This window comes from Lissotriton helveticus, chromosome 6 (genome assembly GCF_964261635.1).
Source record: "Lissotriton helveticus chromosome 6, aLisHel1.1, whole genome shotgun sequence".
Classification (NCBI taxonomy): domain Eukaryota; kingdom Metazoa; phylum Chordata; class Amphibia; order Caudata; family Salamandridae; genus Lissotriton; species Lissotriton helveticus.
This window is the reverse complement of record NC_136067.1, coordinates 864,424,539-864,496,627: the sequence shown is the minus strand read 5'-3', so window position 1 is coordinate 864,496,627 and position 72,089 is coordinate 864,424,539.

The following is a 72,089-nucleotide window of genomic DNA, read 5'->3' as shown; positions in this document are numbered from 1 at the left end:
TGAACATTTATCTGATGAGCTCATCGTGCCATAGCAATATGTAAAGCCAAATCTTTCAGGACTGAAACGTACTTCTCCACAGTCTCCTCCTTCAACTGCTTCCTGTGGTAAACCTTATATCTGTCTATCCCCACGCAAACAGTAGGGGCATAATACACATCCAGATCTTCCATTGCAGGCATGAGCGCATTGCCTTCCGTGCATTGTTTCTTTGCGATACAAACATATACACTTCAACCAATGGGACCCAACTAGTGCAAAAATGTTTCCTTTGTGTTTCGGGAGTGAAATCATCCTCTTCGTCTAGGGTGGAAATATACTTAAAAAAATACTCTTTGCATTCTGGCCAGAGGAGGTCACAAACTGTTGGGTTGGAGTTAGATTTAGGGCACCACTTGATGCCATACTCACAGAGAACTATAAATAAAAACACAACTCTAGTGCCTAAAGTGAAGCAAGGTAAAACAGAAAACATTTATATATCACAACTGGGCTACACAGGAACCCAAAAGTACTCACTGGTGTGCGTAACACCAAAGTATAAGCACAAATGGCTATTACTTACAGGTGTGCATATGACCGATGTAAATGGGTCTTACTGAACACCATGCATGTGTTTGTAGTCAAAACTGGTTGTGCACTGGTGCAAACATGCACTATGATTGCCCCACAAACAGAAACAAAGTGTGCTAAACTTCCTCCACTGCCCAAATGTGGTAAACAGAACTTCTCCAGAAAGGTGTGCATATCACCAAGTAATACGGAACAATTCTTCCTCCACTACCAAAATGTGGTGAGGAGAAAACATCCGTATTGGTGCATCACAAGTTGTGCAGACCTGCAGCCCAAACAAAGAAGGCCGCTGAAGTCTGACGTTGTCTAGGTGCACGTAGTCACTGACATCACTAGCGTAGACATGAATGTCGAACATGCTGATCTCACTCCAGTTAGAGACAGTGATTTCAGGAAACAAAGGGGCATATTCTCAAGGACTTATCACTGAGTTATCGGCACTTTAGTGCAGCAAAGGTGGTGAAAGAATTATCGCCCCATTCTCAAGCTGGTGCATACTGCAGATATCGCCAGTTTTCCAGCGATAGCTTCCGCAAAAAACATTGCCACAGATGAGAGCGACAACTAACGCTAATGATATGATGATATGCAGAGTAGACGTTTCCATGCAAAAACACACGAGAACACCACTTTGCGATATTCTCAACGACCAGCCAGATCTGCGATGTGATCCAAAAACAGGCAATAAGGCAGTGGGAAAGACCTCGGTCATGCAGCTGTGTCATCCCCCCTGTAAGCGCAAGCAAAGTGGGCTGGTCTGGCGTACGCCAGTCCAGCGTAGGAGTGTGAATAAATAGGCCGAGGCTCTGGGCGTGGTCCACTTCTGGGATGGCCAACATGTCTGCCAGGGTGGCGCCCTTCACCCTGCCACGAGGCCGCCGCCATGACCGCTGGCTTCCTCAGCCGATCGTTGGCATCCGTGACACAGGCCCCCAGCGAACCCAGTGGCACAGCACCGCAAGAGTATGTCTGTGCTGACTACTGTCTTCGTCCTACACTGCTGTCAGCAGGGCTCACAATTCAGATCGAGTCGCAATTGCAGATGACGCAGTCCAGTAGGAAACAGACATTGGTACCAGCGCGGCCCGCACGGACCACGCATCATCGCAGGCTGCGCACACACTGAGCGCCACAGGTGCTACTAACTCTGTGCACCACAAGTCAACGCCACATGGCCTTATTGAGGCAGAATTCAGTAGGCAAAAGAGATTGCAAATAAATTTGGATGAAGAAAGAGTGCTCAGCAGAGGGCTGGGTTTTGTGGCCACTAATACCGGAAATTCTTTTCTGACCCAGGTAGAAATGGCTAATTTTTTCAGAAAAATACGACTGTATTTCTTCTTTGAGAACTAAGAGGAAGTCAACACTGAAAAGAACACAGGTCTTAAGAGACCGTCCACTTTTAACACTCCAGTGACTGGCCTACCGGCCAAAGTCCTTACGTTTGTGGAAGCTGTGACTAGTGACACTGAGAGACTGTTCCAGCAAGAACATCGACCATTTATGAATCTTCCTAGTAATGAGAAGGAGGCACTGAGGAGTCTCACAAGAGATGATTCACTTACAACAAAACCAGCCGATAAAGGGGGCGCAATTGTCCTCCTTGACACCTCTACTTATCGGAGTGAATGTCTAAAACAACTACGAGACACCAGATCTTATCTCCCGTTGTCTGAAGATCCCACAGAGAGACTCACTAACATCATAGGACACCTAGTGGAAGAGGCACTGTCGGAAGGTTGGGTGACTCCCAATGAAGCACAATATCTGCGCACCCCACAACCAGTGATGCCGTACTCCTACGTGCTCCCTAAAGTGCACAAAGAGCAATGACCCCCCCCCCCCAGGACGCCCAATAATATCTGGGATTGGCTCACTTTTTGAACCGTTGTCCACTTTTGTGGACATCTTTTTAAGACCTATGGTAAAGGAGATACCTACATTTTTGCAGGACACTAAAGACGTTCTACGGTTCCTTCCTGAGATCGAGTTTGACAGCACAACCGATCTGTTGGTGTCCTTCGACGTGGAATTGCTTTACACGTCCATCCCCCAGGACTAAGCATGGGCGGATCTAGCGGATCTCGCGTACGCGAAATTGCGGATTTACGGATTCGCAATCCGCGAAGATACGCGAACTCTAGCGGATTTGCGGATTTTCCCGTTATTTGTGTTGGCGCGCGTTCGCGCCGATTTTGGGACAAGTTCGCAATTGCGAACTTACTTTTCGGCTCGCAACGGCCGCGACTATGTTGTTTCTACGTCTGGTTTATCATCACAGGTTCACAGCACCCTCTGTTTCGCCACTGCCACCCTCTGGGACACCCATGCCACCCTCTGGTACATCCTCACTGCCACCCATTAGGTTTATTTATCACTGTAGATTATGGTGGTTGAAAAAAGCAAGCACACCTGCCCTTCTTCAACTGCCATCAATTAATTTGTGGGTCATTAATGTGTCAGTAATTTTGAAACTTCCAGTCTGGCTGGCACCTGCTTCCTTCCTTATCTGTAATTTGCTTTTTGTTGCAGTGAAATTTTTTTTCACAGAACCTTTATGGTCTACTTGTATCTATTCTATGAGCCTGCTGTTTGGGTCATAGCAGGGTCATAGAATAGTTGCAAACTCTGGAGGGGCCCCTCAGGAAGCACTACCTTGAATGTTACTAATGTTAAGTTTGAACTTTTGCACCTGCTCATTGCTTTCAGTTTAGCTAAAATTGTTTTTTCTGCAATTTCGCGCGTTTTTTGGGGCTCGAATCCGTGCGAGATCGATTTCGGAAGCCGCGAATACGTGCGAATACAAAATTGTTTTTTGTGCGACGTGTATGTTCGCGTGATCTTGCGCGTGTTCGCGAGGCGCTTCTAGCTATACGTTTGGCAAGTTACCCTATCGGTCGTACACGGGCGCGGCCATCTTGTTTGCGTGACGTAATTCCGTTTCCGGCCGCTATGTGTAATCTCGCAAAGTGTGCTGCTCGCTAGTACAATTTCGCGCGTACTCGCAAGGAAAATCTCACGCGAACTTACCCACGCGGTCGTGAACGGGCGCGGCCATCTTGTTTCTCATTCATTGCTATGGTTCTGGGCATGCTTCTCTATCCTCTCTCAATCTCTGCCATCCTTTGCTTGTTTGAAGTTTATTTGATCTAATTTTACTTATTATCTATCCCTCTATTTTTCTAGCTCTATATTTTTGTGTTTTCTGCTGCTTTTAGTTACTTTTAAACTACTTTTTTAAACTCTTTTCTTTTCTTCTTCACTATTCTATTTCTTGTTTATCATTTAACTGTATTTCTGCCCAGACCATGGTAAAGGGAGCCGGGAAGCACCCTGAGAAGGGGAAGGGTCCCGCACCCCGTGCCTGGCTCCCGTGCGGGCGTTTGAGGGGGCAGCAAGTGGTCCCGCGGGAGATCTTCAGCGCGGAGGAAGTGGCGGCACTCATCTTCCACGTCCAGCGCCGCCTCCCCAGGACGATCCTGGGAGGCGGCAAGATCGCGACTGGCTATGGCATCCGGGAGCGCCGCCAGCGGTGGGAGAAGGTGTGCCGGGCCATGTATAAGCTCTCTGGGGTCCGGCGCACATATAACCAGGCCACCCACCGCTGGACCGATGTCATGGACCGGGAGCGGGACTTGCTGGACGCGCTCGGCGTAGAGGTCCCCGGGCTTGGTGAGTAGTAGTAGCTATTCATTTACTACTCTGTTTTATCCGGCTCTGTTATTTGCAAATCTTTGTTCTTTACCAAGAGCAATAATGCTGCCGATTACATTGAGGTAAATTATATTTCAAAATCTTCTATGCATTTCAGGTGCACTGCTCTCCTTCTCAGTAGCCTTGCTTGCTACTATGCTTCTTTGTTTTGTATCTTGTGTTCAGAAGCATTTCATTGGCCTGAGAAATTATGTATGAGTGTAGTGTAAAGATAAGAACTGCGTAATGCTAGACACTAAGGGTCATATTTTCAATTACCGGCGCATCCCTGCAAAGTAGCAGGGATGCGGCAGTAATTGTGTGCCATGCCACCACCACCCATTGGCCCAAAACGTCACAGAAGCCTTACGCATCTGTGCCGTAAAGCATTGCTGGAGTTGCGTGCCAACGATGGCGCAGCTCCAGCAATGCTCTGGGGTACCCTATCTCCCCAATGCTGCATCAAGCCGTACATCGGCTTCAAGCGCGCAGGGTTTGAGTCATGCATCATTGTCCTAAAAGTGACTGATTGACATCTTGTAGATTTCCCTCAGCCACTTTTAGGATTCGTTCCTGCGCAGGTACGCCCTCCCTTGCGCCGGAACGCCCCCTGATGGCGCAGGGCTTTACAACGTGATGCATCGCCCATATGTCCATATGTGTTTTTTTTTTTAATATATACGCCGCACCAACACCATGGCGAGTCTTTTGTTCTGCCGCTGCGTCACAAAAGGCACGCAACAATGGAGGAAAATGAGCCGCAAGGGACTTCTAAATCAGCCCCAACAGACTGAAGTCCAGTCCTTCCTTTAGACACATGGCTATAAGAAGAAATAGTGGCGGTGGTGGGTGGATTGATAGTTTGAGTATTCACTGATCTGCAAGCAGGATGGACTTTGTCTGTCATGTCACTTCGCGTGCTGCGGACTGCTGCCTGCAGTGCCAGGCCTAGGCAAACCTCTTTAGTAGTCTGTTTATTGAGTTACATAGGAACTTTCTAAGTCAACGTTCCGCAAATCAGGCAATACGAATAACGTAGTATACCACATGAGATAGATCCCGTGGAATAGTTGTCTATCTATTTGCTATTTCTCCAAAATATTTTGTTATTGTTCTTTTGAAATGTTTGATTTGGTTGAAAAATCTCATCCATGTTTTCTGGTTTTTCTTTCTTTCATGTTGTACATCAGCTCCCCCCAAGGGCAAGAGGACACAGGAGGAGGGTGCTGAGGATGCAGGCCAGGATCGGGCAGGCGAGGGCTCCTTTGCTGGCCCCAGTAAGTTTACATTTTAATAAAGAGTACCTATTTTTTCCTAGCGTTCCTCATTCGATTTTTTCTAAATCGTCTTTGATCTTCTTGTAGACTGGATATAAATTCTTATCCTGCCTCGAATATGACTCCCTGTGGTATTGCTAGACTATTCTTATTAGTCTGTCTGTGTAGCTCACTAAGATTGGACATTTGGCAATTCCATTGGACTCCCATTCTATTCAGCAATAGCTCTATGCACTGTCTCCTTACTGACTAGATAGTGTGGCAGAGTCATTCAGCTCCCGAAGTCACCGATTATTGATCCCCAATGATCTCTAGATTATCGTACGCAGGACAAGAGAGTACGAAGTCACAGCACAGTCAAGAAGTGTCAGAGGCACTCATGCTTGCAAAAATTCCAAAACCTTTAGCTCATCCACTCTAGTCTGGAGGAACAAAAACCACAGAGTCTATTTAAGTTTAAAAGCTTTATTAAAACTAAACACATTTATTAAAATTTACTTTTTCATAAAACTATTTAACTGAAAACGGAAAAGTGGTTAGTGCTGACGATTAATTGGACACATTTCTTGTGGTCGAGCCGAGCTCTCACCTGGTTTGAACTTGATCCTGGTCGTGTTCTTAGGAGTCAAGCTTCTGTCTGTTAGGAGAAAAAGTGGTGCGTGTTAAAAATCAAAAGCAAGCATTCATCAGTTGTGCATAAAAGTGCAGCAAGACAACAGCCTTCCCTGGAAAATGGGACATTTTTACTTTGGAGTAGACAGTCACAAATTATTACATTGTATTCCGTTTTTTTAACATTTCTCTTAGACCAAATATTATATAGTAGTGAGTGGTGTATTCTAACATTCTTAAATGTACTTTGTAGGTGTAACATCTGGTGACGGGGCCAGCGCGGAGGTGGCTGTGTTGGGCGAGGACTCGGCGGACTCTGGGGAGGAGGCGGTGCAAGAGCCGGCGGACGGTCCTGTGGGGGTTCAAACGGTGGTGGCGGAAACAGGTAAGCTATATATTCCTTACTTATTGAGATTGAAGACTGCATAGTGTGCTTTCTGCACGGGTGTATTACAAATCAACCAGGTAGTAGCCTCCTCGAAATGTACTTCGACTTAGCTGTGAAGTTTTTGGTGAGAAGAATCCCAATAAGTTCTTAGACGAACGTGATGGATGGGATGAACGAAAAGCGAAAGAAGGGTGTAAGTAAGTGGGACGCGAACTTGTATGATGGCTGCCAAAGAAGAACGATATGTGTTTGCTTGGCCCCCGAGGTGGCTGGGAAGGAAAGAATATGGTATGGTGCATGGCTGGGTCAATGATGAAGCAAGGATGGGTGGAAGGACAGCAGCCTGGGTGGGTGAAACAGAAACTGTATGTGTGCGTATACTTTGACTGAATGGATGCCTGGAGCATGGTATTCTCTGACTCTTAGATAGCACATGTGTATCTAGAGAGAGTAGATGGTCGCCAGATGAAGTAAGTGTTACCTTGAAGAGCATGTACCACCGCACCCGCACGTCCGTTCCAGTGCAGGGAAGGCAAGGAAAAGAAATTGTAAATGTGTCCAATACTACGATGAATAGTAGCATTACTTTGTATTGTGTCTGCAATCACAGCATATATCTGGTTATTACGGTGGACACTCCGTACCTCTCTTAATAACTTTAGTTTACTTGTAGTACGTCATTCATGTGTGGGTGTATCACTGTTCACTCAATATTAAGCAAAGCACCTAAAGTCATCCCATATGTCATCAAATACGTCCCATGTGAAGTGATAGATAATCAAATTAGTTAGCTTCTTCATTTTCCTTTTCTAGTACTCATTTGCACTGTAGGGTGAAAGGTAAATTAATTAAGCAGTAGCCCTTGTAACAGAGTATTCTCAGTGCCACCCGTAATAGAAAAGTAATAGCTTCACCACCTGCATGTACTGGACCGGTACAGTAACGCAAGTCTGTCTCACTCATCATGGTGTGCAACTTTTTTTCTCGGGTGCAAGTTCACTGTGCTGTCCATGTCATTCTGCCGGCTTGCATAAGATAACGTACCAATTTCCCTAAACAAGAGAGAAGAAGAACAACAAGACTGGTGTACTGTCATAGTCGACTGTAATGGAAGTCCATAGTGGTCGTAGAATTTGTTCATTAAACTACCACTAATGTTAGAGCAAGGATGCAGAAGTGGGAGGTTACATAGATACTGTCCTCAATAGTTATGTACTGTGCTTTCAATTTGCTACTTGTACTGTGACCCAACTTTCGGCTCAATCACTTTGTGTTATTAATGCTAAGGAGCATTGGTTACAGACTATGTCTTTCTTTCTTCATATAGTTGCTCCTTCCAAATCAACAACACGGAGGGAGCAGGCTAGACTGGCCCGGCAACGGAGGCTGGAGGCCACTGTCGCCGAATATCGGCGGCTGGTGGCCCTGGAGGAGGAGGAGGACACGCAGTCGAGCGGGGCAACAACAACATCCTCGACTGTGACCACTGCATCCTCCTCCGTGACTAAGCCAGCGGGACCGAGCCGGGCTAAGAAAGACAACCGCCACCGCCAAGCAACAGAAATACCAGCTGCCCCCCACAGGAGCTGCAAGGAACGCCAACGCCGCCTACGAGTCCGAATGTCCAACCTGGAGCAGGAGGTCCTGAAGTATAAGAACTTGGTTAAGGGCCTCCGCTCCGAGCTTGCCACCCTCCGCAAGGAGTATGATGCCCATGCCGCAAAATGCCCCAGCACCAGCACCCTCCAGTAGTGGAGTGTCCCTTGCCCTTTTTTTATAGACTTTTGGGGGGTGGGATTTGGGAGTTGGGATCGTTTTGGGACGTTTCAAAGACAATCGTTGGGGTTAGGGTGGGTGAGGGAGATTATTTTGTTAGGGCTACATAAATATATTTTTAAACTTTATCTGACCATACCTGTTTTTTACTGCTTTTCAGTCTGGTGGGTGGGGGGCGGGGGTGTAACAGTAACTTTGTTTTCCTGAACAGTCGTAGGACTTTAGTAGTACAACCGTCAATCTCTTGTCTACTCCGAAATAATACTCCATTATACTACCTCCCACCAAACGCTTATCTTACCTGTAATTTGTGTTAGAAATTAGGGCTAGGCCCAGGGCTGGCTCCACGTGAAATGGGGATTAACGTTGTCAATCATGGTCGGGTGACATTTCCTCATTGCGGTGGTACTAGTGGTGTGACACAGTGGCAGTTGCATGCCTATGGAAAAAAAGAAAACGAAACCTTGTTTGTCCTTACTGTAGCATTACAACGGGTACGGTACGATCGAGAATATAGCAGGTGACAGACAGAACAGTGCCATAATGTAGCCTAACAAATGGTAAAGTATTTGCTTGCAAGTATAACTAGTACTTGCGTTGAATTTATTTGACATTGGCTACTACTACTAGAAGATATAGTACTGAAGCTGAGTAAGTCTAGAAGATATCCTCGTATTCCTTCACCAGCCTGTTGCTATGACCTTATCCTCCCCAGCAAGTGTGTGGAATTATTGATGTCATTTTAGTCAGACATCAAGCAAAACAACACAGCCCGGGGGAAGAGGGTTAGGGTTTGTAAAATGGATGGGAATGGGGGTTTCTTTTTGGGTAGGTTTTGTTGAGAGAAGAAAAAAAAAGCAGAGCATGGACAAACAATAATTGAAGATAAAGACAATCTTTGGTTACAAAGTAAAGCTAAGCACATGCAGTCACACTCATAGAATAATACAATGGATACTGTATCTGTATTGCGTATGTTTTTGGTGTTGTCCTTGAATTTGGTAAGTAAGTTGCATGCAGCAAACAATTCCTCTTATTGGCGGCACTCCTCCATTCCAGCTGACGCTTCGTCCATCAATGTTGGTGACCACTGACAGAAGACACCCTGTCCACTGCCTGCCTGGCGGATGTTGACTGAAACCCGGCCTGTAATTATTGAACGGAAAACAGGAAGTGCTATTACAATACCACTGATAAATAAATAAAAGGTATGTACGCTGTGTGGTTCAAAATGTGACACTTTGATTTCCCTAATAGACAGTACAATATTTTTGAAATTGCGTGCTCTGTCGGACTCACCTTTTTAAAGATAAATAAGTATGGCCAAAATATTATAGCGGATCTTTCCCCTCAATTAAGGTGTACTATAAACTGTGTTTTAGAACAAAATTTGACCTTCCCAGCAATGCTCCCACCAAGACCCTTACTAAAGCCAGTCGCAAAAATGTAGAAGAACCCCAATCAGATCTCCAAAAACGATGCCTAGCAGAAAAATGGTTACAAAACGTACTTTGAAAGTAACAGTAGGCCCAAAAACAGACCGTGGATTGTATTCCAACCACTTGCAAGCAAGCAAAAGTATCCATAGCCAGCATCGCTCCAACAGTGCTCTACAACACCAGAACTGCGTTGCAATAGAACCCCCCGAAACACATGCAATCGTGCTGGTAGGGCTAACCCTAACGAACCCTAACTTACAAAAAGTGCCAAAACTGGTGTTTCCTTCAGGATTTTGTCCAAAACACTTCTATCCGGTATTGGACCTTCCCAGGAATGCCCCAGGCAAGACCCGCCAACCCACCCGGAAAAAACCACCCGACAACACCCCCAAACAGCGAAAAAGCTAAATCTCATACTTACAATATCTCTCGGCCTTCGGTCCAAACGCGGCGCTGTGCAGCTAGGTCATCATCATCATCAATCATCATAACTCCTGTTTTCCACCACGGATTTCCTGAAAAGCAAATGCAATCAAGATTAGATTGTCGCAGCAGTGCTTCGACAGAGACCCCGGCCGCAACCCACCCACGAACAGCAGGAAGCCCCCCAAAACGCTACATTGAGCAAGATGACAGAAGAAATAGCAAAAAAAAGGCTGTTCCTTCAGGATTTTGTCCAAAACACTTCTATCCGGTATTAGACCTTCCCAGGAATGCCCCAGGCAAGACCCGCCAACCCACCCGGAAAAAACCACCCGACAACACCCCCAAACAGCGAAAAAGCTAAATCTCATACTTACAATATCTCTCGGCCTTCGGTCCAAACGCGGCGCTGTGCAGCTAGGTCATCATCATCATCAATCATCATAACTCCTGTTTTCCACCACGGATTTCCTGAAAAGCAAATGCAATCAAGATTAGACTGTCGCAACAGTGCTCCCAGACACCAAAAATTACCCACAAACACCCGGAACCCCGCCAAAGAGCACCTCAAAGGCAAGCAAGTCAGCAAAAACGGCAAGAAATTTCCACCTCATATTTGGTCCAAAACACTTTTGTCCATTATTAGAGCTTCACAGCAATGGGCCCAAATCCGTCAACTCACCCGCAAAGAAGTACAACACCCCCACAAGTGCTGAGTCTTTCTTCATTGGGCGTAATCCAGCACTCTGCTTTGAGGGAAATCGCAGTATGGAGGAGGAGGATAGAGGAGCATGTTCTTCAGAACTTGTGAACCTGAGGAATGTAGACTGCGGCACCTTCAAATCAATAAGCAAACAAGTGAAGACAGTTCTGATGATGGTCTTGTTTTTGGGATTAGGTGATTAAAGTTTGAATTAAATTAACTGTGCAAAACAAAGAAAGAGAGACACAAAGCACACAGGAATAAAAGTGAATAAGGACGAAAAAGAAAGTTCTTGATTGATTGTCTCATTTTCAGGGCTCGGTGTCAGGGAATAAGAACAAGATTTCGTCATCATACTCTGCGAATTCAGGCTGGATGAGGTCAGTGCCACCGAACAGAGAAAAAATCCCCTCATCTACGTTGCCGTCCTCCTCGTCTTCATGCGGCGTGCTTTCTCGTACTTTGTAATCTGGTGGTATGAGGTGCTGATTCATCTTGATCATTGTCAGCCGCTCCACATTTTTGGGCGAGAGGCGGCTCCGTTTGGGAGTTACAATGCCACCAGCAGCACTGAAAACACGTTCAGAAGACACACTTGCGAGTGGGCAAGACAAATAGTTTATAGCCAGGTTGAAGAGCTGTGGCCACAATTGTTTTTTGCCATGCCAATACTGCAATGGCTCATCATTAAGAAAGACCTCTGTTGAGTCATTCAGATAGTCCTGCACCATCGACTCAAGGTCATCAACTGTTCCTCCACTTTGCTTACTTTTTGCTGTGCCTGTGACATTTTTTCGAGAACCATACCCCATCAAACTTAGCCAATCCTCCTCCGCAGCCACTGTTAGTGTTGTCATTGTGTGTGGTGCAGATGATCCAGTTGCCGGTGTCTTTAACGGCTGAGAGGTCACTTGTGCCCCAGCCACAGGTGCAGAAGTGGATTCTTGTGACTGGGGATGGCCTGCTGATGCTGATGCTGATGTACTGGCTTCTCCTTCAATAACCTGCCGTTCTTTTTCAAACCTCTTGGCTGACCAGGCTAACCAATGTTTGTACTTTTGAACATCTGCATCAGCAAAAGGAAAGAATGCTTCGCCTGCCAGCGCCTTTTTGTAGCGTGGATCCAGAATAGTAGCACAAATGTAATGCTGATCTGACTTGATCTTTTGAAGACGTTCATCACCACGTAGGCGCTCTAATAATTTCTCAGACAAAATAAAATGGTCTTTTTTTGGAACATCTTTTTCAAACTCAGAAGACACCGCCATCAGTTGGTGCTCCAGCATGCACAACAATGGGATAGCTTTTCCCAAATTACAGTCCTCCTGGCTGACTGCACGCGTGAAGAACTCAAAAGGACGAAGCATGTCTGTCAGGCTTTTAACTATGTCCCATTGCGCCGCACTCATCCGCAGGTCCTCCTTCTGAGATGTACCCTCTGTGAAGAAATAGTGATCGAGTACCGTATACTGCTCATACAGACGCTCAAGCATGTAGAAGGTTGAGTTCCAACGTGTTGCCACCTCCTGGATGAGTGCTTTCACTGGCATTCCACGTTGAAGTAGCAGTCTCCGCAGATGCTTCCGGGCCTTAAAAGAATGGCTGAAATGGTTGCACATTTTGCGGCAGGTGGCCATTACCTCGAACGCTGGACTCTGTTTATCAATCAAGAATTTTTGAACTACCAGGTTGATACAGTGCGCCAAACACGGCACTCTAACATGGTCACCCATCAACATGGCCTTAACTACATTGGCGCCATTATCCGTGGAAACATAACCAATCTTGCGTTTTAGGGGGGATAGCATTTTCAAGACCTTTTTGTCAAACTCTTCCAAAAGGTTTTCTGCTGTGTGACTTTTCTCCAAGCCAAACATGGCTAGTGTTGCATGTTTCCGAGCAGCTTTGAAAACTTTGTCCGGGTCAACACCTGCGTTTAGCTTTGCTTTAACACCTGAAAAAGAGACCCAGTGTGCAGTGATGCACATGTAATCAGCGCCTGCGCCACTGGTCCACATGTCTGTTGTCAGATGTATTGTGTGAACAGCCCTCTTCTGCAAAGCTGCCCCAATCGCCTCCAGCACATCTTCATGTAGTGCTGGAACCGCAACTCTGGCAAAATAGAACCGGCTCGGAACCTTCCACTTAGGGCAGAGCGTTGCCACTAATTCAAGAAAACCTACCGCTTCTACAAAAGAAAAAGGTAGAAGGTCCACAGCTAGCATTTTAGCCAGCTTAGTGTTATACAGACGCGTCAGTGGGTGGTTGCGTTCATATGGCACGTCTGAAGTAAGCATTGTTCTAATGTTGCCCTGGACCAAGCATTTACGGGCTGATAATGACTTCGTTGACCCAATTTTGCTCGCTGGTGAACTTTTGTGCGTTGGTGTCTCACTCGCTCCAACACTCTTAGTGTGCCTCACATTGGGTGTGCTGCTGACAGGGGTACTGGGTGTAAGGGAAGTGTTTGACACGTCTTCTTCCTGCTCGTCATCATCAGATGAAACATCAACGTTTCCTTGAATTTGGCCTTTCTTGATCGCATCTAGGTGCGCAAACCATTTGACAGTGTGCTGTCTCCTAAGATGACCTCTCTGGCCTCCGGTACCATAGTTGGTACCTGGCTTACCACGACTAACTGCTTGCTTACAAATGGTACAAATGGCAAACTTTGGATTTTTTGGACAAACAGTAAAGAAGCCCCAAACTGGGGACTTGAAGTGTCTGTGGGACATGGAGGAGGCGGCGATACTGGTGGTGGTGGTCATGAAGCTAATGCCAGATGAAGTGGAGGATCTGGATTGCCCAACTTTTGTACGTTTTGCACTTTCACCGCCACCAATTAAGGTCGAGGTTGACGGAGGTCTCTTCTTGCCAGAAAGAAATATGGAAGCGGGACGAGTTGGTGTACTACTTAACTCCAATGATTGTGGTGTTTCCACTGCCTCCTCATCGACAACATCATCATCATCATCACACTCAGCAGCTCTTCGGGCTAGGGTCAAAATGTATGTTTGCTGCATGCCCGCTGGGGCTGCAGTGACCTTTATGATGACTGGGTCGTCGTTGGCAGAGTCTTCATCAGCAGCAGTATCCGCCACTTCTTGTTGAGACTCATCACACTCCATAACTCTGAGACTTTGGACGAGCTTCCTTTTACGCTTAACTACCTTTGTCGGATCATGGTGTGCCTCACTCTCAGACGGCTGTGGTGCTGGTTCCCAAGTTTGATCCGTATCATCAGAAGGAGGTGTGCTTGAAGAAGATGTAGACACCACCCTTGATCTCTTCCTTGCTAGGGGTGTGGAAGACAATGAAGGATCATCAGGAGGAGTGGCTTCCTCAAATGATACCTCGCCTTGATTGTCGATTTCCTGATGTGCCCCTACTTCGGGAGGAACAACTATTGTGGGCACTTGTGACCCTCCATGCACCTCTGCTTGCGCATCTCCTTGCGCTGCCTCTCCTTCCACATGTACTTGGGCTTGTACTTGCACATGTGATTGTTGTTGCGGCTGTGGTTGTGCAACACTCGTCAGATGAGCTACAACAACCTGTGTTGATTGAGGGACATTGCTGCTGCTTTCTTGCGATGAGCCAACATCACTGGTCGATGGTGATTGAAGAACTATACTGGCTGCCTCTGCAGCACTCAAGGGCTTGGACTTAAGTTGGCGTGGTGGTGGCACTGAGCCCAATGGAGCGGGGGTGCTGCTGCCAGCTTGGTCCCCAGCAGATCCCGCTGCTGCTGCTGCAGGCATACTTTTTTTTTTACTTCCAAAAAAAGGGGCGGGCAGCACACCAGTGTCCTTGGTAACTTGCTTCTTCTGCTCCTTACTGGCACCTTTCTTGCTAGAGGAGCTACGGGTTACTTTTTTTGGGGCCATCTTCTTCAGAGCAGGTCAGCACGGCAGCAGTTGCACGAGTTGCAGAGGGTTCTGTGTCCAGACGTGACGTCGCGTGACGTTATGCTGCACACACACACACACCGCTGCAGGACGTCTTCCTGGCACTGGTGGTTCTCTTGAGTCTTTTTGTGCACCTAAAAGCAATGGAAGACAGAGGAACATCAGTTCAGTTATACACCCCAAAAAATCGACAAAGCACAGAAAAATGAGCACAATCCCATGCCATCCATGATGTTTACATTGAAGACACCCCACAGAAAGACTATGGAGTGGGACATGCAAGTATGCAACACTCAGTCACTACCCCTGTGCATAATGGATGAAAAGTAGGCAAAATAAGTGCAGGCCTCAGACACTGCCTCTCCTCAAAATGGCCCCTTACACCCCAAGCACATGTTGCCTGTACCAGCCAGCACTCAAGATGGCCACCACCACCACCCACATGGCCAGTCCACATCAACAGTACACCCCCAAAAAACAGAAAAACAGCCAGAAATCACCACAATCCAATGCCATCCATGATGTTTACATTAAAGAGAGTGAGACCACACCACAGGCACACTCAGTCCATGCACCACCACCCCTGGGCAAAAGGCCACACCAGCAGCCCCCCAAAAACGACAAAAAACAATAAAATCAGCACAATCCCAGCCCATCCATGGCCTTCAATTATGTTTAAATTCAAGAAGACACCCCACAGAAAGACTAGGCCCATGCAACACTCACCACCCACCCCTGGCCAAAGGGCCCCACCAGCAGGCCCAAAAAAACGACAAAAAACAATAAAATCAGCACAATCCCAGCCCATCCATGGCCTCAATGGTGTTTAAATTCAAGAAGACACCCCTCAGAAACACTAGGCCCATGCAACACTCACTACCCCTGGGCATAATGGATGAAAAGTAGGCAAAATAAGTGCAGGCCTCAGACACTGCCTCTCCTCAAAATGGCCCCTTACACCCCAAGCACATGTTGCCTGTACCAGCCAGCACTCAAGATGGCCACCACCACCACCCACATGGCCAGTCCACATCAACAGTACACCCCCAAAAAACAGAAAAACAGCCAGAAATCACCACAATCCAATGCCATCCATGATGTTTACATTAAAGAGAGTGAGACCACACCACAGGCACACTCAGTCCATGCACCACCACCCCTGGGCAAAAGGCCACACCAGCAGCCCCCCAAAAACGACAAAAAACAATAAAATCAGCACAATCCCAGCCCATCCATGGCCTTCAATTATGTTTAAATTCAAGTAGACACCCCACAGAAAGACTAGGCCCATGCAACACTCACCACCCACCCCTGGCCAAAGGGCCCCACCAGCAGGCCCAAAAAAACGACAAAAAAACAATAAAATCAGCACAATCCCAGCCCATCCATGGCCTCAATGGTGTTTAAATTCAAGAAGACACCCCTCAGAAACACTAGGCCCATGCAACACTCACTACCCCTGGGCATAATGGATGAAAAGTAGGCAAAATAAGTGCAGGCCTCAGACACTGCCTCTCCTCAAAATGGCCCCTTACACCCCAAGCACATGTTGCCTGTACCAGCCAGCACTCAAGATGGCCACCACCACCACCCACATGGCCAGTCCACATCAACAGTACACCCCCAAAAAACAGAAAAACAGCCAGAAATCACCACAATCCAATGCCATCCATGATGTTTACATTAAAGAGAGTGAGACCACACCACAGGCACACTCAGTCCATGCACCACCACCCCTGGGCAAAAGGCCACACCAGCAGCCCCCCAAAAACGACAAAAAACAATAAAATCAGCACAATCCCAGCCCATCCGTGGCCTTCAATTATGTTTAAATTCAAGAAGACACCCCACAGAAAGACTAGGCCCATGCAACACTCACCACCCACCCCTGGCCAAAGGGCCCCACCAGCAGGCCCAAAAAAACGACAAAAAACAATAAAATCAGCACAATCCCAGCCCATCCATGGCCTCAATGGTGTTTAAATTCAAGAAGACACCCCTCAGAAACACTAGGCCCATGCAACACTCACTACCCCTGGGCATAATGGATGAAAAGTAGGCAAAATAAGTGCAGGCCTCAGACACTGCCTCTCCTCAAAATGGCCCCTTACACCCCAAGCACATGTTGCCTGTACCAGCCAGCACTCAAGATGGCCACCACCACCACCCACATGGCCAGTCCACATCAACAGTACACCCCCAAAAAACAGAAAAACAGCCAGAAATCACCACAATCCAATGCCATCCATGATGTTTACATTAAAGAGAGTGAGACCACACCACAGGCACACTCAGTCCATGCACCACCACCCCTGGGCAAAAGGCCACACCAGCAGCCCCCCAAAAACGACAAAAAACAATAAAATCAGCACAATCCCAGCCCATCCATGGCCTTCAATTATGTTTAAATTCAAGAAGACACCCCACAGAAAGACTAGGCCCATGCAACACTCACCACCCACCCCTGGCCAAAGGGCCCCACCAGCAGGCCCAAAAAAAGGACAAAAAACAGCACAATCCCAGCCCATCCATGGCCTCAATGGTGTTTAAATTCAACAAAACAGTTGTATCATGCACCCCTAACCAACCCTGGTCCTACTGGATACTGTGGCTACCCACAATATAATTTATTTAATGTTCTGAAAAAGTTCCAAAATTTTACTTGCAGCAACTGTAATGCCCCAAACAAACTTACTTGTGAAAGTTGATTTCTAATCCAAAAGTGATCCAAAGACAGTCAAAAAGGCCTCAAATCCAAATATCCAGCAGCACCCACAAAAAGTAATCCTTCCAGCTCCAGATCCAAATGAAAGTGACCAGGAGATGGACAAAGCACTGGGAGGAGCCTGCTGGACAGGAACAGGAAGTTGGAGACTGTGGGGCACTTCCTTCCTCCCCCCCCCCCAAAAATGGACTCCTTGCAAAAAAAAAGGCCATGCAAATGTCAACCTGAGGAGTGATTCTGATAAAAATCATAATTTTCTGAAGGTTTATCCTGTTTGCTGGTGATTTTCTTGTGCGAAATTGCAAAATCTCTATTTCGCAAGTGCGAGATTGTTCCTTTCCGCCGCAACTACGTGTTCGCAATTGCGAACTCTCGCGAGGTGTGCTGTGCAAGGTGGCAAGCCGCGAGTACGTATTCGCGGGCGCCAAACTCCCGCGGGAACACGCAGCAAGATCTAAAATGGCGCGTCACTCGCAAAGAAAAACAACTCGGCAAACGCTAAATGACGGAAAGTGAACGCCGTGCACCACGCCGCGCGCCGCAACCAAGCAAAAAATCCGCCGCGAGCGGATTCACGGATTTTCGACAAATTCGCGAGAGTTCGCGGATTGCGAATTTGCCGAAAATCCGAAAAATCCGCGAGCGGAGCGGATTTTACGCCCATGCTTACCCAGGACGATACATTGGAAGTGATAGAAAATCTCCTTCTGGAGAAGGATTGGGAGTCCATCACCCCGGTGCCCTTCATTATGAACCTGGCCAGTTTGGCCATGAAGGAGAACTTCTTTCTCTTCGAAGATACCATCTTCTTACAAACATCTGGGACCAGCATGGGCAGTGTTTTTGCCCCCATTTTAACGAACTTATATGTACACAAGTTCGAACAAGATCATGTACTAATGCCTGCGAATCCATACTACGTGTCATTGCGTGTATGGAAACGCTATATTGATGATATACTGGTAGTATGGCGTGGCACTATTGAAGATCTATTACAGTTCCACATGTGGCTGAACAACAGGAACAACTGCCTGCGTTTTACGATAGAATATGACAAACATCACCTTGCTTTTCTAGACCTGCTCATCACGACTACATCTACTGGGTTGAGATCTGAGCTAAATAAAAAGCCTATGGCTCGGAACTCCCTGTTGTGCTACGACAGATGTCACCCAAAGACCTTGAGGGACAACCTGCCATATGGGCAGTTTCTGCGAATTCAACTGAACTGCTCCACAAAGGAGACCTTCCATGAACACGCTAAGGCACTTGAGAAGCAGCTGTGTACCAGGAAATACCCCAAGAAATTGGTACGACAATCAATGAAGAGAGCATCAAACAACAATCGAGAATCTTTGTTGGAACCTACAATCCCTAAAACTACGAACCAACGTATGACATGTGTTAACACCTTTAGCACCCAGTCCAATAATATACAAAAGATCATCAGGAGACATTGGACCATTTTAAACACAGGAACAGATTCTCTTCCTCCCCCTCAGTTTGCATTCAAGCGTGTCACTAATCTTAAAGACCAACTCGTACACACTAGACCCAAAATTAAGATCGCAAGCCCAATAGTGACACTCTGGGACATGCCAGCTGTAGAAGGACATCATCCCTGCAGTGGCTGTGGGGCTTGTCCGCAGACCTCACGCTCTACACAGATTGACATCGGCAGTAACCGTGCATGGCAACAGAGGCGCTTTACAAACTGCAATAGCCACAATTTGATCTACTTGATAACATGTCCATGTCAACGTAGATACGTTGGGATGACAACCAGGAAAGTGAAAGTTCATATTTCAGAACACAAAAGCATCATCCGGTGCAAGAAACAGGCTACACGCCTTACAAATCACTTCCTGGAAGTTGGCCACGGACCTATGGACTTCACCTGGACGGTGATTGAACAACCCCTAATTGCCACACATGTCACTGATGTCAGTAAATTACTTTTTGACAAAGAACAGAAATGGGTCTATAAATTAAATACAAACAAGGAAGGTCTGAATGAGGACATTCCCTGGATGTCGTTATAACAGAAAAATGGGATTTCAAGTGATTAGTGTATGTGGAAGATCTGCATAACTCTTGCTGATTTATGGGGTTCTGTGTATTTTTGTAACACACTTAGCAAACGTCCTTATTAGGGTTACACTGCCTAACACTCAGGTCCTATTCAATGGGAAGTGTAAGCTCCAGGTCTTCACGCTCGGGAGCGGGCGACAGCCGGGTTCTTATTTCCCAGTGTAAATCCAGAAGTCTCCTGGCTTTTGTTTGAATTCAGGGTATATAATGAAGTCCGTGTAATTTATTAGTCATGGTCTGGTTTCGTTTTTTGTGACATGGGGCATAATGATACAAAGACATAATACCACTAGCTCTTTTTACATTTGCCATGTAGGACATTTTTTATTTACAAACTACAAACCCTAACGTCCTAGTTGCAGTATGTGCATGCGCATCGCACAACGTGATGTGTATGCAGGGCAGTGAGTGTTCTGTTGTGAACAATGTTATATAGGAATTATTACTTTTAACATTTGCCATCTAGTAGGTACACAGAATGTCGTAGTACCTTTCGGCTCATAAACCACAAATTCCAACGTACCAGAATCCTGGTTGTTCTACTGCGGACCATGCTCATCGGGATACAAGGCTCACTAATACATCTTATTGTTCATCTTTGAGATGCAGCTGCGGGGCGTTGATTGCCTTGCCGTGAATAAACGTACATAGGCACCACGATTTCCAAGATTTGGCATCTACTAGGCACTGCAAAGGTCGTAGTGGTATTATTATGATTTTTTAGCAAAAAACTACAAATCCCAACATTTCGGCAGCGAGACGCGCATGCGCGACGCATGACGTGATGACGTCAGAGCTAAACAATCAACAAATATGGCTTTCCCGACCGTCCCGGTACCTCCCCGAGACGGTGAAGAGGGACGCCCGGAGCACCGATGGACAGGTAAGGCACATTGCCACACTGTTTGATTTAGGTCAGCGGCTTTGGGTGGAGTACTATCTTTCACCTAGATAACTGGGCTTTTTTCTACGGCTCAGTCGACTGTTGTTATCATGAGGATGGTCGCTGCTAGCCCCTTTAACTACACGCACTCCGGCACGAGATTGCCTCCTAACGAATGCGGCTTATACCATGGCGCAGCTTACTGTGTCAGGATCATTACCATTATTCATGCATCTTCTCTCTGGGCCAAAAGCTGTAGTACACCAATGATATGACTTGGTGGGTATATTGTACACTGCTTTGCATACTACTTTAGAGCACACACGCACTTTTAGTCTTCTATAGGGTGCCTATACTGCTCCACGTGCACTTTCCGGCATGATATGGTTCTGGTACTAAGGCGACTCAAATTATTGTTTAGTTGCTGAGTCCGGCTCAATGTTATCATTCGGTCTGTAAGATCAGAGCTAATTCGGGTGATGTTAATAACATGAAGAGGTACTAATGGGTGTGCGGTTGCATGTATTGCTTCTTATGCCTTGATGGAGCTTACATGCGCCAGGTGCAATTGTGAATTATCACGACTCTTTGTAAGGCGCATAAGAGGGAGTTTGTCTATACTCTACTCCCTGAATATGGTTAAGTGCTGAATGCAAGCTTATTCCTAATATCAGGGTTAACAGCTCCTGACACCATATCTTCCCTAGACTACTAATCCACTGTAGACTACTATTCTGTATATTTATATCAATTATGATGTCCTCACTGTCCCCTTCCCTCTTTCATTAGAGCGGTGCTCCACCTACCTGAGACGCAGACAGGTGAGGCATGGTATTTTCCTCCTACCAGAAAGGTAAGTGGATCATTGGCCCTTGCTAGGCCTTCAAGTGCCCATTTAATGGACACAGTGGGTGCTATGAGTGTTTAACACCCTACCATTGGTTGTAGTGATACCTAATTTGTCTGACACCAATGTCTTTGTCTATCTTCTGTTTTTTCTGCTGTCTGACCTCGTCACATTCTCAATCCTGGAGACAGGAGGATTGAACAGGAGGATTGTTGTACACCTGGAATGTTCAGGTGATATCATTTTGTTTTTTTACCCTTATCACTAGCAGTAGCAATCTTTGGTCCTGATGAAAGCAGCGGACACCTTTATGGGTCCTAAGACTGCAAAAACATGTTGACCAATCTGTACAATAGCTATTTGTTGAAACTACTGTCTACCTGCACTGGTTTTTATATGTTGGAAGTTTGAGAGGCACTTATTAAACTTACTTTTTCCTCCCAGCTCTCCAATTTTAGCATCCTTCACATTTTTTAACTCCAATACACTCATGCACTGCTTTATCAAGTACACGCCAATTACATAACCTTCTCTTTGGGGCTCCCACCTTCGTATGGTCACAGCTGACTGCGGGATTTATCTCTCCTTGTGTGAGGAGTCCCATATGATGACAAGGGCGGTACCGGACGATAACTGATGGGTATTTTTCACACATTGAAAGTATCCTGTGATGTTGAGACTAAATTCTATCTCCCATATGGTTAGAAACTTTTAGGATGTTTTGGTCAGACCATGGTTAATTATTAGAGTGGTTAGACCCACAGTTACTCTGTTTGTGTTTATAAAAGAGATTGCTCCCAGTGCGGCCAGGCCTGATGACGCATCATCGCTGGATGCGCACCCCCTGAGCGCTTCAGGTGCCACTAACTCTCTGAATTCAAACAAAAAAGTTGGGGTTCTCCATTTTTTATAAACACTAACTCTCTGAAGCACAAGTCAACACCATGTGGCTGTGGGCCCCTGCTGACCTCTGCCTCCGGCCTAGACTGTGGTCAGCAGGCTTCACATACATCAAATCCATTCCTGACCTTCACGAACGACGCATCATCTCAGGTTGCTCTCCTGCTGAGCGCCACAGGGGCCACTAATTCCGAGCACCACAACTCATGAACCCTTTATGATTGAGTTATGTGCTGTGGACTGCGGACGCAAAAATGTTGCCTCAGGCAGTGTGGAAGACCTGGGACAATGACGATGAAGATGAGGCAAATGTAACACACCCACTGCAGCTGCAGCAGCAATATCCCGAAGGGACACAATCATTGACAATTTCTTCACATAAGCACGCTCAGCTCTGGTGCCCCTATCTCAGTGCACCACAAGTTATGGCCCCTTCATATTGAATATTGGGTGACCTCTGTACTTACCTCCATGATGCTTCACAGTTGTTTGAGTTATGTTGGTGTTTTCTGTTTCCGCTTTAATAGTGAGCTCTGTTCAAGTTGTTGCCAGCACCAATCACTTCCTGAGGGCTGGCTCACACTCACCCCACACCTATCCAGGACAGGCGTCACTGGATATGTGATCCTGGTAATAAAAAGGGGACGGGCACACGTGCCTGTCGCCAGTTCCACTACCTATTCAAGTGTGTCCGTGTGGTCATTATCTATGAATGATGGCCCCGGGCTCTACCACATTATATTGTGCTGTGGACAGCCAACGCAATCATGTCACCTCAGGCAGTGGGTAAGAGCTTGGACATGTAACTAAGTCCCTCTCACCTCTAAGCACCAATGTTGCAATGTAGCATGCACCTAGAGGGAGGACTCGCACGAAAGGAGTAATGAAGGAGCGCAAGACCGCTCAGGGTCCAGGATCTTACATGCCAAGTGTTGTGTGTATATGTATTGCCGCAGCATGAGCCAGAAGCACCAGTTCAACCAGGCATGTACTCTACATATGTGACCGCCCTATCCTAACCATAGGCCTACACTCGCGTGCCCACCACCTTCAACGGCCAACATCACAGTGTCGTTGTCAGGCTTGTGGACATGCTCAGACAGGCATGACAATACTGTGCCATAGGAGTGCAAGTGATGCAATCGTGCAGCGCACATAAGTAAATGGGTTTGGGGGAGGGAGGAGCAGCTGTGAGGCAACGTAACACACAGTGATGCCGCTCATATGCCACATGCAAGACATGTCAAAAATGAATCCCAAAATCACACTCATCCCACCCCCAACAAGCCACTTCACATTTCATGAATGCAAACAGATTACAAACTTACACTAGGAATGAAAGCTCCTTTGTCTGAACTATCAGGCGAAAGCACATCTGCACCTCCGACCTTGGAATCGCATGTGCCCGGCAATCCCTGACAGATACTATAGCAGCTGATGCCGACTCCCACACTACAAGGAGCCTGACGACAGACCAACGTATACACACCCCACACACAGGAGTCCTTGCTCGAAGTTATCTTGCATGGAATGGCCTTCGCACTTACTCCCACAACATTCCAGGCGTAAAACCGGTGCACACTAAAATAACTTGTTGATCCAAGATGTGGCATTTCATCCACAGAAATGGGGCAGGTCAGAATAGTGCCGTTCAACAAGAGCCACTAACGCAAGGGCCAAACATCCCGGATACATGCACAACCCCTGTCATGTGGAACTGTACCGTGCATGAATGCTGCATTTACTGGGGGCACTGCCATTGGCAGTGCTGCGGATCAGTTACCGGCTAAGCTTCCGCCTTGCCAACGTCACTGGCATGCTGCCAGTGTTGTATTGTCGATGGTGCATATTCGCGTGGTCCATGGATGTCTGCCAATCCAACAGGTTGGTAGCTGAACTGAATTTTAACATGTGTGTGCACCCCCTGTTGGCCCACGACCAGGAGAGTCACCGCCGTGATACCCCTTTATGGGATGCCTTGATACTTGGCATACATGCTTGCAGCTGGACCTGGGAGATTGTACAAATCTTCGTGTGCAGTGACCATATTAAACCACTCCCCTATTGTGCTGTAGTGCAAATTGGTGAAAGGGGGTGGACGCAGCACATCTGTCCGAACCTGCTAATGGATAGCCTTGCCGTCCTGTTTGATGAAGTCAACAAAGACCTCATGCAGGAAATGTTAGCCTACGGAGCTGCAATCGCTTTCATGGACGAGTAACTACGTACCTGCAGCCACAACAAATTGGAACACAATGCACATGCTCCGACACCTAGTTGCATCTTGGAGATCTGGGGCCATATCCCACGACACTAGTGGACATGGCTGCATTCGCCTGGACTACGAATACATGAGTGGACCACAACATGGCTTAACACACACCTGTGAAAGGTGAGGCACTCCCCCGGAGTGGACAGCAGCGCTTGGCAAAGTTCCTAGATCTGACATATTGCAGCATTGGTCTGCATGTTGTGGCACTTATCTTGCCCGTACTGACACGCATATGCTAATAAAGTCTAAGCAACTTCATTTGTATTCAACTGTAATGAGCGTTGATTTGAATGACAATGTGTGTCTCAATGCCTATCTGGGTCACGGCCATACATGTGCATTGATAGCTTTACCCAGGGAGTACCTTTTTGTGGAATCACTGTCCCTACATTCATCCATACTTTCATTATTGATTGATCATGGCCATGACACATCTGTGAGAATTGGAATGTTTTTTTCACATTCTGTGGAGCGTTGAAGCTGGACCAGTACAGGGCCATGCAAACCCCACTTTATATTGTCGGCCCGTGGAGGGCCAGCCAGAGTCCTTTCGGGATTGACAAGTTCACAGGGAGTAGAAGACTACAGTCCACAGTGTGATTGCTGTGTCATTGGTAACCAAACCAAATATGGCAGTCCATGTCGAGGTCCAAGGTGAGTGTCGCTCAGTGTATAGGGGGACAGTGGGAGGTGTTAATGCAGGGCATGATGCAGAAGGCAGAACCAAGCTGAACCCGGCTATATGACAGAGATGAATGCTATCACTTCATTCTAGCCACAAAGCCAGATTCATCATCATCTTCGTCCTCTGATGTGTCAGGTGCCTCACATGTGGGTGGTGGTGTTTTGTCTGTATCACTGTGTGGCAGTGACACATCAGGGGACTGAGGTGGAAAATCTGTCGCACTGTGTGGCACTAACACTTCAGGGGGAGGAGATGTGGATGTAGTAGTAGCACCAGCATCCATCCGCACCAGGCCTTGCGGTGGCAATGCCATGATGAGGATCTGCAGGGCATGGAAGATCACAGCTACATCTCTCTGGTGTGCAGACGTGGCAAACAATCTTTCCGCCTGCATCCACTCTAAGCTCTCCATCATTCTCCTTATGTGTTCCAACTTACGGAAGACATTGCTGGGGCCACTCTGACTAGACAGTTGTTCTTGGCTCAGAGTCATGACTCCAGCGATGTCAGCCATGGCTTGTTGTAGAGCAAGGAGCGGACATTGGGTGTCTGTTACGGACTGTGAATGGTCCCTTATGGGCCTTAGACACCCACGTATGGCATCTAGTTTGGCTGCCATGAGGTCAAACCCCACCCGCAGCTGGTCAGACATCTCCACCTGGCACCCTAACTCACGTCATTGGAAGGCCATGTGTTGGGCATGTGTTGGTTGTGGGGGTCCTGGGAGACAGCTGTGGTGGTGGGTGCTTCCTGCTGTGTGGTCTGTGCAGGGGATGGGTCTCATGGATGCAGATGGGCTGCCCTGCTCCTGGAGGTGGGATGCCAGAGCTGTCCCTGAGCTGTTGGAGTGCATTGGTGTAGATGTTGGGGAGGTCCTCTTCATTGCTGAGTTGTTGGGTCTGCTCTGCAGGAGGTGTTGCTTCCCCCGCTGCAATATGAAGCGGAAATGCAGATTGAGACTGTGTTCACATGTATGTTCACGCATTGTACAAGTGTACTTTCAGACTGCAATGCAATGTACATTGTGACTGTTTATGAAGAGACGCATATTTGAAGCGAGACACTTGGCATTTCTACACCATCAGGGATATGAGGTTGTACTTGTACATTGTCATCTCACAGTTTCCTGTTATGCCAAATGCGAATGCCAATTTTCTACACACAAGCAGCATCAGTTGAGTCCTCTGTTCTGTTGTGAAAGTGTTGCAGTTTGTACCACATTGTTATCAATGTTGGGGTGCTCTGCATCTTATGTGTGTGTGGTGCATTGTGGGTGAGTTGCTCCTTCGGCTCTGATTTTGCTGGCCCTTTTCCCTTTCAGGCGGTGTGCCTTTCACCTCTGTGCTTATACAGTGCTAAGATGTTGCAGACTTGCGTAAATTGGGCTCTTGGTCGGAGTTGTGACTCTTGGGCATGGTTTGTCCGCGGATGTGCTATAAGTTCTTGTGCATGTGTGCCATTTTGCCCATCTCCTCCCGTCCCCCCAGTTCCTGGTCATTACTCACCCTGTTGCTGTTGGCTCAGGTCATGTTGTGCAGTGCCGGTCCTCCAACTCCTGCCACCGTCTCCCCAATGATGGTCCCAGGCTGGTCCTCCGTGGGGCTTGTCTGGTTCTGGTTGTCCTCGGTACTTGCTCCGGCTACCTACATGGTGCTTCACAGTTGTTTGGGTCTTGTTTTTATTCTTGGTTGCTGCTTTTATAGTGATTTTGGCCACCTGACTTGTGGGACTTGCCGGCTGGCGCTGCTTCTCGCTGGGTATTTTATCGCAGTTGTGCCCATCACAAGTTTTTTCACGTTGGGATTTAGATTTGTATCGCCGTCCAGGGACTTTTATCACAGACATTTAACGCTTGGTTGGGAAACTATTGCATGTTACCGCTGTGTTGAGAATACGAAGTTGACACAGAGTTATTTTCCGATGATAGACAGAGATATGAAAGCTTGCGTTAACCGACTTTGGCGATGATTATCGCACTTTCTTGAGAATATCCCCCCAAGTGTCACACGTCTTCTGGAACAATGACTGTTTACTCCACACCAGAACAGGAACTTTTTCGTGAGTTGAAAGATGAGGCTGCTGTAATGATGCCTTTTCCTTCCATGTTACTGCTTGTCAGTTTTCCCAAAAAACTGCTCTCTTCCCCACTCCTATGTTCCAACTGGCAACAGCGTGAAACACATAAACCAGAAAAATGGACTCCTGGTACCTTAACTGCAACAGACCGTGGAGTGCAAAGTTCCAAAAGTAGCACATAGAAAAATCTTCTCAGAAGTGGTAGCTGGCATAGGTCAGTGTGCTGAGGCAACTCATCACCAGAAGTCTGTAGTAAATCGAGGCATCCAATGGTATTTACGTAACATTTATTGAAGGATTAATACCCCAGTAACAGGAGCAGCAGCATCCATCAACCAGCTGATTACAAGATGAAGCTGTCACTACATTCTACAACATGTATAGTATCTATTCTATTTTAGTTAGCTGAGGAATCCCTAACAGGTCAGAGTACTTACACATAAATATACAACAAACCCAATACACAAAACAACATTGGAGGACGTAAATGTTGCCTCCTTTGGTTGAGTTATGCTTAATCTGGGGATTGGTGGATGCATGGCAAAAGAGGGTATTTTAGGAGAGGATTTCTGATGGGCGCTTGTTTCTGATTTTTTTTTAATGACAACAATGTGGGGGAAACGTACTGGGAATAGGAAACCTTATGTATTCCTCGCCCCCCCCTGGGATGATGAAGGCCAGATTCCAGCAAAGTTGGAATCTGGTAGAGGTGCTGCTGCAGAGCCTTTGCCCTCTTTATTCTCTCAATACAAGGAGCAAGATATGATTGAGGCCGCTGTTTCCAAAGCTTTAGCCTCTGCCAATAGGAAGAAGGGTGGCAGGTCCTCTCGCAATCATGAGGCAAGGGAATCATCTTCTTCAGACTCTGATTGTCCTTCTACGTCTTCAGGGAAATATCTGAGGAGAGAAGAGATGAGGGATACCTTATCTCGTGCACGTCAGTGTTTGGGGTTTTCTCCTTTTCACCTGGATAATGAGGAGGAGGACTTATTTCTGAAGTTACTCTAACCCTTGTGCCATGGAGCAATTAAGAACATGGTTATGGCAGAATGGAAAGAGGAGGATGAGGTGTCAGTTCCACAGTTTTAGCAAAAACTCTACATGCTGGAAGGCGATGAAGTTCTTACACATAATGCTAAAGTAGACTCTATTTTGGCTACACTAATCGGTAACATTAACCCAGGAGATTGTGTTTTTTAGTAACAGATTCCATTCCAGTGATGTTTTCTGTCAACTTGGATGTGTATTGTATGTAAATGTGAAATGATAAAAAGCAAATAAAAAAAAAACCTGAAGTTTGTGCGCCAATTGACCTGTGAAAAAGATCGATGTAGAGTTGAAGAAAGCATTTGTGGCAGAAAATCTAGCGCTGAAGGCTAAGCTGTTTGCGGCATATACTGCTAAGTCTGTTATTAAAGACTTTGTCCAATTGGCGGTGGCAATATAGGAGGGCTAGGAGTGTTCGGAGCTGTTATCTGGCATTCAGCAGCAGTCCCGCTGTTGGTCAATATCTCTTTGGATATAGTCAAAGCTACAGCAATATCTTCTGGGGCTTTGGTAGCAGCCAGTCCACACCTATAGGTGAGGGACTCGAAGAGCGAGGCGTGGAAAAGTCCGCTCTGATGAAGATTCCATTTCAGGGCACATAGTTTTTTGGTGAGCAGCTGGATGCCATGACTTCTGAGGCCTTTAAGGACCGAAAACATACCCTTCCTTTTAAGGGCAGATCTGACTATGAGAGGTTTTGGAATAAGAAATCCCTGACATCACTTAGAAAGGAGGTGGAGGCATTTTCTACCTGCAAGCAGAAGTATCAGCCAAGATGTTCATCTCTAAAGACATATTTTAAAAAGAAGGGTCCAGCGCAGATGCGCTCCTGAGAATTATTGGGTGACAGGAGTGTTCCCAGTAGGAAGGAGACTGCTTCTTTTTGTGGAGGCATGGAAACAGGATGTCAGAGACAAGTGAGTACTCAACATTGTCAGCAATGGCTATGCAGTAGAATTTTGGAGGACTCGGATGCACCACATCCCCCCGACTTCTGTGTTATCTTTGAGGGAGCTCTTTCCTTCTCCCAGAAGATGATTGATGAAATCAGCTCTTTAATTTTTACATAGGCAAAACCGATGCATTAACAATGCTTCATTTACTCGTAGCTAGTGTATTTGGTGATGGTAATGGGAAACTAAAGCATGTTTGGGAAGTTTGAGCAGAAGGAGGATTGCCATATTTTGTACCATTTGCAATCACTGCATAAGGTAGTCTGGGACTCCTAGGTACAGAATGTTAGCGTAGCCCAGCATTTAGAGGATCAGTACCTGGACTACTGTTTTTGTGATTGCCAGGGCAGGAGTTTAAAAAATGTCCTTAGTATCCAGCATGAGGTTTCAAGTACAGCTGAGATCTGGGGTTTAAAGGATATGTGTGTGTTGACATGCACTCCAAAGTTCAGGGGAAGGGGAAGGAGGTAAAGTGCATTTGGCTGGCCAGGCCAGGGCCGGTTCCGGGAGTTTTGGGGCCCCGGGCAGAAAAGGAATGTGTGAGTTCCCAAATATTGCATACAACATGAGCTCACAAGAAATGACATCACAGGAAGTGCCATTAATTGACTACTTTTGAGCGACTTTACAAGAAGCAGCCTTCTTGGTGTGAATATCAGTAAAACAATATTAACACTAATAAAATAAGTGCAGATATTTTAAATTTCGATTAACTGAAAATATTTGGAAAGGTTTGGCTTAGGCCTCCGAGTTTAGCCGAATGTTAGCCGTCTGTTACCAGCTTAGTGCATTAGATACATGTGTATATATTCCATATTTATAATTGAGCAAATCTAGTAGAAAGGGTCAAAACCAAAAACACAGTCAACTTCTGATAGGAAGAATAGATGGTTTGTGGACTGTGACTATCATAATGAAGTTTTATTTTAAGCAGCATTAATCTATTTACTAAATTAGAGCTGGGTTTGGCTTGTCTGGATGGATGTGGGAATATCATTCCAGATCCTTGGTGCATAGATGGGAAAGGCCTTTTGCTTATTCTTTCTCTTTTTAGCACATCTTCTTCCGTCTGAAGGTGTCCTTGCTGCGGGTGTGTGGAGACCCACTGGGGATAGCGGGCTTGTCATTTAAGAAGGCAGGAGTGTCAGCCGTATAGTGTAAACCTAACCAAAAGGCTGCGGAGGGTCAATGACAAGGATAAAGCCAAGGAGTGATAAGAAAGTAGCTGGTTTGTGGACTGTTAGTACATTGTGATGGCTTGTAAATGATGCTGATTGATTGTGCAGGCTGGCAAGGGGAAACTGCGGAGTTCCATCGGGGTGGAATGATGCGGTCATATTTCTTCATGCCTTAGTAAGATGTGCTGCAGCATTTAGGCAGCATTTAGAATTCTCCTAAGGGGGGTCAGTGGCAATTATAATTACAAGATGGTTTCACAAATACCTAGTGCAAGATAAGGTTTGTGAAAGAAAGATATCAACGCAAATAAAACAGTTGAAAACAGCTTGAATTCCATTATAGGCATCACCCAAGGGACAGTAAAATACCAGAAACTATCACAATATAATCAGATGTAGGATAAAAGGGTGTAATGTCATGTGCCATGAGCCAAGGCTTCAACACTTCTATAAACGTCCTTTGAATCCTTTAAATGCTCTCATGAAATTAATTCAAAGTACATATCATTTTGTAATTTAGCATGTTACAGATTAAATTAACACATTTGAGATACATCTCTTTTCGTTTGATTTCTTTCAATTTTAAATAACACCTGGAAATCACATGTTTAAGTACCAGCAAATAATGCTGTAAGCTTGGTCCACTTACCAGCCCGTTTTCTTGCGCATCAGAGTGCTCTACTATTGCTGCAAGGCCCAGGGGCGGCAGGCCAGGCCTCTAGCATTGTGTCTAGTTAATATTTTACCAGTCATGTACAGTATTTTAATGTCTAAACAGGAGCAAAAGAGAAAAACATATCAATAGAATTTCTTGAGTTATAGCAATATAGAATAAAAAACCTTTCCTCGTCAATTAAGTAAAATCTCTCAAATTAGAAGTGTTCAAAATATAAAGACAAATGATGTGAACGGAGGTCTTCAAATTGTAGGGAAGCCACTCTGGTTGGTCTCACCCGTGGGGCGTCAACTTTAGCTGTTGCATTCTAACCATAACTATTTTTCATACTTCAGTGTGTTGCCCTAAGTGGGGCATGTATGCCCAGACATTGGTCCTGTGCACACTGTGCCGCTGGAACCTAGCTTTCGCACCGGCAGCTCTAAAAAGGAGGTGCTGAGATGGATTCCTGTGGGGCTCTCTATTTTTGTCCTCACCCTCAAGGTGAACAGAAAATCTTAACTCTAGAGCAGTGCCACCCTTCACTGCCTGTTATGTAACTTGAAAGAGATTCTGTTAGGCTTGACATCTTTTGGCGTGTTTGCCCGTGACTTTTTGCTTTCTGACCTCCCGTTTCTGATGCTGTTTTTGATGGTGTAATGATTCTGCGCACTTTCCTCATTGCTGTCCAGTGGTAAAGTGCAAGTGCTCCTGTATTCAATGTGTTATGGATTGGTGTTTCCATGATTGGCCTATTTGATTTATGTGCCAGTCCCTAGTAAAGTGCACTGCGAGTGCCAGGGCATATATATCAGATGCTGTTGGTGGACTGCATCGCTGGATTGTGCCACCCACGCAAACAGCCTGTAAAAGTGTAACTCTGGCCTGCCATTGCAGAGCCTGTATGCAGCCTGGGGGTGCCATGTCTACTTGGCAAGTGCGCACACTTGCAAGTCCCTAAACCTTCCCTTTTCTACATGTGAGTCACCCCTAAGGTAGGCCCAAGTTACCCCCATGGGCAGGGTGCATTGTATGTGAAAGGTAGGACATGCCGTGGTGTGTGTGGCATGTCCTGCTAGTGAATTACACCCTACTTCATTTTTCACTATTGCAAGGCTATTCTTCCCCATAGGCCAGAGTGGGCAGTTTGATTATAACATCCTATAATCCTAACTGACTCGGGGAACATGGTAGAAATTCGAGTTTAGTATGCCTGAACTCAGAATGATAAAATGCATCTTTTAGTGAAGTTGGTTTTAACATTCTGTGTTTGAAAATACCACTTTTAGAAAGTGGGTATTTTCTGACCTAACCATCCAGCCTGCCTCTGCTAGCTTGTGTATTGTCTGTCTGGTTTGTGAGTGACAGGGGCTGGGGTGAGACTCCAGAAGACAGGGTGAGTCAGCACAGGGCTGAATAGACACATCTACACATAGAAGGGTGGGAGGCCTAGCACCTGGGTCTGAATAGGGCTGGGCTTGTAAATGTAAATGTAAATGTGGGATACTTGTAAAGCGCACTGTTACTCTACCCGAGTGTCCTGGCGCTGTAGACCGCTGGGGAACCTGTCCTGGTTTTCCCTGTGAGATGGTCCCTTTCTGGGTATCTCCAGGGTGAAACCAGGCATCCCCGGTGTCTGTGGGGGGCCGTTGTAGAGATGAGGCAAGCTTAATGCCCAGAGTTACCGAGTGTGTTCCCTGGTTAGAGTAGGCACTGAGGCGAGAATTATCGAGTCCGTTGACCCTGATCCAAGACCCTGCCGCGTCGGGAATTGAACCCTGGTCCCGGGCCGTGCTCTGTTTACAGGTCTGCTGCCTCTAACCAGTGAGCCACACCTCTCCACAATGCTGGCTCCACCTCCTGTGGTGCGTCTGAGGACCCTGGCCCACACTGACAAAGGAAGAAGGTGCACACTGGCAGAATGCACCCCAAACTGGTTTGAACTAGGTCCAGGCCCCTCTGCTTTCAGAGGACAAAGGAATTGCTGGTATAAATATTGGGGCCCAGACCCCAAGACTTTAGAACTCGCTGGAATCTGCCAAGAAGAAGATCTGGAAGAGCTGCCAGGAGGAGTACTGCCCCTTTGCTGTGTTGGTCCTTTGTTGGGTTGGCCTGCAGCTGCTGCTTCTGCCTTGGGCAGTGAAAGGACTGGACTGAACTTTCTCTTGTGCTGAGTATCTTCAAGACCCTGACACCGAGCTGGCCTCCTGTTAGGAAGTCTCAGGGACTGCAAAGACTTCACCAATGTCTTGGTACTGCTCCTGGAACTGCCGTTTCAGTTGCCACAGAAAAGTGGGAACTGCGACCGACTCTGTCACCGACTCCGTCGCTGGCCTTGTGTCCTGTAGGCACCGCAGGCCTTGGTCTCACCGACGCCATCTGCACGATCATCACCGAGCTGCTGCCTGCACTGCAGCAAGAGGCACCGCAACCCGTACTGCCTCACTTCACTTCGCTCGCCTGGTCTCACCGACAGGATCGCCGCTGGCTCGACACCCGTTACCACCTCGTCACGCACAGCTGTCCGGCTCGGCCAGCGCCAATTCCCGCCAACCGGCTCTGTTGCTTGCATTGCAACTTGCTAGCACTGCTTCGAGCTCGTCTTGGTCTCACTGATGCCGTCTGCTCAATCGTCACTGAGCCGCTGCCTGCAACGCACCGAGAGGACACCGCGCCCTGCACCGCTTCCACTTTGCACCGTAACCGCGGCTGACGCCGCGACTGGCTCTGTCACCTGCACCACAACCTGCCAGCACCACATCGAGCACCGTCTTGCCCTGCACCACAAGCCTTGGTCTCACGGACGCCGTCTGGACAATCATCACTGAGCCGCTGCTCGCACCGCATCGTGCTCCGCTTCCACTTTACATCGCAACTGCAACGGATGCCAAGACCGACTCTTACCGCCGTGTGACCCGCACTAAGAAAGGTACTGGTAACGAGTCTGTTCATGCTGTTGCTGGCCCGTACCGATGCGGTCAGCTGGAACTGCGATACTCTGTTGTTTTCAGCATCGCGGTAGGCTCGGACCGAGCTACTGACTCGTACGAACTGTGTTTTCAACATTTTTTTGCAATTTAAAGACATCTTGTGAATCAATTATTTTTAAAGTACTGTATTGTGGATTTTTATCGTATTTGGTCTTGTTTTAAGTATGTAAAAATATTGGATATTTTTCTAAACTGGTGTAGTGCTTACACTGTATTACTCTTGGTTAGGTGCAAATGCTTTGCACACTGCCTTTAAGATAAGCCTGACTGCTCATGCCAAGCTACAAAAGGGGGTGAGCAGGGGTTATTTTAGGAGTGTAACTCCCTTATCCTGACTAGGAAGAAGGGTCCCTACTTGGACAAAGGTGCAAGCCCTTGCCAACTAGAGACCCCCATTTCTAACAAACTCCTTATAGTTCTTTCACAGTCTCATCGTCACTGAAATTGTTAATTTTCAATATTAGTTGTTGCTTATGTACCTTATGTAACTAACAGCCAATACTAAAATCCAAAAGTCCTGGCTTGTTGTAGGGGTAATATTACTTGTTGTATTCTGTATCTGGATGCAAAGACAGAAGCACCAAAATACCAGTTGAGGGGCACACTATCCTAAGCACAGATTTTTAGATTATGTGTTTTAAGCCACACCCTTAATTACATTTGCCATGCCCCTTTGAAAGCCCCTCCTCCCCCAGTTTTTTTATCCCACTTAAAACCCTGGCGTCATACTACATTAGAGTTCTAATCCCTCGACCACCTCCTGAAGTAAGCCTTCACTGCTCGCTATTGCAAATTTTGAGCTGCAAGTTTAGGAAATGAACTCTGATATTCAAATAGAATGAAATAGCCATAAGCCTTGAAACACCAGTAGTAAATATCAGTACCTACCATGCATTCTGTCCAGTAAGTACCCACTGCCACAGGACCTGATCCAACCGGTGTGTTTTAACCTTGGAACTAGGATATTTGCCATCTGATCTCAGTTTTATGATGAAAATAAACACCTTGTTTTAAAGCTGGGAAGGGCCCATAACGGAGTGGCAATTCCCTGGGTAGGGCAGCCCCTTTGCCTTGCCTCCAGAATCATTGACACCCTAGTTGTGGTCTAGTGGACTAGATGGAAATATTGAACCAGGAGGTGCAGTTTTTAATCCTGGTGTCTCATTTGGCCAAATTGTGTGCTCTTGGGCAATTGCCTTTCTAAACTTATTGCCAGTTCCACTGGAATTATGTGATTGTGCAGCTGCAGCATTTTTCATATAATTAAAGATTTGCCACATAATCTGCTGCATATTCTGCAGATTTTAACAAAACAAGTTGGTTTCTATCTCAAACCATTCAAAAGTTACTAAAAACACAGTGACACGTGTTGCCTCACAGTCGGAGACCCTGAGAATAGCCTGACTGGTCACTTTCTGATGCTTATTCCTACATTTGAATGTTAAACTGGTACTAATGAGGTCCTACCAATGACAGGGCAGTGTTACCAGGTGTAAAAATTGCAATATAGTGAAGTTATAATATCATAAAATGTGCTGCATTACATTCCATAATTTGCATATTATTGCAGCATAATTTGGCCATACCCTGCTACATAATCCCAGTGGCCATGCTTATTGCTCTGCTGCTCCCCTTTTGGTAAGATTGGGAGTATTATGTTTCAATGTTTTGTTCATGGCTGTGACTCCAGACTCAGACGAAGAAACTAAATATTCAATTTCTTGTACAGACTTAAGTACCCGATTTCGTGTTGCAGCAAGACCTAAACTCACCCATATGATTCTTCTAGATTTGGAGTATAGACTGGCAGATGATAAACGATCTGAGCATTCATATGCTCCAATTTCTCGATGAGATAACATCTTCAAACTTTTTGGGCTCAACTGCTGTTCCTTTGAGCTCCCGCTGCCACCAGGATCAGCCGACCGGAGGGCTGAACGTCAGCACGGCTCCCGCGATATTGCTGCAAGGACTTCATCCCCCAGCGTGCCCCGGCGCCCTGCTGCACGTCATTCTTAGAGCGCCAGGAGGCGCTTTAAATTCAGGAGAGTGCCCCCGCAGCGCGGGTTCTTTTCTTTCTACCACAAACAGTTTTGGGCTCACCTGCTGTTCCTTTGAGCTCCCGCTGCCACCAGGATCAGCCGACCGGAGGGCTGTAACGTCAGCGCGGCTCCCGCGATATCGCTGCAAGGACTTCATCCCCCAGCGTGCCCCTGTGCACTGCTGCACATCATTCCTAGAGCGCCAGGAGGCGCTTTAAATTCAGGAGAGCCCCCGCAGCACGGGACGCGTGCGGGTGTGCCCGGGCGCTGCCTGGGCAAAGCCTGGGCCAAGGGCAGGCCCGTCCACGCTCGTCATAGCCCAGAAGAGGCCGGCTGGGCAACACCATTAACATCTTCTGCGGAGAACTGGAAGACTGCATCCATTTTACTGGGACTATTATTACTTGCTTACTTTTATTCTAAAAGGTTGCCTGGTTGTAACTTTTGTGTGTTCCCCTAACTTTATGTCTAGACATTATGAGTAAATGGAAGGTAGGGGATAGGGTGGTGGGTACACTTGATGCCTTTCTAAATAGAGCGAAATCAGTTTTAATCCACGAGATTCAGGCACCTGAACGTAGGCTCTCTTTGGAACCAATTCGTCTAGGTGAGGCTCTCTGCCTAGTGCCCAGCTACCCCCCTTACAAATGAGTATTGAAGTGGATCCTTCTGGGGAGACAGCACCACCTAGCTCAATATGTGAGGTGTCCATGCCCCCCATTTTTGGTTCATCGTTACCCAATGTAGTACCCAGAGTCCGGCTATGGTTAAAACAAGGGGGAAGAAAGCAGCAGGGGGGGTAGGGGTTGAACTGCCTACAAAAAAAAAGGAAAGCTCGCTGCCGAATCAAACAACCTTCATGGGTGGCCATCAACAAAACCAGTGGGGTATATGTTTTTGGGAATCCAGGTGTTAATGCCTCTGTAACTTATTCTACAGTTGGCTCTAATGTTCAGTTTAATCAAGAAGATCTGTGCACACTACTAAAGGATCAGTTAGCGGCCCTTATCGCCCCCATCCTTAAAAGACTAGATTCAGTAGATGAGAGGCTCAATAAAATTGAACAATGTCTATCCAGTAGTATGCAAAGGATTCCCACCCATCCTATTCCACGGGATAATGATGGGGCCCATTGTAAACCTTCAGGGGTAGCAATCACCGTGCAAACTGGTGATATACCAAACGCCCAAGTATGCTCTGCTCGGGTCCCACAGTTGTCAAGTGCTGTATACCCAGCTCCGCCAAAACCAAATAGTGGTACCATGGTTTCATTGGTACAGCGGAGTGAGGCAGAAGGTAATGGGAGGCCGGATGAAGATGGGTTAGAAGGGGGTCCCAATATGCTTCCTAGCCTCCATCTCCCCCCTGAAGCTACACCTTACCCTATTATCCTAGATAATGTGCCCCCACTCCAGTTGGGTACACGTGAACATTGGTCAACCCTTAAAAACAAAGCTCTCTATTTTCTGAGGAAAAAGACTGGTATTAGTAATGCATTATTTGATGAATTCAAAATGGTGCGGCGTTTTAACTGGGTTGGCCACTCACATAAATCTTTGTTGGATGATTGTGTGGTATTGAGTTTCAGATCTCCTTCTTTTATACAACATATTGTTGAGACGGCTGCCCACTATCCCCCCGCTGCTGATGAAATTAGATTACTTCCTCTAGGGTTTTTTTTATAACCCACGTAAGATACCAAGATATAAGGAAGCTTGGGTTCCCCATAGGGTTCACAATTTGGTTGACTATCCAATCCAGACTAGTAATCGTTTTGAGTTACTATCTACGTTAGAAGACATTGATTGACTGAGTGGATGTGTCGCCCCACTGAGGGTCGAAGGTCACAGGGTCCAAAAGATGGCCGACAAGAACATATTTGGTACCCACAAGGAGTTGTGTAGAGGGAGTGTGTCCCCTCGGGTTAAACTGATTAACAGCATAGGCAAAACTTGTTGGGGCCCTGAACAGTGTGATAATCATTCTGACCTTGAGGTTTGCCCATTGGTGTGTGTTGGTAGTTTAGGTCAGCCTGTTGCATCTAGTGTATGTACAACGGCGTGCATGGCCAACATAGCTAAATTAGGCCCTTGTTCAAAGAGATCATCCGTAACTCTATCCTCATGGAACATTGTGGGTTTAGGATCAAAAGTTCACTCAATTGACTGGGCAACTTTCATAGAGAACATGGATGTATGGGCCTTCCAAGAGACTTGGGGCCAGATGTAGGACGGCAAATACCGGTCAGTAACGGCTGATTTCGGCCGTTACCAACCGGTATTTGGATTTTCAGATGTAGGGGGCTTAAAGATTACTGATTCGGTAAATTTACAGAATCGGTATTTACCGATGCTGTAAATTTACCGAATCGGTAATTTGAAATGTAGGTGGCACTGAAAACAGTGCCACAGGGCCTTAGAAATTCGTTATTTACCATCAAATACTATTTGATGGTAAATAACGAATTCCTGTGTACATGCACATCTGTGCATGTACACCTGTGCCATGTGGCACACATACATGCCCTCAGGCCCCTCAGGGCATGTATGTGTGCCACATGGCACACAAGCCTGAATCAGGGGTGCAACAGGGTGTCAAAGTGACACCCTGTCCCCCTTGTAAATTCGGTAATTTTACTGAATCGGTATTTACTGATTCGGTAATTGACATTGGTTCCTATGGGCCTCAAGGCCCATAGGAATCAATGGCAATTACCGAATCGGTAAAAACCGATTCGGTAATTACCGAATGTTACAGATTCGGTAATTAAATCGGAATAAATACCTACATAGCATTTACCGATTTGTAAATACCGAATCGGTAATTTGAAATGTAGGTGGCACTGAAAACAGTGCCACAGGGCCTTAGAAATTTGTTATTTACCATCAAATACTATTTGATGGTAAATAACGAATTCCTGTGTACATGCACATCTGTGCATGTACACCTGTGCCATGTGGCACACATACATGCCCTCAGGCCCCTCAGGGCATGTATGTGTGCCACATGGCACACAAGCCTGAATCAGAGGTGCAACAGGGTGTCAAAGTGACACCCTGTCCCCCTTGTAAATTCGGTAATTTTACCGAATCGGTATTTACCGATTCGGTAATTGACATTGGTTCCTATGGGCCTCAAGGCCCATAGGAATCAATGGCAATTACCGAATCGGTAATTACCGAATGTTACAGATTCGGTAATTAAATCGGAATAAATACCTACATAGCATTTACCGATTTCTAAATACCGAATCGGTAATTTGAAATGTAGGTGGCACTGAAAACAGTGCCACAGGGCCTTAGAAATTTGTTATTTACCATCAAATACTATTTGATGGTAAATAACGAATTCCTGTGTACATGCACATATGTGCATGTACACCTGTGCCATGTGGCACACATACATGCCCTCAGGCCCCTCAGGGCATGTATGTGTGCCACATGGCACACAAGCCTGAATCAGGGGTGCAACAGGGTGTCAAAGTGACACCCTGTCCCCCTTGTAAATTCGGTAATTTTACTGAATCGGTATTTACTGATTCAGTAATTGACATTGGTTCCTATGGGCCTCAAGGCCCATAGGAATCAATGGCAATTACCGAATCGGTAAAAACCGATTCGGTAATTACCGAATGTTACAGATTCAGTAATTAAATCGGAATAAATACCTACATAGCATTTACCGATTTGTAAATACCGAATCGGTAATTTGAAATGTAGGTGGCACTGAAAACAGTGCCACAGGGCCTTAGAAATTTGTTATTTACCATCAAATACTATTTGATGGTAAATAACGAATTCCTGTGTACATGCACATCTGTGCATGTACACCTGTGCCATGTGGCACACATACATGCCCTCAGGCCCCTCAGGGCATGTATGTGTGCCACATGGCACACAAGCCTGAATCAGGGGTGCAACAGGGTGTCAAAGTGACACCCTGTCCCCCTTGTAAATTCGGTAATTTTACCGAATCGGTATTTACCGATTCGGTAATTGACATTGGTTCCTATGGGCCTCAAGGCCCATAGGAATCAATGGCAATTACCGAATCGGTAATTACGGAATGCTACAGATTCGGTAATTAAATCGGAATAAATACCTACATAGCATTTACCGATTTGTAAATACCGAATCGGTAATTTGAAATGTAGGTGGCACTGAAAACAGTGCCACAGGGCCTTAGAAATTTGTTATTTACCATCAAATACTATTTGATGGTAAATAACGAATTCCTGTGTACATGCACATCTGTGCATGTACACCTGTGCCATGTGGCACACATACATGCCCTCAGGCCCCTCAGGGCATGTATGTGTGCCACATGGCACACAAGCCTGAATCAGGGGTGCAACAGGGTGTCAAAGTGACACCCTGTCCCCCTTGTAAATTCGGTAATTTTACCGAATCGGTATTTACCGATTCGGTAATTGACATTGGTTCCTATGGGCCTCAAGGCCCATAGGAATCAATGGCAATTACCGAATCGGTAATTACCGAATGTTACAGATTCGGTAATTAAATCGGAATAAATACCTACATAGCATTTACCGATTTCTAAATACCGAATCGGTAATTTGAAATGTAGGTGGCACTGAAAACAGTGCCACAGGGCCTTAGAAATTTGTTATTTACCATTAAATACTATTTGATGGTAAATAACGAATTCCTGTGTACATGCACATATGTGCATGTACACCTGTGCCATGTGGCACACATACATGCCCTCAGGCCCCTCAGGGCATGTATGTGTGCCACATGGCACACAAGCCTGAATCAGGGGTGCAACAGGGTGTCAAAGTGACACCCTGCCCCCCTTGTAAATTCGGTAATTTTACCGAATCGGTATTTACCGATTCGGTAATTGACATTGGTTCCTATGGGCCTCAAGGCCCATAGGAATCAATGGCAATTACCGAATCGGTAAATACCGATTCGGTAATTACCGAATGTTACAGATTCGGTAATTAAATCGGAATAAATACCTACAGAGCATTTACCGATTCGTAAATACCGAATCGGTAAAATTCGGTATTTACAAATTGGTAAATGCCTTTTACCTACATTGGGCCCTTGGTCTGTGGAAGGAGTTTTTCATGTGGGTTATTTACATTTTTCAAACCTTCAGCCAAGGGACTGAGGGGCAGACCAGTTGGTGGGCTGACTTTTTGGGTGCGGCAACTTGAGGGGATAAAGGTGGAAGAGGTTTTTATTAACAGCCCTGACATTATGGCTATCCGGGTTAGTTCATCAAAGGGCCTCGACGTGACTATATATAATGTATATTCGAGGGGCCTACCGGGTGGTAGGAGTTCTAAAGTTGTTACAATCCTGGAAAGTCATCTGAACCAGGAGGATAAATTTAGTAACCGGATCAATTCTGGTGATTTTAATATGTGTTTTGAGCCCCTAGAACTGAAGGATGGTAAGCTCACCAAAGATGTGGATGTATTGTGGGGTGTTCCCCACTTGGACCTATAACCCATAAGGAAATGGTCCGAGGCTGTACTCCAATTGAAGGGCTTGTGACTGGACAAGGGATTGAGGGCAGTCAATGGTAGGACACAGTCAGACTGGGAGGGCGCGAACACGTTTGGTAATGGCAGATCTGGCAGCCGCATTGACTATATATTAGTTAACGTGGAGATGTGGCCTATCATTTTAGATATGGTGGTTCGGAGTAGGCCAGAAAGTGACATATACCCCTGGTCCTGACATTTAATGACAGTAGTTTTAGTAGATCCTCTAGGAGGGAAGGTGTTATAGATCAGGTGATGGCAACTATTTCCAGTGATCAAAGAAGGGTACGGTGGCCTAGGGTTGCTACTAACGAGAGGACCTGGACTGATATTAGGGATTGGGTCTCAAGCTCTCTGCTAAAACTCAAAGTTGTGAGTCAAATGAGGTGCTCAATGATAATATACTGAGTATCCACAGCGAACTCTTTAAGGGCCTTAAAAAGTATTTTATTAAAGTCAACCCTGTAAAAAGGACAAATTGCTGAGGCCTAGCTCGTGGTATAACAATAGCTGTAGACAGGCCCAAAAAGCTTTGGTGAAAGCTATTAAATCTAGATCGCGGGATAACATCAAGCAATGCAGGGTTACCTATAAAGCAATGCAGAGACAAGCTAAAAAAGCTTGGGATGAAGACCGTTGGAGGAGTTGTTACAGGCCTGCAATGGTCGTAATATGGCCCATTTTTGGCATCTATGAAAGTGGGGGAATTGCCCGCAATCACTGACACCAAGTAACCATGTTGAGCCACAGCATTGGGTGACATATTTTGAAAATCAATTTAAGATACATGACAGTAATATTGAGGTTGTCACGTCCTTCAGTTTTGATGAACCACTGAAGTTCTCACATAAAGAGGTGGAGTTTGTGCTGAAAGTGATTCCGAGTGGTAGAGCACCAGGGCCTGACTGCATTCCAGCAGATTTATTCAAGCACGACCAAGATCTAGTAGGGTTAGGTATGGGTCCCATACCTAACCCTACTAGTAAATGCTTTAGCTAGTGGAGCACCATTCCCAGAATCTTGGTCCGGAGCAGAGATTTTACCGATCTACAAGAAAGGTGATCGCTCTGCTCCTGCCAACTACAGAGCGATCAGTCTAATCAATGCTGCTCAGAAAATCATAGCAAGATTAGTATTAGGGAGAATACAGGGCTGGATGACTGAAGCTGACATCCTAACTCCCTTGCAGGCAGGGTTTCAGTCACATATAGGGACCCTGGATCAGGCCTTCAGATTTGTGCTACTGTACTGGAAGGAGGTGTTTTTAGGTGGGGGCACGCTTTTTGCGGCTTTTGTGGATCTTAGATCCGCTTTTGAACTTGTGCCTAGGGAAAAACTGTGGAAAGTACTTTTGGAACAGGGGATGCCCAATGAACTGGTTGCTATATTGGTTAAACTCCACGAGCATACTTATGCACAGGTTCGCTGGGGCAAACCAGGGAAGGTCACAGACAGGTTTGAGGTGTGTAAGGGCATCAGATAGGGGTGTGTGCTGGCTCCCACCCTGTTTTCCTTATTTATAAACGGGGTGGTCCATTATTTTGTAAATTTCCCGACTGACGCGCCAATTTTAGCTGGCATGAAAGTCCCCCTGCTCATGTTCGTGGATGACACCTTGCTCATATCCAAAACGAGACAGGGATTACAACTGGCACTGTCTCGTTTTGAGGTGTTTTGCCGTGAACATGAGCTGGAGATCAACGTAGGGAAAACCAAGTTCATGGTGCTCCATGGGTCGAAGTCTGTTAGAGCACGTGTTTATATGGATGGTGACCCATTGGAGCAGACAGATGTTTTTACCTACCCGGGGGTCACATATAGCGACAAATTGAGCTGGAAGCCCCAAATTGATATGCTAGCATTAAAGCACACCCAGTTAGCTGGTACACTGACCAAGGAGTACAGGTTGTTCCTATCCAAGCCCATTGCCCCCATTGTTAAAATATATGCTTCCATAATCTTGCCTGCGATTATGTATGGTGCTGAAATATGGAGCTTTAGCAATCTGTCCCCATTAATTGCTGCTCAGAATACATTTTTGAGGTTGACAGTTGGCTTGACTACTCCTCTGCTTTTAGACCTCGGCTGCCAGGCTCTTGAGGATGTAGCACGCTTTAGACCCTTGGCTTTTTGGAGACGTCTCTGGATTACTCCAGAGCTCTCCTTATATGCCAACGCCTTGGCCAAAGTAAGGGGGCTAAGCTGTTCATTTAAGATTTCTTGGCTGTCTGAAATAAAGTCATTGTTGACTGATATGGGGATGGGGGGACTCTGGGCCCATCCAGACACAGCTGAGTTTCCATCAAAAAAAGTTTATAGTGCTGTGTACTGGGAGATGATGAAAGTAAAGAGATTCTCCTCCCATATCAGTAGGTCTTTGACAACAATTTTCCTTGACATCAAGGATGAACCCCTCCTGAAAGATTACTGGGATATTATCACGAAGCAATCCGACCGCAAACTTTATCACCAGTTCAGAGTAGGCACCTTGCCCCTACGATGCCTTTCTAGTAGATGGAACTCTGCTTGTAGTGACAAATGAACATTTTGCCTAGATCTCATTAAAACCATCAATCATTTCTTATTTGCCTGCCCTGTGTACCATCAACCAAGGCGCATTTGGCTAAAACCAGTATGCTCGCTTGTGGGAACAAGATCAGCGATGGTCGCAAGTAGAATATTGAAAACCGATACTTCAAATTTGGTTGTAATTGGAGTAGCAAAGTTGTTGAGCTGGGCATGGGTTCTTCGGAATAAAAAAGGGGGGGTTTAGCAGTCATGAATGATTTAAGCAGCGGGTATTTGAAGTAGGGGCTGGTGGAAATTTTTACAGGATTGGAGAGTTCACACCTTAGTCCTTTTATATCTAGATATGTATTAGGTCTATTGCTTGTTTACATATTTAATTCTTTTTGAGGCATGGTTTTAAATGTAAATGTATATGTATTTATTTAATGATGGAATGTAGAAAAAGGTTTTAGAATCTTGAATATGATACATTTTATTTTGTATGGAATTTGTATTAACTTGTTATATATTGTCTTTTATGATGAAGAATCGCAATAAAGACTTAATGACTGAATGATTGCTAATCAGCATGATTTAAAAAATGGGCTGAATATTACCTGGGAGGGCAGAGGTGCCCAGTCACACTGTATAGTCACTTAATTTCAGTACAGCAGTACATATATAGCATTTGCACCAAGTAGCAGTGTACTGCAGTCTTGAGACTACTAATTTAACAAACTGCTCAGTTCTGTGGAAATATTATTTCACTGTGCCACGTCCACTGAGCTTACAATATGGCAGCACTTTAGCACTTTACAACAGGTTTATTGTGAGAAATAGACACCAAGTATGTACTTCCTGGCTCTGGCATAGCTTGAAGCCCTGCTGGAGCCTCAAGCCCATAACTAGATGAGCTTTCATGTGGGATCTGCCTGCCACCCTCCATCTAACCAGAATTTACCGTTACGGCCAAAGCTACTGATTTTGGAACTGAGGAACCAGGTTCCAATCTTGTCGTCAGCTCAACTTCCTGTGATTCTGGGCAAATCACTTAATCTCCTTGTGCCTTTAAAAGAATGTGTCCATGTGTAATGCGACCAGTGCTCATATAAAGCACTCTAATACCTTTAAGTTGAGTTCACGCTATAAAAAACGGTGAAAAATTGGTTTCATTCAAGGCTGTTTACGTCTATGGTTGCCACCTGGCTGGTTTTCTACTCACAACTCCAGTATTTTAATGTCCTGGCTAGTACAGAAATAAATAAAATCATCTAAAGCTGGTAATTTTAATGCTTATCAGAACATACTTCAAACAGCAAATATAAATAGAAAAACGTTTTAAATGTGTTCTAGAGCCACGTTAAGGATCCCTGACATATAATTAAAGTAAACAAAGGCAGAAAGTCATGCTACACAATAATACATACAATTATCTTTAAAGTCTTATTTAGTATCTGTCCTGGCATTTGCAGAATCTTCAAACAGCAACAAATGGCTGATATGTTTCTCTTGGAAGGTGGCAACCCTATTTGCATCTCAACAGTTAAAGGTGATCCTAAACCTGCAAGGTGCATGACCCCTCCTGTGCCGCAATGCCTGCTCCCAGACACTGACAATAATCTTTTTCACAGCTCATCAAGGGCTGAAAGGGTGAGTTGCCTGTCCTTTAAAGGGGCCCTTTCCCCTATTACTGGCAGCACTACACATGTCTGCAAGGCCCCAAAAGAGGTGCCCTTCCCCTTGGCCTTGCAGTGCCGCACCATAGGTGTGAGGCCCAGGTCAGGGCAAACACTGGAGCAAGGCTTCATGTTGGTGGTTGAGTACTCGGCCCTGGGCCGGTTCACATGCCTAGCGACGACCCTGGGCCTGGCCCCTGACCATCCGGGCAGGGGGTTAACACCAAGCCACAGGACCTCGGTTTTCTCTGGGTTACATTGTAGAGAGTTGCTGTTAATCCAACTCATCAGTGATGCAATGCAGGCTGCAGATTTTGCCTTGGCCTCCAATGCATTGCTATCATAGGTCAGCAGAAGCTGGGGTCTTTGCATGGGACGGGACCAGGATACCAAATGATTGGTATGCAAGCGTCGTCATGTAGATACTAAAATGTGTGGAGCTCAGGGCCAAACCCTGGGGAACTCCACACTTGAGGCCCTTTGCCTAAGAACAAAGTGGTTGAAGCCACACTGCTTGTTCTCAATGCTCCAGGAAAAGAGCCCAGCCAGGCAAGGGCTATGCCCCTCCACCCCAATGGAGGCAAGTTGATGTAACAGGTTCTCATGTGAGATCTTGTCAAACGCCCAGAAAGGACTAACAAAATTAATGCGGCATTACGGCCAGTGTATGGTGTCTGCTATTTCCATAAGCACTGTTTTACTGATGTGGAGAGCCATGCCGCCTGATTATGAGGGTGGAGGAGGTTGAGGGTTTCTAATAATGTCATTAGTTGAGCATTTACAATGTTTTCAAAACTCTTGGAGGCCTCACGGGTCAAAATAATGGGTCTGAAATTAGAGAGGATGTCACGGTCTGCATTTGGTTTATTTAGGAAGGGAATGACTTTAACCCTTTTCCATGAGTCGGACCTATCCCAGTTTGAAGAGAGGTTGAGAAGAGGTCAGGGTAGGTTGGGCTTAAGTTATCCCCTATTAGCCTCACAATCTGAGGGGGGAAAGGATCGGGGGGGGGGAGATTTGCTTTTGTCAAAGAAGCATTCCAGTTCTTTGACAGTAGGAGGGTTAAACTGCAACTGCACTCCTCCAGTCTCTGATGAAAAGTAAAGATAACTTCAAGGTGCTCTGTGTGTGTTGATGGGTTCTATTGACTGATTTGTGGCTTTTACATCAGCAGTGCTAGCTGCAGCAGCAGGGCTGGCTCGCAGAGCCTCAACTTGGACCTTCATAATTTTTCCTAAGCAATACAGAGTGCACTTCTTATCTTCAGGAGATCAGGTACACCATCAGGAGGTGGTGGTGGAGCTCTGGCTACCCGGTTGACTGTGGATAGAAATAATTCTCTATCTTGCAACTTTTGTTCATAAAAAAAATAATTTTGAAAAATAGCTTTGAGGAACCCTAACAAGAACTGTATTTGTACTTTTTGCGAGGCATTTATTTTGCACACACCTCGGATGATCTCAATCAAGATGGCCAAAAGTTGTGTTCGCAATGTTTACTAACACAAACATTCAAAAGAAACAAACATGATTGGTCCTTTTTACATGAGGAGGCCATGATGCAGCTCTCTTATGTGCAGCTACTGCACGATCTAAAAAAGCACAACATGCCACCTCTGGGCAAGGTCTTTGCAGAACGGGGGCTGCCCATTGAAGTCTACAGAAAGGGAAGACCAGTGAAGTACAAACGTGCAGTTCTAGGATCTCCCTAGGTGGCAGGTCCCCAAAAAATGTTTTCAAAATCAGCCAGAAAAGAGTACTTTGAGGACAGAAGAAAATGTTATGTATGGCACAGATGCGCATGTTGTCAGGAACATTCACCCTTACACAGCTCTCAAAAAGAAACTAATCCACATCCTGCAAAGACAACAAAAGCCAGTATCCATGATACATCAAATCATAGGAATGCCCAACCACATTAAACCAACTATGAAAGTACTCTACTGGCTATCTTCCGAATCAAAGAATAGCCTTAAGATAATTCGAACTTTGCATCAAAGCATTCTTGGCATCCTCATATCTAAAGAAAGCGAAAACTCAATTTTCAGTGAACAGGAAACTGCACTCTGTAGCGACACATCACGGATCACCCAATGGTCATTCACTCAAATGAAACATAAACCAGGACATTGGAATTAAAAGAGCCTCAGGCTGGGGAAAGTTTCTAATGGAAAGAAGCCTGATTTTTGAACGAGACTGCATATACTTCAATAACAAATACAAAATCTGAACGGTTTGGGTCTTCTTCTACTGACTTTTTTGTAGAATGGGGTCATTGATGAAGGCTGTTAAACAGGGGTCTTACCTGCACTATTTTGAACTATAAAGTCCCATTTTCTTATCCAATGTAGACTCATTTGATACCTATAGTATTCTAAAGAGACCAGCAGGTGTCAACATTCTCACAACCAGAAGTTACAGAGACTTGGGTGTGGCTCATTAGATGTGGGGCAATGAGGAATATTTGAAAAATTAGGAATTACACGTGGAATTAGTAATTCCAGGCCTTATGTCCGTGATTATTCCTCATTCCCATGGGTATTTCATCTCGAGAGTCTGCCCGCTTTAGTAGTGTCTCTGGATGACACTCAACAAATCCATAGTAAACCGTAACCACAAATAAAAACATATGCAACCTTAGTAACACGAGCCCTTGTACACAGTGGGAGACCTTAGTTCCCTTCATAAATTCTGCCCCACTAAGACCCTTTGATTTATCCTCTCTCAGCCCTTAGCCCTTACAATAATCTAGGGAGTGCTATTAATTTTAAATACTCTCTTCAAGATCCAGCTTAGACATTTACCTATGCATCCCTAACTGTAGGTGGAGACTCTCCCACTGGCAGACTAGGTTGAGAGAGGCACCCATGTACCCAAAGAGCATCTACAAACAGACAAGATCTGATCATGAAGTGCACTGTGCATTTTGATGTTGACTTTCATGTTGTGTATCACTAATGTTAAAATAGTTATTAAACTAAAAAATGTGTCAATAGCTGTTTTAAAAAGAAAAGATTGAACTCAGATGATATGTCAGTTAGAGATGAAAGATCCTGCTCACAGTCCAGTGATTTTTAACTTGCAATCATTCCTTGCAGACTAAAAGAGATAGTTCTATTAAGTAGTGGTTCATGGAAAAATAGGACCATAGGGTCTGACTAAGTTGGGATCAGCACTGATCTGTAAGGGATCAAGTTCTTACGATTTTAGTTCTCAGAGAAGGGCTGTATTTTGGTGCTTTACAATTATTTAGCAAGTACACTTGTGAAATGTAAGTAGACTTTCAACTTCAGAGTGAACGAAAATTTAGAGTCACACAGCATGTGCCTGACATCAAGATGGCTGGTTATCCTGCCATAACATGAGTGACTGAAATTAACATAGCAACCTGGAAACTGCGTGAATTCCATAGTGGGTCTTTTTCTAATTAATACTGTGACCATTGTATCATCAGGTGTTTTCCCATTCCTGCTCTACACTTTCACAAATACCTACTTGTAGCTTTATGTTCTGCTGGGTTCGACTGCAGTACACTCAGCAGATTGGAGAGCTATGGTCGATTCATAGTTACAAGAGATAAGCAGTGAGGTCTTGCTACAAACCACAAATCTCTCTTACCCCACAGCTAGGAATCACTGTATATCTCCAGATGATAAGATCTGCAAGGGGTAGGTAGGATTTAGCTCTGAAGATCAATGATTCCATAAGCAAGTTAGTCTCTTTCGCGTCCATTTGACTGTGTGCAACTGGACCAGGAAATAAAAGTTACAAATTAAGGCTATATCTCAATTGTAAAGGAAGGTTACTTCTGAAATATCACACCGAGACACCAATCTTATGCACGAGGTCAGGGTAGAATGTGCTCCATGGCTGTGCTTTTTTCTGCCATTTCATTGTTTGCGCATGTGATAAACTGCACAGTGCAAGGTTATGATGGTGATTCACAATGATGATAGTCGGGGGGGGGAATGGTTGCATAAAATCAATCACTGAGTTTGTGGAAGGGTGGGGAGCGGAATGCTCAAAGGAAAGTGGGGCTGTAAAAATTGTGGAAGCGATTCTGTCAGAAGAAAATTGCTATTTGTCTGGTAATTTCTTGGAGGTCAGGGGGAGTTCTATTATATGAGCAACTTTTCAACAGAGAGAAAAACAGAAACGACCCAGGCTTCTACATTCAATACTATGCAAACTCTTCTCATAATGTATTGAGTTGTGGTGCTAGGCGGTGGTGGAGGTTTGTAGGCCAGAAGCAATGAAGGTTATCAGACTATTTCCTCCTGACTTCTCTCAGGTGCATGCTGCCAAATGTATTTGATCCCAAAAGCTTGGTTGTTCCTTTAAAGTGAGACATGCAAATTCCCTGTCAATAATACCCTTCATTGACTTTTGACTTATTTTAGAAAGAATTTTAGAGCTTTTTAGCGTAATTTACACACGGGGTGGAAGTTAGAATACATAATTCTTCTTGCACCACCAGTGGCCTACAAAACGCTTGTTATTTTAGAATTGGGTGACGTCATTAACTACTGAGATTTAAAATGGCTTGGTGAGGAGGAAAAATTATGCTAAAGTGGTGGTAGGGTTTGCCAGCTCTGAGTAGCAGTAGTAGAACCCATCTCATCCCCTATGTTGCTCAGAGGTTCCCCTAAAATCTCCTCAGGCCCCAAAGACGTTTAAAGGAATGGGCAAAGTGGGCAATTGCTCAGGGCCCCCACCTTCCAACAGGCCCCCCAGGAAAATGAACTTTCTCTCTATTTGACCACTGTCTATTCTTTTTCTGTATCTATACCTGCTTCCTCTCTGCCTAACATTACGCTTTCACTTTGCCTCTCAAAACCAGAGTCATTTTATGGATTTATTGGGCCCTAGGCAAGACATATTTCAATTGTTTTTGTATGACCTTGTTAAAATGTAACATGCTTTAGTATTATTTGATATTATGGGGACTTAAGGCGGGTAGTAAAATTCAAATTTGTTCAATACAGGGGACCCCAAAATATAGTTATCCGGGTCCCCCAAAATCATTACCATGACACTTCTCAGGCTTACCCATTGGGAGGGGAAGGCAGCTTCACCACCTCTACCTGACAAGGACTCACTATATTTACTATGATCTCTTTCCCTAGGTATGTACCGCAAAGCAAAAGGGAAACTCATGGACTCCACTGTCAGTACTATGCATGCACATGGAACTGATGAGGGAATTCCTGGGAATGTGCATCACAGGGAATGTAATCCTGGGAATGCCCATGGATCCCCAAATATCAGTTAATCCCTGCATGCACAGCATTACAGAGGGAAATACTGGGGGTTTTCCTGAGCTAGGATGTCTCTCTTAATGAGCCCTCCATGACCAGCAGGCATAGGTGGCACATTTGCATGCTTTGACCACCGGGCATATGTCTGCCACCAACCCACCATTCTCGAGCCAAGGTCTAGACATTATTCATTGAGGGGTAATAATTCCAGTGGATATTGTGGGATAAATGTGAGGTGGCGGTGAGAAGCAGACCTGTGTGAAAACTCTACTTTGATCCTAGGTATTGTCATCTACGAGTTACAGAGATTGGACATGGGCAAAATACAGAACATACAGAACATCCAGAGCGCCGCCGCAAGACTGGTCCTCAACCTGCCAAGACACTGCCACATCTCCCACCACCTGTGCACACTCCTCTGGCTCCCCTTCGAGGCTAGAGTCACCTTCAAGATGCTCACCCACGCACACAATGCCCCCCACGACACCGGCACACCTGAACAGTCGACTCCAATTCCACACACCCCAAAGTACCCTACCATCACCCCAGCTCTCCTACCCTGTGGTCCTGAGGTTCTTTAATTTTGACTCCATCTTACATTTGTCATCAATTTGTGATGCCTTTACACTGGCTGCTCTATTCATGAAGTGTCTCTGCACTTTGGACTGCAACGTGTTGAAAACCCCCTCTGCCCTTGCTTTGAAAACCAATATCAGACACCAGCTGGCCTAACTGCATACAGACATGTTCTGCCATTACTGATTGACCTATAGGTGGTGTAGTTTATTGACTTATGGGTTGGGCAGAAACACACTTAAGGGGGACGTTCTGGTTACATGATGCCTTGTTCTGAATGTTTTTCTATTGGCTAATATTTTGCAGATCTTGTATGTCCATATCAGGTATTTTGCATGCTTGCAAAAGCTAGCACTGCCCCTTAATTTTGTGCTGAGTTTGTAACCCTAAGCATATAAAAGGCCTCTGTGTTTTGTACTCTGTAGACTGCCTCATTCAGTTGCAAAGGCTCCTGTGTGACGTAGTCTCACTTAATTAAGTTTAATAAAGATGTCTTTTCATATTTCAGCTTCTGTGCCAAGTTCACCAGAAAAACCAGATCGGGAGGCTGCTCCTTCTCCTTCCTTGTGGCCAAAGCCTGGAACGCCCTTCCGCTCCACCTCAGACAGACAACATTGCTTCCCATCTTCGCTAGAAACCTCAATACCTGGCTCTTCCACAGACCCCCTCCTTGATGGACTAGAACCTGCAAGCCCCCCACCCCCCTCCCCACCCCCAGCACCTTGAGACCCTTACGGGTGAGTAGTCGCGCTTAACAAGCGCTTGATTGATTGATTGCTAAATATATCTAAACTCACATTTATTCAGGGTGCTTTAAAAGTAAACATAGAGGGAATCGACTGACATGTGACAGTTGTTCTGAAAAAATCCAGAGTAAGAACTTGGAGGTAAAATCATAATATAGAGTTTTATCTCAGACAGCACCTTTTTTACTGCTATCTGTTACAGTTTAATAAAAAACGTTACCTCACAGACAACATTCCACAATCTACAGTGACCTGGAAGGGCTGCGCTTTGAATCGCATAATTATTGCAAGCTAGACTATCACGGTATCAATCCAGTTGGATTTACTTATTAACTTTTCTGCTCATATATTCATTATTGAGTAGGAACAAACCGAGTGTATAGGGCTTCAAATAATGCTCCTACAAGGCAAGAAATCATTACTAAAATTCGTTCTACGTTGACAGGCCAAAAATCACTATTAGGCCCTGGTGAAATTTCTCCTCATGCTAGTTCCTTGTTGGTATCGAATGATCTCTGATAAGAGGTATGCCCTTGCCTTCGAATTTCACTTTAGAGAGCAGCAAGTACATGTCCTAACATTTCACACAATTTCATGCAATTTTTGCGCAAAAATGTAACCTTATGGTCCTCTAATATCTTTTATCTCACTGCACATCTAATTCCTGATACCATTAACTGAATGTGAGCTGTGATCATACAAAAAATAGTGACCGCTTTAATCATGCTAGTCATCAATCCATTTGTACACCAATGTTTGACTTAAGAGCCCAAGGGGTACTTTTATGTGTGAGAAATCATATTTTACATTCAGAAAGCTCCAATGTATTAATTTATGTTCTGAACGTAATTTACTGAAAGATAACAGAATACTAATGTTTATGGACGTCGATTCATTAAAATGCCTGGGGTACGGAAGTGGCATCACATGCCAAGTGACCCCTGTCTGATGTCACAGGAAATGACAGCGCATGAATGTCGACCTGATGACATCACAGGAAGTGACATCATCTACCATTTGACGCTACCTGATGTTGTCACAGGACATGACATCATACAAACTTTGACTTGGTGACATTCATTATAGGAAGTGACATCACCTTCACTTTGGACCCCCATGAAATCAAAGAAAGCCACATTGCATGACCTTTGACTTGGTGCTGTATCAGGAGGTGAAACATCTAACATTTGGTTACTTATATTACACACAGAAGCTGGAAAATCTCTACAGATAGAAAAGAAGTTCCCTATAATTAGAAATACTTCAAATCCTATTGGAAATGCAGTTGCATACACTATTTCAGGGAGTATCTTCAGATATACAATTAAGATAATGTACCGTTGATTAAAAACCTGTTGAATAGTGTACAACAATGGCGAATACACTAGTCAAGTAAAATCAGCCATTATAAATATCAAATAACTTATAAAATGGGAAGGTTGATAGGCCTATATTGTTCAAAACAAGTTCCCTTTATCATCTGTTTTAGAAACTAAGAGCACCATCTAATTAAATGTAACTCTTGGATGATAGACAACAGTGCTATTTAATGCAGGTCGAATTCTCCTAGCAAATTTCCTTTCCATGACATGGTATACATACTTCTAAACATGTGGTGCCATTAAACCTTTCCAGGTTTACTATCCTTCATTTATTCTCCAGAAAACATGCACATCACTGGTACAGTACACTATATCTGCATTAAAAATGTCGAGAGTGTTAGGAAAATTTGGGCACACTTTACTCAAATGGCCGAAGGCACTGACTTGATGGATAGAAAGAGGCCAGCTGTTTACATGTTCCCATCTAAAATTGTATCTGCTGGAATGAGCATGCAGTTGGTTCTAATGATGATTGGTGCATCTTCCTATGTAGAGACCGGCATGAGGGTAAGTTGATGCTCAGCTAATATGACTGGTACAAAGTATAGTTGCTATACTTATAATTGCCTGTCTTGATGAAAGAACAAATAGGTGGACAGCAAGTGCCTGGCCACAGGAAATGAAGGCGACTAACAGTGTTTTGAAATGCTGCATCCATATTTCTACACATGACAAGCTGATGTGATGATGTTGCATATCTACTGTGTCAGAAAGAAACAAAATGGACAGAAAGATGGTGCTTTGCCGATAGCGCTTAAAAGCATGGTAGCTGCTCTTTTCTTGCCCCTGCATAGGTCTGGGACTTCTGAGATCACTGACAGATATCTTCAGGTGGGACAGGTCTCAAGGGGAATAGAGACTGATTGAGGAGAAACTGTTGTTTGTCTGGCAAAGCATGAGGCTGCTACTCTGCTTCTTTGAGGCTGCTTCTCTGAATAAGGTAAAGGACTAGCTCACTTTGTAAGAGGACACCTCAGATGGTACATGTCAGCAAATCTGTTGTTGGCTTAGTTCAAATTTAGACGCTTAACCTAATTAGGGTCCCAAGCACTATCATTAAATAACTGAGCCTCGTCTTTACATTTATTGTGTGAATAATGTTTACCCTTTTCATACAGGAGAAGAATCTCTCATTTGTAGCAGTAGTAATAGGTAATGTAAGAACTAGAGGTAAAAGATCCAAAACATGCGGAAACATTCCTGGTAGATACATGAGATACTGCCTGACAGAGAGAATACCTTGTGCATTATTGTCTGAAATATACAATTTTGAAGTTTCCAGTTCAGATTGTAGAAGACTTCAGTCTACTGCAGCCTCTGGATTTTTGTTAACAATAACTAGTGCAGAACAAAAGTTCAATAAATGGGCAGCTTTTGGATCGAACATTCTGCCAGCAGGCATGAGGCCCATGTTGTCTGTAAATCAAGCATCAAACTCACTTACAAATCCAAAGTAGAGAATTAAACTTCCTGCTTTAAGTGTTCAGTCAGAGGAGTTTGACTTTTTAAGACATCAAAATGGCTGGATCTTTTCCCTACAGATGTACAGAGAAAATAATATGTCAGTTTGTTATTCAATTTATGGTGTCTCAAAGGTAAAACTCTTGGAATGGATTTTTCTTGCATCTTAATTCCACACTGCTCTGCTAAGTCCATAGCCTGATTTAACAATTCGGTCCACTGACTGTCTTGATGGAGTTTCACTAAATCACTTTTTGTTGAATAAATTAGACCACATGCTCTCAGCAAGTCAAGGTCTTTGCTCTGTAGTACTTTGAATAGACTATGTAATCACGAAACCAACGTTTTCAAAGTTATTAAGAAATCCTTTGGCTTCTGAACTAGCTTCCTTTTCATGTTGTTGTGATTCTATTAAATTGGTAATAACAATAATAGAGTAAAAATCGCATCAGTACTTTTCCAACACAGGGCTACCAGTAAAACAACCTTCTACCTGAGAGTCTTTCTAACTCCATTACATACAAATTACTCTTTTTCTGAGCTTTCACAAAGAGCTCATGCCATCATGAACTTTGTGAAAGAAAAACATAAACTGCTGGCAATGTTGAAAAGAAATGTTTTATTGGTTGTATGCTAGTTAGTGTTTGTACTAACACAAGGTTTATGCAATGGGAATGGCACTGTATGTAAATTGCTTGTGATGCGATCTCTCTTATTTTTGTTTGGACAACATTAAAACAGCCACTCATATCAGATGCTCCATCTTGGAACTGTGCAACACATTTCTTGCAATCAATTCTGTCTTTCTGTACTGCTTCAATAATGGCTGCAGCAAGACTGAAGGCATCTAACATCTCCATATGTACATCTCCATATGTAAACACTCTAATGCATTCTCAAGGACATTTCCATTACCATCAACAAAGCAGATAATAAAACTCTGCTGCTCTTGATGTGAGACATCTTTGGTTTCATCAACAGGCATCGCAAAATATTATGTCACCTTTTTGACAATACTCTCACGTAGAAGCGCTGTCACCACAGATATCATGTCAGTTTGGTAACCAGGAGAGGTTTAGTGCCCATGCTTCCTGGATATTTTTTCTTTTATTCTCTCATCTTCATCATAAATCATCTCTACCAATTCAATGAAATGTCCCCTATTCTGAGAATGCTCAGTTTCATCCCTGGCCCAGAATGCAAGCTCTTGACGACCGAAGAAACATACTACCTTAAGCAGCTGCCCTATATGTTGTCTATACTCCTCAATTTCCTGCTCTGCACCTCTTACTATCATGGAGGAAACTGACTGCTGACGGTTTGTACGCTGCTTTAATCTTTTGAAGTTGGTCCAAGCAATAATAGATGATTTATGCTTCTCGGACCATGAATGTTTGGACAAAGAACGAGTAAGCTTTTCCCACTTACTGAAGTCAATATCAATAAATGCCACATGGCCAGGTTCACGTCATCCTACTCCCACAGAACCAACACTAAAATGCCTACATGCAAAACAATAAACAGTGTCTCTAAGGACTGAATACTCTACCCAAGGATGGGTTTTGTAATCTCCATTAATCCTACAGCATGCAGTTAAGGGGAATGTTTGAAATGTTGGTTGCACTGGGTCGCTATAATGATTCAGTGAAAGTCATCTGCCCATAATTTATTTGCAGGGTGGAATTTTGATGTTGGTGTCTGACCAGTTTCTTTGATTTGAGGTGGCTCTATTAGGTCACTCCTCAAAAAAGAGCTGGCTGTATTGTCATCACAGGATGATGTACAGTTAGCAAGGTCAGCCAGGGAAGTTTGTTGTCTAAGCTGCAAACCTAAGAAGATGAATCTTCAACCTCAGTATGAAAGAAGACACAGCACTGTCAGCATGTGAAGAAATATCAGACATGTCAGCAATTATAGAACCATCATCAGACCAGGGAAAAGCAGCTGCAATGGCAGTAGATGATGTTCCAGAGATGTCATTGGAATGTGAGCATATGCCTTCACTGCAAGACAGAGCATCATCAGACAACTCTTTTGTTCTCTTGCCTTCATTAAAACATGTAGGAGGGCCTTTGGTACTCCATTTTTTAGGGAACAATTCCAATAATGATCTTTGTTTTGGATCTTTGGGTTTTGTAGTAGGGAACAAACTCAGCAATTCCACTGTTAAAAAGTCAAACATACAGAAAAAAGGGTTAGGGCATTGTGTGGTACACTGCATTGAAACAGTGAGGAAACATCGGCCACTGGACAGTGAGGAAACATCAAACCATGAAGGGCAGGAGGGAGGGGTAGGTGCATGACTTGGACAACAGAGGGCAGGGAGGCAGTGGGTAGGGGCAGCAAGCTAAGGAAAGGGTGTGGGAGAACAACAGCCACAAAGAGCTGAACATGGTGGAAGGGTTAAGAACTTGCACAATGGAGGGCAAGTGGGAGAGGGGTTAGGGGCAGAAAGTTTGGATGGGGCAGCAAAATGAACCGTGCCTGGCCAGACCCTGCTTACAGCCCCCCTGCCATGCATTACGATAGGCATCTTACTTTACGTTACAAAAACGTTAGAAATTCACTGAAAAAAAACAAAGGTTAAAGTGACATTGTAGTTATGAATTGTAAGAATATCTAACTAAGGTTAAAGGGATGTCATAGTTAGGTGACAATGTCACTTAAAACATATAACTTGAAACTAACAAAACCACTGAAATTTACCCTAAAGTAACTATGACTTGTGCCCTTGCCATGCACTGCTTTTACACTTAAGAGAGAAAGAGAGACACAGAAAGAGGCAGAGAGATATTTTTTAAAGAGTCAGAAGTGAGAAAAAGAGAGTGAGAGAAAAGGTATTCAGAAGGGTTCTTGGAAGGTAGAGGCCTTTGCAATTGTCCACAGAGCACATCCGTAAAATTTCTCTGGCTGTTTATCTGCTCTGGCAGGCTGGAGAGTGAGGAGGGTAGCCCATCCATAGTGAGATGATGTCGGGAGCTTGAATGTCCCTTACTGCTGGGGAGGTGATGAGAACCACAAGCATCACCTAACATTATTAAGAGCCTTATTAGAAATTCAGGTATTGCACCATCTAAGTATTACCAATTTGTTTAGAAGTGCCCTTGCAGTACTATTTAAAGTCAGTTTAAAGTGGCAGCCAGTGCTACCTCCGTTTTACAAGACAGAACTCTTTGAATGTATCATATGTTTTATAAACTACCCAGTGTGCTCCAAAGTTTGGGGAAGGGTATGCTTAGCTTGATTCTGTGCTGAACTCTAAGATATAAACAGACGTGAGTGTAGAGGCCATGCCAACAGCCCCGCAACGGCTCCAAGGATATGTTGCCGCTCTTACTAGTGATGTGCTACTGCAAGAGTGCTAAATGAGTTGCCACCACTGATGACATCTGATGTGACCTACAGGTTAAATGTTCTAATAAAGGCAAAACTGAAGCATCCTTCTGAGATTGGAATTGTGAGTAATTTTCAATTGGTGAGAAAGTGACACTTCTACGGACAGTGCTTACAAAAATGCAAAGTAAAGTGCTATATAAAATCACTTGGCTGTCATGTAAAAATACACACTACAGATAAACAGGTAACAGTGTCTAGTCTCAGCAGCAGAGTTTGCATCACTAGCCATTGAAGCAGACCAGTTGCACACCCCCAGGAAACACAGCTAGTGAGGCATGTGGCCTCGCTTTTCTTTCTCTAATTCCTCACTCTCCGTCTTTTATGCAGGTGCACATACAAAATTCTCTACGTCTCACCTTTTCACCACCCTTGATCTCATACTTCCCATTCTTTTTCTTCACTGTTTCACTGTCTCTATTTTCTTGATCTCTCTTTCACTCACTTATGGTACTCCTTTCTCTTGCCCACTCCCTTACCACAATTGTACTCTTTTCATTCAGCACTTTCTTTCTAATTTCTGCTTCTTTCTGTGTTTCTTTCTCATTTCTTTGCCATATCTGTCTTTTTCTCCCCTATCTCACACATTACCTGCTATATCTCTTCTTCTCAAGGATCTCCTCTACCCTTTTTCTGCCCCTCATTTGTTAGGTTTCTCCTAGTACACCCTCTTTGACTTCTCCTCCAGTACTCCCAAGGTCTGTGGGCTTGCAGGGACAGCACTGCTGCAGGACATGTGCAGGGAGCCTGACAGGGCATGGACAAGGGCAACATAACACCGGATTTGGCAAGTACGTGAACTTGTGAAATGGCGCACCACATATGGGCTCCAGCAAGGCTGCTCAGGATCCCAGCCCACATCTATCATGTGCTAGCGGGGCAGGGGTGGGATCAGATGAACGATGCTGCCGGCCTCATGAAGTGAGGAATGGGGTGAAAATGGCTCTTCACAGTTTCTTTTTTTTATCGAATACTCTTATGAAACCTGGTGGAAGGGCTAATGTTTCTCCTGAAACACGCTGATGGGAGGTATATCTTTCACAAGCTTTAAAATGCAGAATATTTGGGTGTTTTTTCATATTAAATGTCACATAAAAATGTCAATGTTCGTTTGTTCAAAATCTTAAATCTCTGAAAGTTCTTCACCGATTGCTTTGATATTTTGACACAACGTTGGATTCGATTAAGCGCCTGTTTATATATACACAACGTTGGATTCGAATACGCGCGTGCCCAATACGCGCGTGTTTTTAATCAAAAGGCCGAACAGACTCTATCAATTGGGTTGCTGCGCAACAACTACAATGGACACATAGAGAAAATAGTCTACATATATTAGGATGGAAAGTTGGTGTCAGGGTGGCAGACCGGGAAGTGGGCGGAGGGAGGGGGGAGTAGTTGGTTCACTTTGCAACATTAAGAAAGGACGCACGGAGACAATACTCTACATATATTAGGATGGACAGTTGTGTAAGGATGGCAGAGGGGTGGAGGGAGGGGGGAGGAGTTGGTTCACTTTGCAACATTAGCGCGTGTTAATATATACACACAACATTGGATTCGAATACACGCGTGTCCAATACGCGCAAGTTTTTTAATCGAAAGGCTGAACAGACCATATCGATTTGGTTGCTGCGCAACAAATACAAGGAAGCATAGAGACAATAATCTACATATGTTAGGATGGACAGTTGGTGTCAGGATGGCAGACCGGGAAGTGGGTGGAGGGAGAGGGGAGAGTTGGTTCACTTTGCAACATTAAGAAATAAAGCATTGAGACAGTAGTCTACATATATTAGGATGCACAGTTGGTGTCAGGCTGGCAGACCGGGAAGTGGGTGGAGGGAGGGGGGAGGAGTTGGTTCACTTTGCAACATTAAGAAAGGACGCATGGAGACAATAGTCTATATATATTAGGATGGACAGTTGGTGTCAGGATGGCAGACGGGAAGTGGGTGGAGGGAGGGTGGAGGAGTTGGTTCACTTTGCATCATTAGGGCATGTTTATATATACACAACGTTGGATTTAAATACGCGTGTGTACAATACACGCATGTTTTTAATCGAAAGGTCAAACAGACTCTATCGATTTGCTTGCTGCGCAACAACTACAAGGGACGCATACAGACAATAGTCACAAAACATATTGTATACCCACAAGCATTGTGAAATTAAACATATTAGAAATGTGCGCTTACTTTTTTCTTTCTCTTCCACTTAACCAGACTGAGCCACAGCAACACGTGGCCGGATACAGCTGGTAAAAAATATATATGTTTCAACTAAACCAATTCTAATGAACTGATATATAACAGCGCCTTGAGACCCTACGGGTGAGTAGTGCGCTCTATAAATGACTTGATTGATTGATTGATTGATATGGGCCGCAGATGGGAGCAGTGAGAATTTTAAGCCAAAAGAGATGTTAATTTCTGTCAAAAGTGTTATTATGGTTTCTCGCTAATGCATCTCTCATCTGCACTGCCTCTAAATGCTATGCATTCATTGAAAGGAAGTGCAGCAAGTTAACATAGGTTTAAAAATAATTATTCAAAAGAGGTGTTATTTACTTTGGTCTCCAGAATAATATATGCATGATTGTAAATGTACATGTAACGTGTGTGTGGCGTGGTGTTTGAGGCTTGGCCGGCATTAGTGCTGGTGGCGCCCAGTGCAACTATGTTTGTTGGCTCCTCTCTCACATGCATGTCATTGTTTTAAAGCACAACTGGTTGTTTTGAAGCGCAACTCATACCAGTAGCATAAGGTGTCGGAGAACTTTATGTCACACAAAATATAGAGTGAACAAAGAAGACGGAAGCTATTCCTCTGGGATGGGTGTCACCCAAAAGCTATTTAGTGGTGGTGAAGTTGGGGTAAGGGCTAAAAAAGGAGGTAGTGGGGTGGGGGGATCCAGCTTTTGCGGAACTAGGGTCCTCACACACCCAGCAAGCGAGGTGTCATGCTTCATCATATGGACCTGCTCCTCGTTGGGCCGGCGCTGCAATGCTCAATGGGCACCCGCAAAGGGGCTCTTTGACGGAGATCTTTTGTTCCTTTGCCGTATGATGAAGTGGGGGTGTGTGGACCGTGGGTGTGTAGATATGGGGTGGTGCAGTGAGTGCGTGTTTTAATTAAAAGAGGTTGGATAGTCCAAGTCAACCAGCTTTATTCAGGCTGGTAATCCACCTCATTAAAAGTATATCTAATGGAGTGGCACTACCCTAGCAAGGGCTATTCAATTGGTATTGGTATTGTGCTCTACTCTCTGTTTCTTGCCCTGTTGGTTCATAAAGTACCGTGGCAATTCTTCAGGACCGATATGTGTAAAAAGCTATGAGAAAGTGATGTTTAATATCTACACTGAATGGTGCTTCTAATGATGTGCTACCATTCAGGACCAACTACATCATTGGATGAGGACCTAGGAAGAAAAAGAATATAAAGAAAAGGGGAAGTCAACAAGGAGGGACTATATGTAGTTCCAAAGTAACTCCAATCTATGCCTTTTGGCATCCCATGTGGTCCAGACCTCATTGTAGCACTGATGTTACGGTGCAATTGTAAAATCATTAAGGCTAAAAATACAAAAATTCTCTCTCATTCATGCATGGATCATGTTACTTGCACTCAGTGGTATTAGTGCATGCGTTGTTTCAACAGCAATAAAAGTAGCTCAAATCACCCCGTGGTTATGGGCAATTAAAGCTGATGTAGTTATTGTCAATGCGATTTATTATATATCCTGACTCACCTCTCGAATTGGTGCGAGGTGCCTCAACAGGGACAGGCACGTCGTAAGGGCCCCTCAGTAGTAGGAGCCCTGCGTAATACACAAATTGACAAAAAGGGCCAAGGTTGCAGGCTGCGTTTGTGACAATTAAGCTGCCATGTGTGGATACATAGAAATATTGTTAACCCACCACCAGGACGAAGGATACCGCCGACACCCTGAGGAGACACCGGAGGAAAGCATGCCACACATCGAAGTATGCTGACAAACCCGCTGTCCCGGGCTATAGCAGCTCCCTGCCAGACAGAGGAGCCATTACTTCTCCGTGTGTTCCCAGGGAGTCTTAGCAGGTGATGGTTGGAACGGGTAGGTGGGCCATGTGGTCCATCCTTCCCCGTGAGTGGAAACAACTTACTTGTCTCAGTTGGAGTCCGTGCTGGGACACCTACCCTCGCTGCCGTCCCCGGACCGCTGGTATCACCGGCATGTTTGGTGAGCCATATGAATGATCCGGGCGCGTGCCCGTGGGTCGGGGCGTGGCTCCGGACGTCAACTTCCGGCATAGTCTGTTGAACCTCCGTTACTCCTATCCATGGCTAACTTTGGTGGCCATCTTGGAAAAGCGTCGTTTGTTAGAAGATATGGTGATCTAAATGGTTGCAGAGTAGTGCCAGGGAAATTGTGTCCGCACATAAATGCCGATGTAGTATCTTATTAAAAAAATGCCCTCACGGGATGTGTCAGGTGTATAACCCCATTCAGCTCGGGTGATCATTCTATATAGTTACTTATGGCAGACTTCCCTTCTTGGTAGGGGCATTTATTTGTGTGTTGTTAATTTCAAATATATATAGCGGATCAGGCATTCCGCATTAAAGCCCTATTTCTCGTTGGGCAAATATCTGTGAGTTAGATCTGCTTCACAGCCCCTTCTGGTATATAAGAAAATCAGGTGCAGCCTCGTTGTCGAACCGAAGGGGATAGGGGCACCTTTTCAGTGGTGGTTGGTGCTCACACAATAGGTGTCAGTGACCCCATTATCTGTGCCTTGGGAGTTTTGTAGTTGTATCGAACAGCTGGTTTATACATACGTGCGACCTGGGTTCATCTTTTGTTCATTGATGCCCACAGTATTTCATCATTTAGCCCCTTGGTGGATGTTGACAGAGGATGTATCCAACGCTGTTCTGAAAAGTGTGTTTTGTGTGCTACCAGGGAGGTGTTCTAGAACTAGCCATTCAAGTGATTCTGGGTTGTGGCCTTTCTCATGATAGTGAGTGTACATCTTGGTAGTCAATCTGTGGCACCTGATATTACTTTTGTGCTCTGTGATTCTCGTCTTAACTGGTCTCATCTTCATCTCTATGTACATGTCGCCACAGGGGCATGTGATCAAGTAGATACACCTAGAGGTATTACAATTTGTATGGTTTTTCAATGTCCAAGTGAATGAGCCAGCTAAGGTGATGGTTTTAGCCACTCGGGTCTGCTTGCAAACAGAGCAGCCACCACACGGGCAGTGTCCCTTCACTGCTGGGAGGTCCCAGAGGGTTCTTTGTTGGTTACTCTGTTGGACTTTTGGTCTCGTGTGTATGATTTTATCCTTTAGGTTTTGTGTTCGTCTAAAGGCAAAATTGGGAGTCGGGAGATCTAATGAACCTGTGTTGAGAATGCCCCAATGTTTTTTAATAATCCCTTCAATGCATGTGGAATTGGGGCTGTATGAAGTGACACAAGTTAGTGATTCTGTATCCTCCCGTTGTTTTTTCTGCAGGAGTGTTTCCCTAGGGTTATTAAGTGCCCTTTTGGATGAGTTCCTGATCAGTTTGGTTGTATAACCTCTAGTCTTGAGGTTTTGCTCCAGGACTTTGGCCTCTGTCTTGTATTCATTCGTGGAGCTGTAGTTGCACCTAAGGCGCAAAAATTGCCCGAATGGGAGGTTGTCCCTGAGTGTCTTAGTTTTTTTTTATTATTATTTTTTTTTATTTAATGCGATTTTATATAGCGCGAATATTACCCGAAGGTGTCAGAGCACTTTACATAAGAACCAGTTGCGATACATAAGGACTTAGGATTACATGCGTTGCATAAAAGATACAAACAGAAAAAAAATTCAAATGGACAAGTTATAAAGTCACACAAGGAAGAGATATTCAAGGAAGGGATATGAATGGATATACTCTAAGAGTCACATAGGAATGGTAGATAGTAGAAAGGTCTACTGCATATACTAGTGATTAGAGTTATCTCTATAAACATAGGGAAGGGATATGAATGGATATACTCTAAGAGTCACATAGGAATGTTAGATAGTACACAGGTCTACTGCATATACTAGTGATTAGAGTTATCTCTATAAACATAGGGAAGGGATACGAATGGATATACTCTAAGAGTCACATAGGAATGGTAGATAGTACAAAGGTCTACTGCATATACTAGTGATTAGAGTTATCTCTATATACATAAGTAAGGGATACAAATGGATACACTCTAAGAGTCACATGGGAATGGTAGAGAGTACAAAGGTCTACTGCATATGCTAGTGATTAGAGTTATCTCTATATACATATATATACAAATAGTAGATTTTCTCAGGTCAAGACCCAAAGAAACAGGAGAGCAGAGTTCCATTAAGTGGGGTCGGAGGGGGGACACAGTCACAACACCAAGGGAGGGTGGGAGGGATACAAGGGTATGGAGAAAAGGTAAATCAGAAAAAGGAAGAAACATTTAAGGGATCGTTAACGGAGAATCGAGGGAAAAGGGGAAACGACGAGGGAATGGACAAGATGGCGGGTCAGGGTCCAGAGAAAAGCGGACGAGAACAGCAGCAAATTGGCAGCCAGGACAAAGGAAAAAACGTAAAGAAATCCATGAGAGTGACCCAGTGAGTATGAATTAGAGTGCCAGGAGAAATCCGGGGGGGGTACATAGTTCAGAGATCAAAGTCAGGAAGGGAGAGGAGGCATGTAGGCTCGGGTCCACTGGAGTAACTTCGAAGACAATCAGCCGTCATGGCTCCCTCACCCCCATATCTGGGAAAAGGTCACTGGTTCCTCGCTCCTGCCCGACTGCAGCAGCACTTTGTTTGACTACAGCAGAAGTTGTTGGAGAGGGGGCATTCAGGGGTTGAAGGCCTGAAAGAAGGCTGGCTCAGCTGTCCTCCCGCCTCCAGTCCTGGAATTGGGGGCTGTGTGCTTAGACTCCTGGGTGGGGGCACCTCTGTGCCCCTCGATCCGTGGCAGGACAGGCAGCTCCGATGAAGAGTGTTCTCTGGGGTGGGTGACCGCCTCCAACAGCTACAGAGTGCACCCCCATTATGCCAATGAGAGGGGTCCCCCGGTGGTAGCAGCAAGGAGCATGCTTTGCAGGGAGTCTGCTGCAAGATGGGATGTCTGCCCACACTACCGGGGTCGTCTTTGCGCCGCAGGGCAGCAGTAGCTCATTGCACGGATATCGGGTGTCACAGGTGCCTTGGATCGGCCCCTGCCGCCATCTTAAAGTCAGGCATGGGGCCATGAGGTAGCGCCGTCTGGTGGGAGTCCGCATTGCGGGGCCGCAAATGCCCGGTAGCACTCACGCCAGACCCCCACTCACCTGTGGCGTCAGGCCAAAGGGGGGAACTGCAGTCCGAAAGCGGCGGCGGGCTCCGTTTGCTGCGAGATCCGGCTCTTAGATCTGGGCAGCAGCCACCATCTTAGGTGCTTGTCCCAAAATCGTTCAGGGCTTCCTTACCGTTAAACTCGCAGACACGGAAAGCAGAGAGCGCCCCACTCAAGTGCGCTACATGTTCCGCTGTCAGGATCTGCTGCTGACGTCCCTCGGGGCCCCGGGGGATCGGCGATGATCGCTCTTGAAGTGTGCGCAGACCGGGAGCCCGCGCACATTCCTCCTCCTCTGCAGCTAATGGGGTGGGTGTTAGAGTAGCAAACTATTTCTATCAGTTGGCTTGCAATAGAGTGTTGTGGTAAGGCCTTCCTCTGTTAGTTGTATGTTAAGGTCCAGGAAGTGTATGCTGGTAGCTGAAATTGTGTGGGTAAATCTGAGGTGTTGGTTTTGAGTGTTCACCCATTCACAGAATGACACACATGTCGTGTGGTCACCCTTCCAGAGGATCAGGATGTCATCTATAAATCTCCTCCACAGAATGATGTTGTTGTTGTATGGATTGTTGTTGCCCCTGATGATGTTTTCATCAAAGTGGGCCATGTAGAGACAGGCCACACTTGGAGCAAATGTGCTCCCCATTGATGTGCCCTGGGATTGATGGTATAACTGTTTCTGGTGCTCAAAAAAGTTCTCTGTGAGTGCAATGGTAGCACAACCCATGACAAATGAGACAGGTGTAGGGGAATCCCACTCCTCATTTCTCAACCAATTTTCTACCACATCCAGTGTCTCTCTATGGGGTATGTTGGTATACAGTTGTTCTACGTCTAATGTGACTAGTAGGTTGATGTTGGATGTGTCAGTTATTCCTTCCATAACGCACAGGATGTCAGTTGTATCTTGTACGTAAGCTGGTGTCCCTGCCACTATTGGTTGCAGGAAGTGGTCGCAGAAACGAGAGAGTGGTTCCAGGAGATACCCTATTCCTGTCACGATTGGCCTCCCCGGCACCGGAGTGGTGCCTTTGTGGATCTTGGGGAGTGTGTAAAAATAGGGTGTTTTGGGTTCTGGGGTGATCAGAAATTCTGCCTCCGTCCTGGATATCCATCCATTAGCCTCAGTTTCATTCACCATACTGAATAGCCCTTGCTAGGGTAGTGCCACTCTATTAGATATACTTTTAATGAGGTGGATTACCAGCCTGAATAAAGCTTATTGACTTGGACTATCCAACCTCTTTTAATAAAAGCACGCACTCACTGCACCACACCATATCTACACAACCACGGGCCACACACCCCCACTTCATCATACGTCAAAGGAACAAAAGATCTCCCACAAAGAGCTCCTTCGCGGGTGCCCGTTGAGTATTGCAGCGCCGGCCAAACGAGGAGCAGGTCCATATGATGAAGCATGACACAAGCTTGCTGGGTGTGTGAGGACCCTAGTTCCTCAAAGGCGGGATCCCCCCATCCCACTACCTCCTTTTTTAGCCCTTACCCCAACTCCACCACCACTAAATAGCTGGTGGGTGACACCAATCCCAGAGGACCAGCTTCCACCTCATTTGTTCACCTTGACTCAGATGGGCACAGAGCCGGGACCTCTTTAAAAAGCCCACATAACCCCCTATTCTTGTTGAGACACACAATACAAACCCAAAGAATCAAGCATGTGTAAATCGGTCCATAGGCTCTTCACAGCTCTGCTTCAGCGATGCTGGTCCTACTCAGTTCCTTCCCTTCGCAGGCCTCAATTTGCACACAGTATTGTGTCCATTGGTGGTCCAAACTAGCACCGTACGCGAATGGTCTGGCCCAACCCAACCTAACAGGTGGTGGGATAACAAGATTGTGTGTGTTTTTGCTGCATGCTTTGAGAGAGTATTCAAATGCCCACATAGTCACTGCCCACGCCGGACAATACCGGTCAGCTCACCGTGAAACCTTTTAAAACAGGTGCACCACTGGATACAAAAAACAGCCCACAACTGGGCCTCAGGCAATGCCCCTTCGCTCGTGGCCCAAATGATCGGTTTACCAATTTGACCCTGGGTGTCAGGGACAACTGTTAGTGGGATACTTTTTCTTACGACCACTCAACACTGTTCATCCAACATGTGATGTTAGCCAAAGTGAGGAAAAGTATTGCAGGAGGACAGGAGGAGAGGGACTAAAGAAAATGGCCGCGTGGGCCAGAACAAATAATTATGCCAGGCAGAGAGTGCCATCATTTACTACCACTGGCTGGTGGTTGCTTTTGGATTCTACCTGGGCTCGGCTTGACTTGGCTGCTGGGCTGGGCGGGGGGCCTTCTGTACAATGCACATGCACTGAACAGCCTCCAAGAAGAGCACCACCACAAGGTCTTCTAATTACTTGGAAGGAGGAGAAACTGGGACGTGTGATGAGGTGAGGGAGGGGGTGTAGAGTGCAGGGGCAGGACAAAGTTGATTGATGTGATATTATACAAGGGCTGTCATTGGTAGCACTTTCACACGCTCCTACAGATTTCCAGCCCTGGGAGCAAACACCACTATGGTGGTCATGTGGCGGCCAAACACACCACTATGGGGTGGTCACGTGGTGTTCATTTTTACTTTTTGTTTTTTTTAAAATAACTGTTAAGTTCATGTAAGCACTGGCTGTCCGCACCAGGAATCTGTAAACAAGAGTGAGAAGTGAGTGATGATTATGCTGGCCAAGGGGCCACAAGCAAGGTGGCAGGGGTTGCAATGGGTGGCCGAAGGGGTCACGGTTGAGACCCCTTATTGACGTCTATGCTAATGTTGTTACGCATGAGTAAATCTGTTCAGTGGGCAAAGGGGCACTGTTCCATGGCAAGAGAAACTTGGAAATTAAGCGAACTCAACCAATAATTCACGTTTGTGTGTGTGTTCGCAAATTTATCAAGACATATTATCACCAAGTATCTGGCCTAAATCAATACCAAAAATCGGAAATTTGAGGTAACAATAGATAGGAAATATTTTTCAAGCTGATAAAAAATATTTGAAAGTGTAATTGTACTGCCTAACGTATTGATGTATGCTCATAGGCACACCTGTTACAATGACACAAATGCAACAATGTCTTCCTAAGGGAAGGACTAAAAATCAGAATAGAATTACAGAGTTACATCTTATAGATATTACTGTTTTATCTCTGTGAATTGCAAAAAAGTCGGAAATTTACTCAAAAGTAGGAGTAAACCTACAACAATAAATGTAGGTATTTTTATAAGAATTGTAGCCACTACCCTGTGTAATGCCTATCTCCTCGACTTGCATTCAGTGTTTGCCAACATTCACCCTATTCAAAATATTAACCTAATATTAACCTAATGTAACTCATAAAATAGGCATTGGAAAGTCGAGATTTTTGACTTATTTTTGAGTTTTGATAAAAGTATTTTTAAAAAGCCTTCTACAAGAAAGTGGCGAAGCATGTCGTTAATCCAAGAAGGCTAACGACGCGCTTCATCACTTTAGAAATGCAGGACTGCATCATATATACTAGAATATGGTGCAACCCTGGTTTCCCCCTGCGCTGGTGCTAAATTAAGCTGCCTAGCACCAACACAGACACTCTTACACCATACTGCAAGGGTGCCTGTGTTGAGGGGAAGATTGTTTATGTGCAGGAAGGACCCCCTTCCTGCACGTATACAATCGTTAAATGCTGTTTTGTAACTTCCATGTGCGCAAAATGGCATTTCTTTTTAAATGATTGTTTATGTGCAGGAAAGGGGACCTTCCTGCACATAAACATTCAGTGGCATTTTGCTGTTTCTATGTGTCCTGCCCTAGGCAGCACACATGAAAACAGTGAAAACGGGGAGAAATAAAGCATTTCGCCTTTTTAAGACCAGGTTTTCCCTGGTTTTAATTTTGGGGCTGCCTCCTAGTACGCTGCCCTTGTAAATAGGAAACAGTGTCAAAATCAATAGGTGTTGTGGTGCAATGCCCACCACAACACCCATTGCCCGCCCCTTTCACACTAAGTGTAACATGAAAGTGGGCCTTATTTACAAGGCAGCGATAAGCCTCGTTAAGTGGCTTAGCCCTTCCTTGTAACTGAGGCAAAGCTCCTATCGCCATCATAGCGAATATCCTGCCAGTGGTCGAATCTATAAACACCAAACTAAAAAGATTAGACCATCGGCATTTGTAGTTGTATGGCTAATGTAAAATACTTAAAATGCTGGTTCTTCCAAAGTTCATGTATTTATTTAGAACCATCCCCTTAGAGTTCTCTCCAGTATGTCTGGTTACGGCTGAGAGGATTTGTTTTAGATTTCTTTGGGGCTATCGCCGATCGCAGAGGGCTGCTAATTTGATGTGTCTCCCTAGAGACCGTAGGGGTTGGGCGGTTCCCAACATGCTATTGTATTATTGGTCATATATTGTTACAACATTTTGGAGTGCTTTTAGTAGGGGACAGGGCTGAGGTTCCGTTAGCTAATAGACCGACTATCTATGAAATAGGTCTGGGAGAGGCAGCAAAGGTGATTCTAGTTCGGATACTGGAACCAAGTTATTTCAAATAAACTAGGTTCAAAGTAATTGGTGCTGTGTACTTGATTTGGCGGAAAATTTGTTGCAAATGGAAAATTCCAAATGTTAACACTTATACGCCGCTTACGGCTGTTGGAAGTCTGCCACCGATTTTTCAGGACCAGGTTGTTTTTAGATGGCAGTGGCTGGGTTTGAAGGTTATTGGTGATTTGTGTTCGGAGGGGCAAATGGCATCCTTCTCTTTTTTAAGGGAGAAGTTCCACCTAAATAACCATGATTTCTTTAAATTTCTCCAGATTAGAAGCTTACTTAATAAGCATCAAAATTAGGTTATCTCAATGTTTGAAAAGATATCTGTAGTCGAATTAGCTCGAAGGAAAGCAAGAATAGGTACAATGTATCAATATCTCCTATCTGGTTTCTCGGACGATGTTGAGGTTCAAAATATTAAGAGGGAGAGCAAATTTGGTAAGATGGGGGTCGATATTGGTCATACTTTAGAACTGGCCAGTCAGATCTTAGTCTCTGGCAGTCTACGGACTCAATGTTATATGGCGGTGTTCGATTTATACTACACGCCTGCGAAGATTGCAAAGTGGGGGGGGCGGAAGGGCGATAGCTGTGGCAGGTGTGGGCTTCGAGCGACTGACGCAATTCACATGTTTTACCTGTGCCCAAGTCTGGGTGAATTTTTTCATGAAATTGAGTACTTTATAAACTCAGTTTTAAAAAACCTGGTTGTAATCTCCCCAGAGTTGGTTATAATGGGATATGAGTATACCGGGATGGGCGGTAGATCCAGATACATTGCCGCTTTTTTGTTTGTAGCAATGGCAATGGTTCGGCTGTGCATCACGTCACATTGGATAGGCCCGGAAGCCCCTAAATTTTTTAATTGCCGATCTAGGATGCTCTCTCTGTATAATCTGGAGTCCTCTGTGTACCTTTTAAGGGGAAAAAGGAGGCGGGAGATGGGTACTAGAATATGGGCCCCTATCAAGGAATGGTCGCAGGGATATTTGGTACAGATTAAATGGGTCAATTTGCTGCCGGCATAGGAATATAGGTATATGTTCTGTCATGCTTGTCATCTTTGTTTCTTTTATGTTTACCTTTGGCTTTTTGCTTTTCTAGGTTCCGCAATGGATTTTTAAGTTTATGTCATATTTCTTATGGATAAGTGTTTGTATCATTGCCTTTTTTCTTTTTGTATCACTGTATATTGTGTTTGCCATGACATGTGTCAACAATCAAATAAAGAAAAAGAGTAAAAAAAAAGAAAAAAAAAGAAAGGGGCCTTATTTACAAGGCAGCAATAAGCCTTGTTAAGTGGCTTAACCCTTCTTTGTAACTGAGGCAAAGCTTCTATAGCCATCACAACGTCACTAGAAGGGATGTTGTGGTGGCGATAGGGGCTTGTAAATAGGTCCTTCGGTTTCTTGGACCTTGACTCCCTCTGGGCGAAGCAAATGCCCACTCTATGTATTTGTAACAATAGGTCCCAGTACAGCCGCGCTTTCGGGCCAGAGCTAAAAATCACAGATGGCTCAACCAACTGAATACACAGTTTAATCA